General features: G+C 48.5%; 1 protein-coding gene across 2 annotated transcripts; it reads right to left on the bottom strand.

The window, feature by feature from the left end:
* Nucleotides 1-32,568: 32,568 nt before the first annotated feature.
* LOC138489284 (zinc finger protein 84-like) lies at nucleotides 32,569-41,611 on the bottom strand. 2 transcript variants are annotated; one of them, XM_069616985.1, is made up of 2 exons: nucleotides 41,223-41,611; nucleotides 32,569-36,051 (listed from the first exon to the last, which is right to left on the bottom strand). In XM_069616985.1, exon 2 carries the CDS (start codon nucleotides 35,030-35,032, stop codon nucleotides 33,506-33,508), a length of 1,527 nt encoding a protein of 508 aa, XP_069473086.1. In that variant the 5' UTR covers nucleotides 35,033-36,051; nucleotides 41,223-41,611; the 3' UTR covers nucleotides 32,569-33,505. The 2 variants fall into 2 exon arrangements, with proteins under 2 accessions (XP_069473086.1, XP_069473087.1); XM_069616986.1 differs by having other exon boundaries at nucleotides 41,426-41,611.
* Nucleotides 41,612-72,089: the final 30,478 nt, after the last annotated feature.

Raw genomic sequence — 72,089 nt, 5'->3', positions numbered from 1 at the left:
ATGAATATACCACAAATTCCTTGGCCAACATGTCCCATGCTGCTGACCATTAACGGGACTACTCAAATAGTATTTGGATCTGAAGTTTGGAAAATGATGCGTTACCCAGTGGACCCCTGAAAGAACCACATACACACTGCATGTTATCTGTGTGTTTCGGGGGGAGTGGTCGGAGCCCCAACACAGCTGCCTGAAGAATGCAAGGATTTCTCAGAAGTGTTTCGGAAAGGTCAACCCAATACACTATCTGCACATCGGCCATATGTCAGATCAATCTCATTGAGATGCCTGCATTCCAAGTGGCAGAGTTTACGTGTTGACACGAAAAGGGAATGAATAGTTGAAAATGTATTTGGAAAAGTATCTGGCCAACAGGTTTGACACTCAAGCCCACCACTGTTCCCCCTTTGTTTTCTGTACCTAAGAAGGGAGTCTCAGGAATTCCACTGATTATCGGGCCCTCAATAATATTACCATTAAAAACAGCCACCCTCTTGCCCCGATTCAGGTTCTTCAAAGCAAATCAAGACAGGTATGTACCAATCCCATATTACATCTATGGGCAGCATGCCATCTGCCAGAGGGTTGACACATAGAAAATGGCATTTGACACCCAATATGGGCTGATTGAAAATCAAGTGATACCTTTCAGGCTTTGCAATGCTCCTGCCGCTTATCAGCTATTTATGAATGAGATTCTCAACAAATGTCTTGCCATCTCTGGAATCCTAGAGAGGCATGTGAGGCCTTCTGCAGCCACTCCAGCTGCATCATCTATGCATAAAACTAGAAAACAGCGTGTTTCATGCTACACAATTGTAATTCTTCGGCTTTGTTCCATCTCCCAACAAAAATCGTGGCAATATTGGCTTTCCCTGCTCTATCAACATTCAGAGAAGTTCCACAATTCATTAACAATTTTTAGACACTTGATCCTGAATTTGTCAGAGATACTCTACACATCACTAGTCTATTGTATAAAGGTGCTACATTCTCTTGGTGTGAATACTGTTTCACGTCTACCCCCATTCTCAGGCCTCCAGATTCCAACCTCCCATTCATAGTAGAGAACAATGCCTCAGGGGATGCATTGGGGGCAGGTTTGTCAGAAGCGACCAACAGGCGACATCCAGTGGCTTACTGGTCCAAGGAATATACTCCGACCAAGCAGACTTATTCTCTAACAGATTGTGAGTTGCTGGCCACCGAATTCAAAGAATGGTTGCACTATAGACTGGGGGTCCTAAAACACAGTGAAGGTTTATATGGATCATCAGAAGCTACGTTCCCCACTTCAGTCTGAGCCTTCTTCTCAGCAGTACAGATGGGTGCTACTTTTTGAGCCGCAGGATTCCTAAATAACCTTTCATCCAGGAGTTAAGAATGGCAATGCAGATGCCCTGCTTTGGTCGAGAGGATGAAAGCCTATAGAGCATACGTTTGTCACCATTATCCCTGCCGATTTATTTCTTGAAACATTGGTTACTGAAGAAGCACTGCTTTGGTATTCAAGCAACTAAAGGCATGCTTCAAACCTGACACATGACTTGCTTGGAAAGAATGAGATCCCAGTATTATAATTCGGGACAGTCTCCATATCATGATATTCAGTAAGATGTTCCTACAGTGTATTGTTAGTATACACTGCTGCAGGATCAGCATGCAAGCCTATATGGCATAAGGAAAACCATTCTGCTTACTGAGAGATACTTCCGGTGGCCTACCATGAATCAGGCTGTACAGGAAGCCAGTTCCCCTACTTAGTGGAACTGTAAATATAAGCCTGAGACAGGTAAAGGGAAGAGATATTCCCCCTACTCTACGTTCATCTAGAAGAAGGGAGTCATTCTTCTGGACTCAGAAGAGACTGATCCAGTTAACATCATTTATAAGTGTAAGGGATAGAAGTAGGATTTGGATACAGGACAGCTGAATGTTTAGGTACGGACATTCTGACAGATCCTTGTTTTTTGTTGAGGCAGGGAAACCCCTCTCAGAGTTAGGGATAGCTAGGTTTCCTTCTTTCTTTTGGTAGAAAAAAAAGTATTTTTCCCAAAACATGCCACCTGTGTGTCTCCTCCTTCCACACCCTTACAGTAGGATGAAACCACAAAAACTCTGACGCTGGTGTGATAAGGCTTCACCTCCCAGCGTTGGCATGGGCTCCCAAACCCTTTCTTCTGATATAATTCCAAAATAGGTAGGCACCTCTTGGTTAGTTGAGCCATATCTGTGACAAGTCAATGGTATAGCAGAAGCTTCTCTGTTGGGTTGAGGCAGGTCCTGGAGTTACCACCTCTATTCCTGTTACTGATGAGATCTGATTGGTTGTCTGTATCTTACTATGTGGTTTACATTTCTTTCCCTTTTACTTTGCCTTAGACTAGTCTGCCTCTCTCCGCTGCTACCTCTTACTTGGTCAATCCCTACATGTTTGCCCTTACACTTATCCCTTTGTCGCTATATTTCTAATGGATTGTGTCCTCCCACGTATTCCTCATCTTATGATAATTATCTCTCCAGCTTTGCTGCTTCAGAAATCTCTTTTGACAGAGGGTGCTGTATGCAGTGTCATCGAGTCGATGTTGCTCGAGGGCCTCCGTCAACCGTCAACGCCATCATCAGCATAAATAGCGCGTGCAACACCCATTGTCTTCAGTTTGGTTTGTCGTATCTACCGCTTTGAGTGAATTACGGCGCGCTTCAGTGACACATTATCGTGAGAAAATGTCTTCCTCTTCAATTCCATCGATACCCAAATCGGGTTTAAAAAAATGCCAGGACTGCGGGTCGAAAATTTTGATACTGGTCCTCACCGCGTCTACCTGTGGTGTCTAGGCTCCTGACACCATACCGCCAAATGTGGGTTCTGTCAGGCCATGACCGAGAAGGCTCTCAGGGAGCATAGAGTTAAACTGGCGGTGGGAAGGTTAGCATCGAAGTCACATTGGAAGAGGGAGAAAAAGACCAGTGAGTCGAGAGAATCTTCCCAGCACAAAAAGTCAAAAAAGTCCCGATTGAGGAGTCGATCGCGGCACTTAGTCTTCCTCTAAAAAGGCAAAGGAAGACGGCACAGGTCTCCTTCACCATCGAGTGATTCCTCCACAGAGGTAATCAGATGTCCGATTCCCCTGCAAAATGGGACACATTTCGTAGTGAGATGTTGCAAATTTTTGAGAATGTGGCCTTGACCCCCTTGAAAGAAAAGCAAAAGAGCCATACCCCGGTCACTCCGAGTAAGGATGACAAAGGGAAGTCAAAGGCTAAATCTTCGAAGCCGAGCTCAAAGCCGGCGTCACATTGAGAAAGTTCTCGATCTGACGAGAAGTCATTGAGAGTGTCGATGAGTCGAGAACTGTAATAAAGAGGTACACTGTATGGGAAAACAGTAAGAGCTTTATTCGAGGCCCCCGGGGTTGTCGCAGTCAAGAACCAACTGTAGAGGCACTCTGAAATGGAACATACATGCACGAGGTTCTAAGGAGACCCGCGCACGTATTACCATAACATCTCCCCCACATGAGGCAAAAAAAAAAAAAAAAAGAGGAAGGGGAGGGGAAAACAGGGAAGGGAAGGGGGGGGAAGGGAAGAAAGTGCCAGGTTGGGGAAGGAAAGGACAAATAGGGGATTACAGAGGGAGGGTGGGTAAATCGGGGTACATTAGTAATAGACATAATAAAGAGGCACACTGTATGGGAAAACAGTAAGAGCTTTATTCGAGGCCCCCGGGGTTGTCGCAGTCAAGAGCCAACTGTAGAGGCACTCTGAAATGGAACATACATGCACGAGGTTCTAAGGAGACCCGCGCACGTATTACCATAACAAGAACCGAGTCCAACTATGGTTCCGGTGAAAAAGCACAAAGCGTGGAAGGTTTCGATATCTTTGCTGACTACGTCAGAGTCGCAGCTGTCAACACCAAAGATGAAGTCGCCACCGATTAAACCAGCACCATTTTCAAAGAAATTGTGGAATCCATTGACAGTACAAGACACGGTTTATAAGCCTTTACCTAAAAAATACTGTTGTAAGTCTCTGAGATATATGAGGAGGACCAACCATCTGATGACGGTTCACCACCTTTTGGTCTACAGTTTGGCACCCCCAATGTGCCAGAAAACCTATTTCAGACGAATCTAGACTAAGAGATTTGTATGATAATCTCCAGTCAGCTAGTGGCTAGGATAACTCGCCAGAATTAGAGTTTGGCAGGCCTGACCACTCTGAGCATGCTGACTCATCCTGCAGAAAACTGGCGGGAAAGGTCATTGAGTTTATGGGATGGAGTAGGCCTACTCCATCATTCGAACAAGATGATATGACTGACATCTTGGACCAGGGTCCTCAGAAAGACCCCATTTTACCATTCCACATGGCACTACAGAAAAAAGTCCCCAACTGTGAGACCGTGGAAACTGCGGCTGCAGTTAATAAAAACTTTGCAGACTACAGACCTTCCAGCAGTGACCCGGAATATCTTACCAAGCATCCCACTCCTGAAAGCTTGGTGGTTCAGGAAGCTACGTCAAACAGACAGTCAGCCTATCCATCCATCCCTCCTGACAGGGATGACAAGAAGGTAGATGCCTGGGCACGTAAAGTTTTCACTGCAGTTAGTATGGCTTTGAAATCCACTAATGTGACTTGCACATTGTCTAGATTTACGTTTACCCTGTGGGACTGTGTTGCTATGGTGGCTGAACACATCCCGGAAGGCGAAGAAAGAGACGGCTTCCTGGCGATTCGTAAGGATGGTAAAGAGGCAATGAGTGAATGTCTCCAGTCAGGTTTGGATACTGCGGACAGCATCAGCAGATCCATGGCTGCTAGCATGGTATTAAGCAGATTTGTGTGGTAAAGGCAGTCACGGTTTGCACCAGATGTGCAGGCAAGACTACCCAACAGGCCCTTTGATGTCTTGAGGTTGTTTGGCAGCAAGGCGGATAAGAGTTTGGAGAAGCTGCAGATCTCAAAGGCGGCAGCTAAATCCCTTAGCACTGCCGTTAGACAGCCTCACCAACCCTATTCAGGCTCATCTTCCTGGAGGGGTAAGTCCTTTTGTTTGTACTCCTCAACTGGAAGAGGAAGCGAACAAGCTGGACAGAGGGGCCAGAGAAGATTCCCTTGTGGTGTCAGAGGAAGCAGTGCTAAATCAGCCCCAGCAGCGGCAAACTTACCCTCAGCCAGGGGCATTGCTAGGGGGGGGGGTTTAGGGGGCTATAGCCCCTGATCTTTTGGTTGTAGCCCTGGATAGAATCTCAGGAGCTACAGCCAAAAGACTAGCTAGCCCCCAGTCCCAACAGTTCTAACATCAGCTTAGCCCCGGGTCTTTTCCAGACCTAGCAACTCCCCTGCCCTCAGCTGCTGCTGCAGCTGCCTTTAAGCCACTCTAAGGCCTTGACCCACAAGACCGCGGTGGGAGGCAGACTTTCTCATTATCTGAACGAATGGCGGGGCATTACTTCAGATGCATGGGCACTGGAAACGGTGGCCCAAGTTACTGCCTCCCTTTTCAAAAAAGGCCTCAGGATCATCTACCAGGATACAACTCTGTCAGAATTCCGGATCCGCTCCTCGTGCAGGAAATTTTGACCCTGCTAGAGGAGGGTGCAATAGAACATGTACCTGTAGTGGAAAGGAACAAGGGTTGGTATTCCCCTTATTTTCTTATTCCCAAAAAGGACGGAGGATTGAGACCCATCTTGGACTTGAGAAACTTGAACAAGTTCCTCAGGAAGGACAAGTTGAAGATGGTTACCCTTTCTCAGATCCTTCAGGCTCTCCAACTCCAAGACTGGTTGGTATCATTGGACCCTCCGAATGCTTACTTTCACGTACCAATCCATCTGAAGCAAAGAAAGTACCTGAGTTTCGCACTTGGCAGTTCTCATTATCATTTAGCATTTGGTTGAAGTTAATGTTGTCGGGACTCCCTCTCTCCTGCGCACCTCCTCTTTACTTGTTTCCGAGTCTGCCAGCAGCCTAAATCCTGGTTTGTCAGGGGACCAACTCTGAGGTTCCCAATTACTTTAGACAAATTGTGGGGATGACAAACCCATGGATCAGTTTGGCACTGGTTGGATATGTTAGTCCAAAGATCGCTGTTGCGCGAATTGATTAATTATATGGTCCAGTCAAGTCTTCGTCATTAACTTGGTTATTTATTTCTTGGTTTAATTAGCACCAAACAAAACATCATAGTAGAAATGAATGACAGATTTTGACATGGTGAATCGCTACACAGCCAATGCGCGTTTCGACCTAAGTCTTTTTTAAGGCTGTGATTTGTGAGTTGGTTTATGGTGATGTGATGCACACAGTGAGGTGACATTGTGGGGCCCATTGTTTTTGTTGACATTTATATTCCATCCAATACGCATACATTAAAAGATAGTTTCAGTCATGGAGACACATTGTAGCAAGGATTGGTAGTAAACAAATCATTGATCGTGAGTGATTGTGAAAAGGTGGATTTAAGGAGCAGAGAAATAATATGCCAATAGAAAATTGCATTTGAGCATAATTGAATGCATAATGACAGTTATGACAAATTGAGGCATCGTGATAGACGATGTACCAAGGGAGAGGAAAGAAAAACAAAGAATAATTAATTGAGTGAGAGAGCCCAGAGAGTTAGTATGGCAACATGAGGGGGAGGATCTGTGAGTCTTACCCAATTGAGTTAGGGGTTGGGCTCCGAGGTGTTGTAGACTGGTCCTCCCAGGTTAGGGCGCCAGGGGGGCTGGATAGCCGTTTTCTGAAAGGTAGATAGGCAAGGTTCTAGACAGGGAGGTGACCCATGGGTGACTGACAGCCAGGTGACTTGTACGGTGTGCCCGTGTTGGGCCTATTGATAAGTTGAAAAACCTGATGCGACAACTGGTAATTTAGAAGTGGTTTGGCAGGGTAGGGGAATAGGTTGTGAATATATATAGCACCAATAGTGGTGTGGGGGTGGTAGATAGCGAGTGGTGAGGTCGAGTGACCTGAGAGTGGGCGGTTAATGAGCCACCCAGGCGTTACAGGGAGGTCCCAATTGGGCCTGGCTGGTCCCAGAGGGGGAGCGAGGTGAAAGAGGGTGAACTGATAGGGGCGTGTGGCCATAGTGCCGAGTTGTGCCGGGATCGGCGCGTGGTACTGTCCTGGAGCACTCAAGAGAAGACATCTCCTGTTGGCTATTGGCGAATGCTACAAACGAGCGGGTAAGGAACCGCCGGAAGGCCTAAGAGCTCATTCCACAAGGGGCATGACAACCTTTGCGGCTCTTCAAAGGGGTTTCACAATAAATGATATTTGTTCAGCGGCCACTTGGTCATCTATCCATACATTTGTAGAACATTACTGTCTGGATCCTTCCTCCAGTTAGGAAGGACTGTTTGCAAAAGCCGTCCTCCATTCGGTCCATGACTAGATCTAAATTTAATTGGTACTCCCACCTCCAAATTATTACTGCATTGGGAGTCTATCATAAAATGAGGAATACATGGGAGGACACAATCCGTGCGAACAACAAGTTATTTACCCCTGGTAATGTTCTTTTGATTGGATGTTCCTCCCACATATTCCTCATCGCCCCTCCCAGCCTACCCCACCGTACAATTTACGTGTTATTACAATCTATGCTTTCTGTGAGCCTACGGTCTTAGGTACGCCTGGTAATTCCTCTTCAGAGGGGAAAAGAAAAACAGAACTGAAGCCAACGGGTGCTGCATGCGCTATTTATGCTGATGATGACGTTGATGGCCGACAGAGGCCTTCGAGGGACATCGACTCCACGACACTGCATTCAGCGCCCTCTGTCGAAAAGTTTTTTTGAAGCAGCAAAGCTGGAGAGATAATTATCATAAGATGAGGAGTACATGGGAGGAACATCCAATCATGAGAATGTTACCAGGGGGAAGTAATTTGTTTGTCTGTTGCTACATAGAAGTATGTTGCTACCTCTTCACTGCCGTGACAATCCGGACAGGGTTTAAACTGAAGTCTCTGCATTTATTTATTTGTCCTTTTTATATAAAGACATATGCAGGGTTGATAGCTGAGGGCCCTTTTAAGGTCAGATTGCTCGGCGCAATTAAGGATTATTCAGCAAGGCAAGAGTGGGGCTGTGGGAGGAGGAAATGCAGGTGGGACGACTGTGCAATACCTCTTGGTTTTTTTATGAAAATCTGGGTATACAATGTATGGACAAAGGGAGAGAGAGCTAACCAGTCATTTCATTGGCTCCCAGGCCAGTGTATGAAATCACCACTATAGTCTAGAGGATACCTTGTTCACGAAGTTCACTACATCACATTAAGGACCAGTAGCTTCACAGCATTGCAAATAACAGACGTTACGATTAGCCAACTAAATGACTGCTACAGAATGAAAGACAGGGACAGCCCTGGCAGAATTAAAACATTCATGCAGGTAGTACCAAGATCTCTAGAGGTTTACATGTATGTGAACCTGGCCTCATGGAATGATCCCAAGATCTCTAGAGATTTACATGTATCTGACCCGGGCACCATGGGACGATCCCAAGATCTCTAAAGATGTACATGTATGTGAACCTGGCCTCATGGGATGATCCCAAGATCTCTAGAGATGTACATGTATGTGAACCTGGCACCATGAGTCGATCCCAAGATCTCTGAAGATGTACATGTATGTGAACCTGGCCTCATGGAATGATCCCAAGATCTCTAGGGATTTACATGTATGTGCACCTGGCAACATAGGACGATCCCCACTGCAGAGTAACTGCTGAATATGGGCATTGTACAGGCTACCAAGGCTAGTAGGTTAAGCAAACCGCAGCTGCTATGTTTAAGGTAGCAACACCACTGCATTCAAACATATGCTGTTTTAGAGCATCTCATTTTGCATTTCTCTACACATAAATGCAGGGCTACAAAGTACCAGAATGCAATTTCATATGAGTGCAAAAGCCAGGACTGGGTATTACTTAATTCAGGCTCTGATGGGAGGTAGGTTCATGCAGGAAGCCACCCCATAGCGATGTCACAGCTGAGAAATATTGTAGTTTCTGTAGTGGTGTGTCCCCCACCTATTTCCCAATATCTTCCCAAGAGACAAAAAGACCATCACTGTGTAGGTCCCCAAAGTGTACTGTACCCATTTCTCGTCAGTGTGTTGCCAGTACCGTGTCCCTCGCTGGATCTAGGTAAGGTGCGTCCCAGATAGGCATACCAGGGCTGTACATTGTAGTGTTTGGGGGACATTGAACCAATCTTGCACACGCCTGCTGCTTGACTAGCACCGGGTCGAGATGATTGCCATTTCTCCATTTCCCCCTAACCACTCCATGTAGTAGTGAGGTTTTATCCCTCCCCGACTCTCCAAATCCACATATGATGTATGTGGGGCGCTCTCCGTCCAATGGGTCGCATAGTATGCTTGCGCAGCCAGATAGTATAACTCATAGTCTGGACCCCCCAGTTCCCCTTGTTCATATGGTAGTGTAAGCCGTTTCCAGCTGACCCTTACCCAGCCTTTCCATACAAATGCAGAGCATGCGCTGGTTAACTTCATAAAAAAGAATCTTCCTGGCCACACTGGTATCGTACTAAAAAGATAGAATAGTTTGGGCAGTATGATCATTTTCACCAGTGCTAAGCGTCCCATAGGGGAAAGAGGGAGCTGGTTCCAGCATTCTAGTTTTGTGCACACTACATTGACCAATGCGTCTTAGTGGAGAGAGCGTACCGCATTTGCTGTGCGCGCCACCCCAACACCCAGGTATTTAACTTGTTGTGGGGTCCACCACAATCCGAACAAATTGCCAGGTATACCCGTTTTATCCGTCAATGGGAATACTTCGGATTTGTTGGTATTCAGACGGAGACCCAAGTATTCCCAAAATTCCTTGAACGCATCTAGGACCCTTTGAAGATATTTCCCGGGATTCCTCACATAAAGCAAAATGTCGTCAGAATACAGCGTTTTCAGCTCTATCCAACCAGCCATAGGGATGCCCATCCGTGCATGTCGGGCCCTCATAAGGTCTGCCAGGGGGTTCTATCACGAATGCAAACAGTACAGGAAAAAGCAGGCATCCCTGTCTGGTGCCACCAGCTAGTGATAGAAGTGGGCACAACATTCCATTAATGCACACCCTTGCATATGGCAATGTGTACAGGATTACACCCACCAAATAAAGTTAGGTCCGAAGCCATAGTTGTGTAACACTCTAAACAGAAAGGGCCAGTAGACAGTGTCGAATGCCTTCTGCATGTATAGAGATATCGCAACCCTTTCGGTGTCCTGCGGTTTTCTTGCTGATCTATTGTAAAACCTTCCAATGTTCGATGCGGTCGACCTCCCCTGAATGAATGCAGATTGATTCTCATGCACCATGAAGGGCATTAGCGGATTGAGTCAGGAGGCTAATATTTTTGCGATTATCTTTGCATCCATATTAATAAGGGATAGAGGTTGGTATGATGGCTTCCCAGGTTTCAGCAATAGAATTATGATAACCTCTCGCATAGTGTCCTGCAATATGCCAGATTCCAGTGATTCAGTCCATATTGCTAAGAGATAGGGAGCCAATACGTCCTTAAATTCTTTGTAAAACTCTGCGCTCAACTCGTCTGACCCCACGGCCTTCCCGCTCAGTAGGTCTTTAATCGCCTCTTTTATCTCACTCAATGTAATAGGGGTTTCTAGCGCATCACGAGCCCCTGCCGATAGGAGCGTCGTAGGTATCCTGGCCAGGTAGAAATCGATCTCCTTCATTGTGGCTTCACTCTGACAGAAGTAAAGGTTTTCGTAAAAGCCATAGAACACCTCACAGACCTCCTCTACCGTAGTGACCACTACCCCATTGTGTCTGGTGATACATGGAATGGTGGTGTTACCTCATTCATTACGCACTGTATGTGCTAGGAGTCTCTCGGGCCTCTCCTGCTCTCCATACCTGCGTGCAGCAGCCGGCCTTTTACAATAGCGCAGCTCTCCGCCTTCCGTCTGCCGCTATCCTATATTCATCCAACTGTTTTTTTATTTCTGCATTAATATGTGGCTTTGGTTTATCGGCATACTCAGCCTGTAGTTTCGCCAGGGCGTCTTCATATATCACAGAGTACTCCGTATTCGTTGGACACCGCTATCCCACGTATGTATACCTTAAACGCATGTCAAAGAACAGCTTGCGTACTTACCAACCCTTCATTGATTTTGAAGAAATCGCAATATGTTGTGTGTCCTACCCATCTTAAAGGGATGAAGCCTTGGAATGCCATTGTGCTCTTTGGGCGGTGCTCTCAGGTAAGTTCAGTAAAATGGACACAGGGGAATGGTCCGACAGTGTCGTGGGTAATATCTGGACCCCCGTCACCCAACTCAGCACTCTTTGTGATGTCAACCAGAGATCTATACAAGAGTGCATATCGTGGACTTAGGAATAGAACGTGAAGGCTTTTCTCGTCCCGTTTAGCGAGCGCCAAAAATCCCGTAGGCCCAGGTCTTCCATGTGCACAAATATAGTTTGTGTTGCACTCGTCAGGGTTCTAGGCACTAACAATGTACGGTCTAGGTCTACATCAAGAATTATATTGAAGTCACCTCCGCAGATCACGTGTGCGGTAGGATACCTGCCACACTTGCAGAACATCTCATTGTAGAAATCTGCGTCATCTATATTAGGCCCGTATATGTTAATTAATAAAACTTTGGCACTCCCCAATTTCCAGTGCACAATCACATACCTACCCACAGGGATCGCTTATTTTTGGTCATATAGTGTGTAAATGGAAGTGATCTATGAACCATGATCATAACTCCCCTGGCCCTGGTTGAGTAAGAAGTTTAGTAGTGATGTTCTCCCTATCCAGGTGCGATTTTGCATGCTTGGTGATCTAACATGTGTGTCTCCAGTAGAAACAATATCTGAGCTCCTTGCCTATTCACGTATGCCATTACGCATTTTCTAGGTATGCCCAGGCCCCTTACATTCCAACTCATCAACTTAACCTCAGTTGGTCCCCTGCTAGCCATCCTCTCTCACATGTCTCTGGGCATTTTCTGTGCTTCTGTACTTATTTGCGATTTGATAGCAATCCAATGTGTTCCTTCTGTGCATTTCTTAACTGTTAAACCCAAACACCCCACAACTCCCCCCTCCCTCATAGTGCCCCATACTTTGACTATGTCATGTCCCAATCCTATCTCCCCCTCCCCCGCTTTACCCTGCTTAACAAAACTGTGCACTTGCATTGGGGGCAAGTGCTTCCGTGGTGGTTAGAGCTCCGACACATACATAATTCAAACTTTGTCAGGGCTATGCTATCTCCATCAAAATCAACATCTACCATTACCAGATCCCATTATGAATTATCATAACTACCTTCAAGGCAGAGCACTTCACAATTCTCAATAGTGCCCCGGGCATACTATATCACTCCGTTCAAATCTTACATTCCCGCTAGTCCCAGCCATGTACCCGACACACTGATTAATCAAATTATCCCAACAGCCCAAGTGTGGCCATCGTGTGCATCAGAGGATCAGAGTACAGAGCACACCAAGTACCTTTAGGATATATTTACACAAAATCGCCTGGATCAATCTGTTCCTTTAGATGGCTGCTTCTCTGGTATGGGAATGTTGGCTTCCACAAAGGATACTGCCTCTTCTGGGAACGTGGAGAAGTACGTTTTGTTTTGTTAACTGCATACATAACCTAGCCGGGTATAGCATAGCATAGGGTATAGCATAGCATACATTATGCTGCGTTCACGCCGTAGTTTCTTAACCCTGAGCCGGCTCTCAAGTTGCACTGCTAAGGTGTAGTCTGGGAAAATGCAGATCACGTTGGAGTCCATCCTCAGTTCTCATTTCTCTCTTGCAGCTTTCAAAACCATGTCTCTGACTCCAAAGTTCATTAGACTTGCTATTATTGGCTGAGGGTATGCACCTGGTTTGTGTTTTGCTGCTAGTGTTCTGTGTGCCCGTCCCACCACAAACATTTGGGACCAACCTGGGTCTCCCAGTAGATCCTTTAATAGCCCTTCTACAGCCAGCTCCATGGGGCCTTTCAGGGAATCTTGCGGCACCCCTATGATGCAGATATTGTTCCATTGTGATCTTGCTTCGAGATCCTCGCATTTCAACTTGATGGTGCCCAAGTCCTTAGCCATGGTCGTCACCGTGCCCTGTAGTGCCTCTATTGCATCCTCCGCCGTGCCAATCCGCGTTTCGGTGTCTGTAATAAGCTGAGTGGCTTTCTCCAGTTGCGCCCGGATCGCATTTATGGCTGCAAACCCTTGCTGCATGATGGTCATAATGCCTTGTAAATCTATGGGTAGTGCCGTTGGGACCGTTACCGGTGGTTCCAGACCACTTGTCCCTTCGCACGCAGCTTCATGCACCTTAGCGGTTGGTTTGGTGAATTTGTCCATTGTGCCACTCTTTTTATCGGGTGCACCTTTAGGCATTATGTTATCCCTCTGGGGAGTACACAGTATTCAGTATACCGTATGCAGGTTGTTGGCCAGTTAAGAGCCCTCCTTTTGCCTGAACGGCTTATGTTCAGTCAGCACACTCATGCAAAATGATATGCCTGACCTTGTCTGGAGCTTTGCCAGTTGGCTTGCCTTAAAATTGTACCTAAAAGCACTGTTGGTGCATTGGCCGCAGTCCGCCCTCTTTGCATCGTCTAATACGAGTCTCCTGTACTGCACCCACTTGCCAGATCATGCCAGATTAGGAATTTGGTTGCTTCTTATCAATGTGTGGGGATGTGGGGGGTAAAGTCAGATGGGAGACCTTCGATGTGGTAGCCACGGGTTGGATCTGTAGGGAACAGTCCCTCTAAGGGGGCTATTATGTGTCATGCACACCAATGTTTCTTTCTGGGCGGGGGGGGGCAGTGCAACCCCGCTTCCTGTTTCTTACGGTTTTGATGTTCGGGCCCCACCCAATTGATCTGAGCCCTTGGGGAGGGCGCTCACCAGGATCCAGTAGCGAGGGTCGCCGCAGCCCATGCTTCGGCACCCTCCATTCACTGCAGGCCGGTGGATTCTCAATCCAAGAGCGCAATGGTTCAATGCGATGGCTGATCTTACTGGTAGGCTTGGGCCCCTGTGGAGTGAGTGGATCCTCCACCTTCCCAAGGGGAAGGGGGGGCTAGGTGGCCGATTCGCGATATCTGTTATTCGAGCCCTGGAGTGGCCATGATGCCACCAGATGGCAGCGCTGTGTGTCTCACCCAGTGGCCTGAAAAGATGACCAGGATGGCCCTGGGGCATGGATTGCGGAGAGTCACTCTCTGTTGCCTTGATGGGGGGGGCGCCTGGCTGTGATACCCCCACACTGTTAGGCAATGGTCTCTACTGTGCCTCGGAGCGCCAATGTATGCGACGCGCCAATGCTCACCTAAGTTCCTGAGGCGTTGCAGCTAGATCCTTCCCGGACCCGACCTCAGGTTGAGTATGATGCTGCTGTGCTACTCCGACATCCACCATGGTGTTCAGCGAGGGTTTCAACCTTGCTGCTGGTGTTGCACGCTGTGGTCCCCTCCTAGTGCATTGTGGAGGGTTTACATGCGCTGTGTCAGCCTCCTGGCACCGTGTTTTGGGGGGTAACGATGCTCGTCAGCAGAAGGGCCGGTACCACGGCAGTCCGCTGGGCGTTTCAAGCCGCTCACACCGGTGCTCCTCTCAAGGGATCAAATGTCTGCAGTGTGAGCCTATTTCCTTGACCCTCACACAGGACGTAGTGAATGTGGCGTATTAGTCTCAGGACACTGCAGCACAATGGGGTCTCGGCAGTGGAGCTTTGCCCCTGTTAGTCTCGCCCGCTTCAGGCCCTTAGCATTGTAGTCTTACGTTGGGGCTTCCCGTCTGGTCTTTTAGGTGTCGTTCGCACTCCTGAAAGCCGAGTAATAGGTGCAATACGGGGGAGCTGGGCACTCCGCTTGTCTGTCCGCTGACTAGGCATCCCCACTTGCGGGTGTTGTTAGCAGTGCCAGAGCCTCTTCGCCGCCCTACTGACAGGTTGGCCTCGCGAGCCCAACCGCTGATTGTCACTTCCCGAGGCTTCACCTCAGGTGCACATACTGCCTCCGGATGCAGGCCACCAGTCTTCATGTAAGATTCCTTCCTGCACTTTCGCTGACCTCGGCAGTCACCAGACCCGCCCCCACTGGTGCATCTCTGATGCCGCAGCTCCACTGCGTGTCCCGGCAGCTTGGGCCCATCAGGCCCCATGTGTATTTATGGTTCTAGCAGGGCGATTTCCCCATAGTTCAGTCAAAATGTGCTGAGCCCCTTCATGCCACTGCTCATCAGGTTCCTTAGCTCTCCCTTCTCGTTATTCGCTATATTTCGTCGGAGACTCCTCAACTCCCACAGAGCTCATGCAAAGGCAGCCATCTTGACGTTCGCGCAACAGCGCCCCCCAAGGCAGTGTATTTTAACAGAGAAGCATCACTACGACGTTTATCTTCAAAGTGTATAGCCAAAGGGTAAGTCACATCTTTGTTCTTGATGGCTCTATAGTGTTGCAAAATTTGTATCTTTAGTGAACAAATCATAGAGCCAATGCACCTGAGGTTGCATGGACAGAGTATTGCATACACCACAAACCTCGTGGTACAAATGAGCGACTCTTTAATTTCCCAAGTTTGCTTGTTGTCCTTGCCAAATCTAATCTCAGTCCATGTTATCGCCCGATTACAAATGTTACATTTATGGCACTTGTGGAATCCTCTGTTTCTTTTCAACCAATTATCTTGATTATTCTTAAAAGAATCACTTGGTGCAATTATTTCTTTAATCGTCTTGGCCTTGGAAAAAGTCATATCAAGATGTGATCCCACATATCTGGCTAGGTCTTTATCTGCTTGCAGTATAGGCCAATATTTGTTCAAAATGGATCTGAGATTGCCTGCTTTTTTAGAAAATGATGTAATGAATCTAACAAGGTCCTCTTCATCAGCTTCCATTTTGCTTTCCTTGCTCTTTAGAAGCAGCTGCCCCTGTCAGTATTCTATTGTTGGCTTTTTGAAGAGCAATGTCTACGTCTCACTCTTGATAGCCCCTAGCTTTGAATCTGGTGGCAATGTTTATAGATTCAACATCAAAATCTGCTTTCTTGGAGCAGTTTCGTTTTGCTCTCAGGTGTTCCCCATAAGGAATGCTTTTGATTAATGTTTTGGAGGGATGACAGTGAGCATGTAAAGTAGAATTTGAAGCTGTCGGTTTTCTATAGTATTTGCTGTGTAGCTGCCCCTTTTCCAGAAATAAAATGACTTCAAGAAATTTCAATTCTTCCTTACCTTTGGTCCTAGTTAGCTGTAGATTAACCCCTTAACTGCTAATGGTTTTCCCTCCCATTGCAGAGCCCTTTTTTGGAGATTTCGGTATGTCGCCATTCAATCCCTTGTAACATTTTTGTTACATGTGATATCTGGGCCAAATTTGGCCCCTTGTCTTCCCACATGTAGGCGGTCATAACGCCACCAAGGAATTTTAGTTTGCTGTATTAGGGGGTGAGAGAAAATAACAAAAAGGAGAACAAATGTGTTTTCAGAAAATGCCAATAAAATGATGTACAAAGAAGCCTGTGGTTTGTTCCTTGTAAGAGCTAGGCACAAATGGTTTGCTGTTCTGAATTCACCATTTCCCAGGCTTTCAGGAACAGCTTGAGTGGAAACAAAAACATATTATGTATTTATTTATTTGTATTGATTAAACATAACCTTTACAAAAAAGAACAGAAAAAACAAAAAGAACAGCAATACAATACAGAATTTTCAAAATTACAAAACACATGCTCGGATGTTAAAACAAACAATTACCAAACAACAACCAAAAATAATAAAGAATTAAAAAGTGAAAAAAATCAAATAAAAGGAACAGAACTAAAGTCAACAAACACAGTCTCAATTGGTGCCTGAAATCATCAAACACAATCTTAATTTGTGTCTACTGATATTCCTGCTACATTATAAAACAACATCATAAAACAATGTGTAACTTCAAATGTCAACATATACTGACCTCGATATCTAATCGATCAAAGCATCAGATCAAATTAATCTAAGGTTTCTTTAGGTGATAAATTACAGATAAAATTCAGGAACCTGACAATAGCAATCTGTATCGAAACTTTCCTTCCATAGGGCATTTCCCCCCAAAGTCTATCAAGGTCTACATATTCAGTGTTGTTCACACATTTTTGAAAAAAATCATCTCGTTCCTTTCTCAGTGAGTTTTAATGAAATAATAGATGATGCAATGATTCTGTCAACCCTGGGGTGCCACAATGACGGAGGGTCTTTCCCCTTTTCTCTCAAATCCAGGTTCTCTCTGGTCAACATCACATTAAATCTGAAGCGCATGAAGTCATTACGCAATTGTTTATCCCGAAATATGGTCAAATATGGCTCCATAATACCACCTCTCTTAAAATTGGAGAGCAGCTGTTTATATAATCGAGTTTCAAGAACTTTTTCACTGGTGATGATCCAATCCATTTGCTCAGAGTTTTTTAATTTTGTCTGGATTGAATATAAGGAGCTCACAAGTAAGCCCCAATTTATTCAAAAAGGTCAAACACTCAGTTTTTAGATCCTTTAGATAACCAGAGGTACAATTTCCATTGCATATCCCATTGCTCAACAAATCATACATGGTATCTTTCGAACTGGTGATCAATTTCCTGCAGAGGCATACCCTTCGCCATATGGCCGCATTTCCCCTAGAGTGTAATCCTAATTCGTAACGTATTGCAGCAAGAGGTACACACTTCGGTAAACACTTTTGACCTCAATATACGCGCTTCATATTTAACTAATTCATGAATCGCCCACATAAGAAAGAGTTCAAGACCATAACAAAACTGGGAATTAGCTTGCATTTATAGTAACGCAGGGTGGATAGGAAGGAGAATTTCCCAAATTTAGTATCGATTTTTTTTAACTGTGCTATTTGGGTGATGGCCTTCCCTTCTAAATATTGCCTGTAGTGTGCCTTCCTTTTGTCTCCGATTATCGGGTAGCCCAAATAGCCAGATTTGGTCCGACTACCAGTTTTTCGTGATTCAGAAACCACACCGTCCTCAGCCTACCAGGTCTAGAACGAAGGACGAGGATTACTGTTTTTTGGCAATAATCAGGAGACAATTGGACAGGGTGTAGGCTCTAAACACAGTCAACAGACGTTGCAATCCGCACGGGGTATGGTCGAACACAAAATCATCAACATACGTTGTCCAACAGATCTTGACTCCCTCTATCGTAGTTGGGACAAATGCAGCACCCTCAAGTACACCACTAGCATCTGATACATATAAATTAAAGATTGTAGGAGCAAAAAACACACCCTTGGCGCAGGAATTAATAGGTGAAGACAATGTTCCAGTGTTGCCGAGACGTACCTGCAGCTTTGAACCCTCATGCAGATGATAGAAAATCAAAAGCAAAGCTGATGGTAGACCAAATTGATGTAATTTGCCCCCACAGTATACTCCTGTCAACCATGTCGAAAGCCATAGTGAGGTCTATCGATGCTACGTAAATAGGAACCCTATTGGCCTTCCATGCTGTGTCTTGCATTATATTCAATAATAGACCCTCTGCAATATGTTCCTACGTGCTTCTGAAAACCAAATTGGAACCTTGACAAGATGTTATTTGCATACGCCCACACTTGGATACGTTTCAAAACAAGACCAGAAACATTTTTCGAGTCTGCATCCAAGAGTGCAATCAGCCTTTTAATTTGCCGGGCAAGACTTATCCCCTTTCTTGTACTGGTATGACACGTACCCTTACAATGTCTGTATAGAGCATAAAAAGAATTTTAGACCACAAGTCTACATTACCTTTAAAGATGGCATTTGCCAGACCATTTGGCCTGGTCACCCTAGATGGAGAGGCCTTCCGTAACCGTGTTTTAATGTCATCCTGTGCAATTGAAAAGTTCCACTGAGTATTTATAATGGACATAGGAAGCAAATATTGGATTTTTGAGGGAGCATAAATGACACCAAAATGGCCTTCCCATTGTTTCTCCAAAATTGCAGAGGATTGTACAGCAACCAAAGACAATCTTATTATTTACTAATGCCCAAAGGATCTGGAAGTCAGATCCCTTAAAGCAGTGTGCATTGTTTCACCATCAACTTAGTATAGTATTGCTCGGTGCACCTTTATTTTTTTCTTCCATTTGTTTTTGACCTTTTTTTCAGTGCCCCTTTTTTTCTATCAAAGTGAGACGTTGTTTCTGTACATACCTAAGTTCCCTTAATCTGTTATATTTTTAGATATCTTACCACCGGATCATAGATGTGTAAATGCTTTATGGTCTTACAATTGGAACCCAGTGGTGATGCTGTATTCTTTATAGTAGTTTGCACGTAATGACAAAAGGTATCAGTAGTATAAAGAGTGAACTTTTTCCCCATATGCGAGAATGTAAAATCGGAAAGAAAAACAGCGTTTGTTTTAACCATATTATACTTATGCCATACAATGCGGGTGATAGTTGAGTTAACTAGGTAAGAGAGGGGACATGTACTGTATTTCTGTGCATCCATCTATCCATCCATCCAAATTCCAACTCCAAGATCTTATGATCACTACCAGCTGTTATATATAGCATATTATTATAGGGTTACCATCAGTTTTGTGAGAAGTAGGTGATTTTTCCCTTTTACCTAATAGGAGATGTGTGGACGGAATGGAAGAGGAGGGTAGGAAAGCTGAATGGGAGGACAGAAAGACATACATTTCTAAAAAGTAGACAACATTTCAGGTTCAGGATATGGGCCTTTGCGCAGGTCAGGCAACAACTATGTAGGTAAAATTCCCATAGTTTGGGGCAAAATTGAAAAAATGACAGAAAAAAAAGATATGTGCTGGTCATGGTTGGACCTGTAATGTCAATCTGCATTTATTTGTGGTTAAATTAGCATGCGTTAATCCATTAATTATTACATCCGTTTAGTATGAACTCTGTTTAGCACTATAGTTTGTTCTGAGCTATCATTGATCAATATTTGCTGAGAGCCATGAAGATATATTTAGATTGTTATTTTGTAGAGTGCGCATTGTAGTGTTTCGAAGCGCTAATATGTGATCTGTTTTTGTCCATTATGAATTCGGCTTTTGCTGAGCGTGGAAAGGGAAACGTGTATGCAGCTGAACAGAGTGTAAGCTATGTTTTCATAACAAATGTGTCTCTTGGCAGACTGTCAGCTAGCCTTCACTGCGAAAATAGCCTTGACTGAATGTTTTTGTTCTGCAATTCGACTGTCTCGTGAGCAAGAGACAGGAATGTTAGCACACTATGTTTTGCTGTTCTTAGAATATAGAAGAACATTTCATCATGAACTAGCACACGGCTATGTTGAATTAATGTATGTCCGTACGTAGGCTATTTGCTGTTGCTATGGAATGCGTCTACAAATGTAATGTACGCCTACTCCGCGATGTACAAAACAGTGGATTTCTGTTCTGTTCGTTAGGTTCAGTAGAGAGTGCGAGTTAGAGAGTGAGAGTCAGTAGGTGAAGCGAACTAGAGTAGAGTGCTGGGAGGGAGCGAGAAAGCTCTCAGTGCTATGGTGTGCTGTGCTAATGCTTTTTGCTAGTGCAACAGCTGAGTGCGAGGGGGCCTTGGCTTGTGTGACACAGCTGACTTCCCCACTATGCAAAATAAACTGTGTTTCGCTTCAAATCTATTTCTGTGTCTTGTGATCTCTCCGTGTCTGTGGTGATCATATATTTTGTTTCCTCAGAATAGTATTTTTTAGTTTCACAGTAAGGTAATGGCTTATGTGAATATTGAGAAAAGCAATGCACCGCTACATTCCCAAGACTCTTCTAGTTAGGAAATCACACATTTTTTCGTAATGTTTCACAAAATAAGTAATACCACAAGCCAAAAACTGAGCCATGGTACACAGGGTTTTTATGCTTATGGTCTAAACAGACATACATAGCATGTGTAAATAAGGAAACCAAATGCGGTGAGGAATGGCAAGCATACATTTTTTGAAAGAGAAGACAGACCTTTTGAAGTGTAGGTGACTTGTGCAGGCAACAAAAGCATACAGTGCCTAAAGCAGCGACTAAATGTAGGTTACATTTGGGAAATGAAAGGGTTGTGTAACAAAGTGCAGTTGCAAATGTATGAAAACGTTATCAAAACCAAGAGAAAACACCAAATGTTCTACCTTCCCAGAGGTGACCCAATGAAAATGGTACCTTACATGTGTGGATGCACCTACCTGGGTGCAAAGGTAGAAGGACAAACCACTTGTACATCAAATGCACTGGGGAAGACTGGATTTGGCTTTGTGGAGAACCCACAGATTTGGGCGTGGTGTGTCACAACCACCAAAGAAACCGGGGAACCCCATGCATTTCTGAAAAGGAAACACCAGTGGGAATCCACAGAGGTCTGACTTGCATAGATCGCCCTAGAATTGATTACCCACAAGCCTCGTCTAAGTGCAAAATGTAGGGGAAAAAAACACAATGTTCAGACATTTGCCACCAGGAAACTACTGAAACATGCCACCAACAACACATGTCCTAACGTTCCACGTTCCCACAGGTGTCCCGATGTAAGCGGTACCTGACATTTGTGGGTGCACCTACCTGGGCGCAAGGGAAAAGGCTAACTCACTGATATCTGAAAGGGTTTCAGGAGTGCACATTTTTAGGATTTTACTCTTGTGGACAACCTACAGGTTTTGGCCTGGGGTATTGCAGCCACCAAGGAAAACAGAGAACCTCATGCATTTCTGAAAAGAAGACACCCGTGGGAATCCACAGAGGTCTGACTTGCACGATTCGTCCTAGAATTTATTGTCTACAAGCCCTGCAAAGTCAAACATTTAAGGGAAAAACATAATTTTCAGACATTTGCCACCAGGAAATCACAGAAACACAGCGCCAACAACACATGTCCTACCTTCCCATGTTGCCACAGGTGTCCCGACAGAAACCGTACCTCACATGTGTGGGTGCACTTACCTGGGCGCAAAGGGAAAAGGCTACACCACTGGTATCCCAAAGTGTTTCGGGAGTGCACATTTTTAGGATTTTGCTCTTGTGGACAACCTACAGATGTGCGCCTGGGGTGTCGCATGCCACCAAGGAAAACAGGGAACCCCACGCATATCTGAAAAGAAGACGCCCGTGGGAATCCACAGAGGTCTGACTTGCCGAATCGCCCTAGAATTTATAACCCACAACCCCGGCCAAAGTCTAACATTTTGGAAAAACACACCATTTTCAGACATTTGCCACCAGGAAACCACCGATAAACGCCACCAATACATGTACTACCTTCCTGCGTTGCCACAGGTGTCCCGACGAAAATGGTACCTCACATGTGTGGGTGCACCTACCTGGGCTCAAAGGGAAATGGCTACAACACTGGTATCCCAAAGTGTTTTGTGAGAGCACATTTAGCAGGATTTTGCTCTTGGAGACAACCTACAGATCTGGGCCTGGGGTGTTGCAACCACCAAGGAAAACAGGGAACCCTATGCATTTCTGACAAGAAGACACATGTGGGAATCCACAGAGATCTTACTTGCACGATTCGCCCTAGAATTTAGTACCCACGAGCCCCAGCAAAGTTCAAAATTTACAGAAAAAAACACAATTTTCAGACATTTGCCACCAGGAAACTACCAAACCACTCCACCAACAACACATGTCCTACCTTCCCGTGTTGCCACAGGTGTCCCGACAGAAATGGTACCTCACATGTGTGGGTGTACTTACCTGGGCCCAAAGGGAAAAGGCTACACCACTGGTATCCCAAAGTGTTTCGGGAGGGCACATTTTTAGGATTTTGCTCTTGTAGACAACCTACAGATTTGCGCTTCGGATGTCGCAACCACCAACGAAAACGAGGAACCCCATACATTTCTGAAAAGAAGACACCAGTGGGAATCCACGGAGGTCTGACTTGCGCGATTCGACCTAGAATTTATTACCCACAAGCCTGAGCAAAGTTCAAATGTTTGGAAAAACACCACAATTTTCAGACATTTGCCAACAGGAAACCACCGAAACACAGCGCCAACAACACATGTCCTACCTTCCTGCATTTCCACCGGTGTCCCGACGTAAACGGTACCTCACATGTGTGGGTGCACCTACCTGGGCTCAAAGGAAAAAGGCTAAACCACTAGTATGCCAAATTGTTTCGGGAGAGCACTATTTACAGGATTTTGCTCTTGTATACATCCTACAGATTTGGGCCTGGGTTGTTCCAACCACCAAGGAAAACGGGGAACCCCATGCATTTCTGACAAGAAGACACATGTTGGAATCCACAGAGGTCTGACTTGCGCGAATCACCCCAGAATTTATTACGCACAAGCCCGGGCAAAGTTCAAATGTTTGGAAAAAAACCCACAATTTCCAGACATTTGCCAACAGGAAACCACCGAAACACAGCGCCAACAACACATGTCCTACCTTCCTGCATTCCCACATGTATTCCAATGAAAACAGTACCTCACATGTGTGGGTGCACCTACCTGTGCACAAAGGGAAAAAGCTACACCACTGGAATTCCAAAGGGTTTCAGGAGTGCACAAGTTTAGGATTTTTCTCTTGTGGACAACCTACAGATTTGGGCCAGGGGTGTTGCAGCCTCCAAGGAAAACAGAGAACCCCATGCATTATTGACAAGAAGACACCTGTGGGAATCCGCAGAGGTCTGACTTGCACGAATCGCCCTAGAATGTATTACCCACAAGCCCCGGCAAAGTCCAAAACGTACATAAAAAAATACAATTTTCAGACATTTTCCACCAGGAAACCACTGAAACACGCAGCCAACACCGCATGTCCTACATTCCCGCATTGCCACAGTTGTCCCGACAAAAACAGTACCTCACATTTGCGGGTGCACCTAACTGGGTGCAAAGAGAAAAGGCTACACCACTGGTTTCCCAAAGGTTTTTGGGAGTGCACATTTATTTTAGGATTTTGCTCTTGTGGACAACCTAGAGATTTGGGCCTGGGGGTGGTAAGGTTTGCAGCCACCAAGGAAAACGGGGAGCCCCATGCATTTCTGACAAGAAAACACATGTGGAAATCTAAAGAGGTCTGACTTGCGCAATTCGCTCCTAGAATGTATTACCCACAAGCCCCGGCAAAGTCCCAAATTTATGGAAAAAAACACATTTTTCAGAGATTTGTCACCTGGAAACCACAGAAACACGGCACCAACAACACTTGTCCTACCTTCCAGCGTTGCCACAGGTTTCCCAACAAAAATGATACTTCATATGAGTGGGTACATCTACCTGGGCATAAAGGGAAAAGGCTAAACCATTGGAAACCAAAGTGTTTTGGGCGAGCACATTTTGCAGGATTTTGCTCTTGTGAACAACCTACAAACATGGGCCTGGGGTGTTGCCGCCAAGATGGAAAACAGGGAACCCCATGCATTTCTGACAAGAAGACATCCGTGGGAATCCACAGAGGTTGAATTGCGCGAATAGCCGTAGAATTTATTACCCACAAGCCCTGCTAAAGTGCAAATTTTAGGGAAAGAAAACACAATTTTCAGATTTTTGCCACCAGGAAACCATAGAAAAATGCCAACAACACATATCCTACCTTCCTGCGTTGCCACAGGTGTCCCAATGAAAACAGTACCTCACATGTGAGTGCACCTTACTGGGCGCAAAGGGAAAAGGCTACACCACTGGTATCCCCAAAGGGTTTGGGGAGACAACCTACAGATTTGGGCCTGCGGTCTCGGAGCCACCAAGGTAAACAGGGAACCGCATGCATTTCTGAAAAGAAGACACCCATGTGAATCCACAGAAATCTGATTTGCGCAAATGGCCCTAGAATGTATTACCCACAGGGGTCAGCAAAGTCCAAACTTTAGGGAAACAACACAATTATCAGACATTTCCCACCACAAAACCACCGAAACACACACCGACAACAGCACATGTCCTACCTTCCCAGAGGTGTCCCTACGAAAACAATACCTCACATGTGTTGGTGCACCTACCTGGGTGGAAATGAAAAAGTGTTGACTGTCCACAAGTCCAACGGCAGTCCCAGGAAGCCCCGGCAGGGTTCCCCATCCCTACCCAGAGTGAAAAGCTCGAATGCAGCGCAGCCAGACCTCCAGGATGGTCAGGGGTGATGTCCCGGCCATGGGCACTCATCTCCCGTGTGAATTGACCTTCCCCAAGCCCAGCATAGTTTCCAGGGTGCCCTGGCAGGGTCCCCATCCCTTCCCAGAAGGAAATTCTGTAACGCAACCCAGCCAGAGCTCCAGGGTGGTGGGGGTCATGTCGCTGGCCTTGGTCGGCTGTCTCCCATGTGGGTTGAACGTCCCCAAGCCCAGCGGTGGTTCCAGGGAGGCCCGGCAGGGACCCATCCCTTTCCAGAGGGAGATTCTGTAACGCAACCCAGCGAGAGCTCCAGGATGGTAAGTGGTGATGTCCCAGACCTTGGGCCCCCGTCTCCCATGTGGGTCGACCATCCCCAAGCCCGGCCTGAAGCTCTGGCTGGGCTGCGTTACAGCTTTTCCCTACGGAAAGGGATGGGGACCCTGCCGGGTCTCCCCCGGACAGCTATTGTGCTTGGGTGCTGTCCATCCAACTGGGAGACAGGCACCCAAGGACGGTGACATCATCTTCGACCATCCTGGAGCTCGGGGCTGTGTTGCAGAATTTCCCTCGGGAAGGGATGGGGACCCTGCCGGGGCTCCCTGGAACAGCTGCTGCACTTGGGGATGGTAGCCCCATATGGGAGACAGCCGCTCAAGGCCAGGGACATTACCCCCGACTATCCTGGAGCTCTGGCTGGCCTGCATAAAAGCTTCTTCCTCAGGGAAAGGTCAGGATCCTGCCGGGGCTCCCTGGAACTGCCACTGGGCTTGGGGACAATCAAACCAAATGGGAGACAGCCGTCCAAGGCCAGGGACATCACCCCCGACCATCCTGGAGCTCTGGCTGGCCTGTGTTACAGCTTTTCCCCACCAGGGAGTCCCGGTGGGGAGCCCTGGCTGTGTGCCAATACCTCCCCAGAGGAAAAAGCTGTAACACAGCCCAGCCAAAGCTCCAAGATGGTGGGGGTGATGTCCCTGGCCATGGGCATTCATTTCCCCATGTGGGTTTACCGTCCCCAAGCATAGCAGCAGTCCCAGGGAGCCCCGGCAGGGTCCCCCTCCCTTCCCGGAGGGATATTCTATAATACAGGCCAGCCAGAGCTCCAGGATGGTCGGGGGTGCTGTCCCTGGCCTTTCCCGGAGTGAGAAGCTGTAACACTGGCTAGCTAGAGCTCCAGGATGGTTGGGGGTGATATCCCTGGCCTTTGGTGCTTGTCTTCCATGTGGTTCGACCGTCCCTAAGCCTAGCCTGGAGCTCTGGCTGGGCTGAAATACAGCTTTTCACTCTGGGGAGGGATGGGGACCCTGCTGGGGTTCCCTGGGACTTCTGCTGCACTTGGGGATGGTCGCTCCACATGGGAGACAGTCGCCCCCAGGGAAACACCTATGTTCTGCTGGCATGATGGGCAATTTGTGGCCTGACCCTGCAATTGTGTCCCAGCCCACCAAAATACCTCCCCGGACTGCCCACTCCCACCCACACCAACAATCCAGCCCCAGTCCCACCCACCCCACTAACAATGGTCCCTAACCATAGGATAAAAAAAAATACTTAAATAACATTGAAGCTCCTCGTGTAAAAAAAACGGTAAACAAAACTAAAAACATTAATTATATGTGGTCAGCCAGCAAAAACAAATCATAACTATCACACTCCGATCATCGACCCCCATCCCTTTCAAGCCATTTCTGGTGGTCTAGCGGGGGGGGGAGGCCACTCCTCCTCCTTCTATAAAGTAAACCCTCCACCCCCAGTAAACACAAATGTACCCCTTCCTAGGGGGAGAACGCCAGATTGCACTAGCAATCTGCCCCCAGGGAGGGCTACATGAGATGCCCCCATCCATGTGTGGTAGGGGGAGAGGGCCACTCCCCTTTCCATTGCAAACATCCCTAGTCGTCTAGTGTGCCCCCACCCCACCCAACAACCCACCAAAAAAAACATTTTCATTTTTGTTTTCCTCCTCCCTAGGGGCAGATGGGCACATAAGTGGGCAGAACGTACTGCCCCATGCTTTAGGGGCCAGAGGGAGAGGTGGTCTAGTAGGGAGGAGTCTCCCCTTTCCAACAACACCTCACTCGATCAAACCGGCATAGAAATGACAGAGATTGAGGGATGAACTTACCTTCCATTTCACCGACGCAGCCATAAATGGCTGCGGTGGTGACATTTACATTCAGCATCACGTCAGTGCGCATTTCGCACACTGATGTGACACTAAAGGAAATCCAACCCCGGGCCATGAGCAGGAACCTCCTCCTCACATAGCCCGGGGTCTGGATTTACAGTTTGTTTTTTTCAGCGATCGCACAAACACAAGTGCCAAAAAAGATGAGCTATCTCATCCATGGTTCTGGAAACGTAGGGCTGAGGACAAGATAGCTTGTCCTTGGCACTCAAGGGGTTAAGGGAGTTATTGTTCAGCACTGATATATATTCTTCTAGTTGTTGTGAAGAACCTTTCCATATTAGGAACAAATTGTCAGTAAAACGATACCAACAGGCTATTTGTTCCACATAGCAATCAAGTTTTTCTGCCCATGCTGTTGTAAGTGCCCACCATCCCATGTATAGGTTGGCGTAGGTGGGAGCTACACCGAACCCCACTGCAGTCCCGCATTTCTGTCTGTATAATTGTTCTTCAAACAGAAAGATGCAATAGAGAATCGGAGTAACGTTAGAATGAGTTCATTTTGCTACTCACTGATTTGCCATCAAGAAAATATTTACATGAGACATTCCTGATGTTTGATGCTAGATTAAAGGGAGTTCACATCCAATGAAGCCAGTATGTAGTCATCATCCCAGAGCATTTCTTTGATTTTATTTAGTAGATCTCCTGAATCTCTAATATACAAACTGAGATCTTTCACAAAAGGTTGGAGGAAAAAAGTCAATGGGCCTCATCACGAGTTGGGCGGTAGCCCTTAAATGCAGAGGTAACGGTGTTACCGCTGCATTTAGCGCTCCGCCCAATCTAGAGTCTGACGTGTTTACCCCAGCTCGGAGCTGGGGTTAAACACACCAGAAAAATGCCAATTTTCGGCACAATTACTGCCAGCGGTATTAATGGACCCAATGGGGAATGGGGAGTAACGGTTAGTGTCCAACCTGTGATACGGCAGTAATACCACTGAGCGGCTGACCATTAACGCAATAATGTTGGGCGGTATCCCAGGCGGGATACTGCTCAACTCGTGATGAGGCCCAACATATTTTAAGGCGTTTTTATAAGAAAGACCCCTTGGAGGAGACAATGGGTCTTCCAGGTGGATCAGAGGTACTCTTGTGTACCTTTGGAACAAAATACAGGATTGGTGTGATAGGGAACTTGCTTTTTAGGAACATCAATTCTTCCCAGTCAATCACATTTAGATAGTTCCAGTTAGTGATTCCATCAAATTCTCTCTTGGTCGACAATAACAGTGAAACTTCACATTTTTCATAACATTCACCCTCATTCAAATGTCGTCCTGCTTCTTTCAAATATAGATTTCTATCCCAGGACCCTATCCCTCCACCTTTATCCGCTAGCCGTGTTATAATGGAGTGGTCAGCTTGAAGATTTTCTAATGCTGTTCTTTGGATAGATTCAAAGTGTTTTCTCTATCATTGTTGGTCGACAATTTCCGTAGATCTTTGATGACAAGTTCTTCGAAAAGGCAGAAAGTAGATTTTACTTTGAAACCACTCTCTCCAGGATGCTGGCAGCCACAAGCATTTTTATGAATGGCTGCTGAAAAGTAGCCACTTGAAATGATTTTACATTTTTTTTCAGTTCAATATGTTTAAATGAATAACATGGTGCCTTTCAACACCCCAAACCCTGTATTTTGGGATGTTCCCATATTTAGTTCTCCATATAAATTTAAACTTTAAATGATAGAACTTCTTGATTGATATACACTGTGGAAAGCCCATTATAAAATGGCACCTGTTTTAGTAGTAATTTGAGCGCCATTTTAAATTGCAATCATGTGACTGCAAATTGAACTGGTCAGGTGATCTGGTTGTGCCTTAAGGGAACGCTATATAAATTGGAGTCTGGACAAGTTACAGTGAAATTACACCTGACAAAGCCCTGATGTAAGGGCGGAACGCGTGGTGACTTTAGGAGTGCTGACTCCTAGACCCATGATTCTCTCGGTAAGTCCATTGTTGTCATTACGAGTTTGGAGGCAGCCATGGTGCTATTAGCACCATGGCTGCCTCCAAAGTCTTGTCAGGGTTCTCTGAATGGGGATTTACCGGGTCATTCCAACCTTGGTGGACCCGGTAAATCCCCATTCAAAATACCCTTCCCCCATTCCCATTCGAGCCCCCATAGGGCTCAATGGGAATGGGGAGGGAACTAATAACGGGCCCGCAAATAGCGGGCCCTTTATTAGCTCCCTGGTCCCTTAGCGGCTCCCGCTAAGGACAGCTGGTTTTACCAGCCGGCCTTAGTGGGACCCGCTAAGGGACCTCAGAATGCGGCAGTAAGGGGTTAACGGCACCAGCATCCTTACCGGCGCCGTTAACCCCTTACCGCCGCACTCGTAATGAGGCCCCATGTCTGTAACTATGGTACTTTTTTGTACTGAAAATGAATACATTTTGAATATATATCTGGCAGAGTGAAGAATGACCAACTTTGTATAAAATAATTATTTTATTCACATTTATAATATCTCTGTTCTTCTCTCTAAATCAAATTGTTCAAGCACAGTTCTCATCTGCAAAATCCTGCAGTACATCTCACTAGATCAAACAAAATTACAACACATTGGTTTGGAAAGGTACAGAAAAAGCTTAAATCAATAAATCAATCATGTGCATCTCAATATATATGACAATATTCAATGCAAAGCCCAAAAAATAGCATCCATGAACTAAAGAACCAGAGACCAGCATCGCACACTATTGAAGCAAGCTATTACCCATTGTATCTTAAAAAGCTATCAAGGTCACGGGCAAACTGGCAAGGGGTACAAAGAGGCAATTGCCCCCAGGCTGGCTTGGCTGTTGCCCCCATGGGCCAGATCTCCAAAATGTAAAACAAATAATAATAAAAGACGACATCCTTCAGGATCTAGCCTGCCACAAAGGAATTCAGTGAAGCATAGCCTGGTCAGATTCTGTGTAAATGGGGCGAGGCATTCATCTTGATTTCAGCAATGTCGCAGATGTGCCTGGGTAGCACCCACACATGGGCCGCAACAGTGAGGAGAGGAGGATAGGCTGCAGGGGCATGTTAATACCGCTCAGTGGCAATGTATGCATTTAACTAAAAGATTCTGTGACCCTGGATTGTAACGTTGGTACCACTGCTCCCCATACACCATTGGTCTGTCAACAGCTTATCATGACTCATACTTGCCAAGGAAGTAAGGGTCCATATCTTATTAGAATGTGTCCTTGGTTTGATTCTCTGTGATTGCTTCCCTTATATTCTGGTGAATATCTTGATCACCAGTGTGTTCATACAAAACAAAATGTACTAGGATCCAGAATAGCACCCATGGATGTTACTTATATAGTGGTTATAGAAATTGCTGTTGGACTGTTTGTGGTACTTACTTTTGGACACAGGTATGGGTATTGAAAACCACACATAGAAAGATGTAATATACAGGTATTCAGTATCAGAAAACAACTAAGGGGGTCTTTCAGAGTTGGGTGGATTTTTAATACAGCTGAAGAAAGTTACCAGCTCTGACTGTGGTATTTCTGGTTATCCGCCGTACTCAAAGTTTACCAGCAGCAACGGTGGTGTTTCTAGAATACACCCAGGGTTATTTCAGAAATACCACCTCTGATGGTGGTAATGTAAAACATGTTTTTAACATTTTCTTTCAGCCATTGTGAAGGGAGAAATTGATTATGTACAGTAGTGGTTCAGACCACTACTGTTGATTTTTGGTATGCGCAAAAGGGTAAATTCTGGCCCTTTTATGCCTTGGGTAAGGTGGTGAGAGGAGGTAATCAGAGATGCCCACTTCTTTACTCCCCCAACAGGGCCATTTGTAAAATCGTGTTTCTCTCTATTGAAGGGAAGCACCCGTGCTCTGTTCTGTTCAGTAAAAAGAAAGATTTAAAGAAATGTGGGGTGAATTTCAATGCTTTACAATTTATTTTAAGCATACTGGTGAAAAGGCAGGATGCCAAGTGAGGATCTTATGTTGTGGTGGGTGGGTACACAAGGTGCACGTATGGGTCTTGTATAGTGGGCTAACGAGGCAGGAAGCCAGGTATGGGTATTTTGCCATGCCAGCTCAAGTTTCTGAGAGCAAACCCAGACCCCCTGTTTCAGCAGTGGCTCTGCTCCACCAATGAATGATTTCATTTTGCCACCTCTTTACATTGCTCTAAAAGTAAAGATGGGATGGGAGGAGATGTAGCCTTCCATCAATTTACAAACTGTAACACATTGAAAAGTGGGATTAAATCCCAGCTTTTCCATTTTACCAATTCTATTATCCGTGTGAAATTGTTTTACTATGTTTGGTATGTGTGAGAATTTCCAGAGGTCCGGGTCTCTTAGGAACCACACACATAACTGAAAAATAGGTTGCAATAAAGGAACGTAATGTCTACTATATATAATTAAGAATGTGTGGGCGGGCAGAGGTTGGTATTGCGATTACTTGGTTTGAAAGTTGGAGCTGCTGCACAATGGGCCAGAAAAGTTAACTTGCCACCCATGAAAAATGTTGCCAGTCCCCCCCTTGCTTAAGTTGTAGTGCAGAGCTCACACTACCTGTAGCCCTGACAGGATCACATCAAGCCATCCAGCCCTTGTGTAGTGGCTGGCAGCATATATATAGGGTTTTCTTGCTTGGAAAGCCCCATACTATAACTAAAATTTCAATTCCTCTGTCTGGTCTTCAAATCTCTCCATGATCTCGACCCCCACCCCCCATCTCTCTTCCCTCCTCTCATTTTACTCTCCCTCCCGCTCGCTCCGCTCAGCTGATCTCTACCTTCTCACAGTACCCCCAGCCCCATGTGCCTCCTCACGCTTCCGTTCCTTTCAACTCTTGCCCCCCCCCCCACATTGGAACTCCATACCTCTTTCTATCAGCTCCACCCCTACCTACTCATCCTTCCGCTCATCTCTGAAAGCCCTTCTTCTCCACTCCCACGACTCTTCTTCCCCACCTCCCTCCCCCCAACTCCCCTGCCCCCTCCCATACCTTCCCTCCTTCCCCCTTCTTCCCGCTGTTCTCAAAGCAGACATTGAAACCTTCCTTACCTATCGCCTTTCCTTCCCCTCCCCCTCCCCTCTTCCCCTCCTTCTAAGTAAATTGTTCTACATATTGTATCACTGGTTTGTTTCATGATTGTAAATAAGCTTCTTTCATTACTGTACCTTGTTGTTATATTGTAAAGCGCTTTGGATTAAAGCGCTATATAAACTTAATAAACATAAACATAAATTGATGTCACTTGGTTGGAACATCCCTGGTTCTGAATGTAATTTGCACTTGGAAGTTCCTCCCTCATTTGTATGATATAGGTATAGAATATAATGGGTTCCTCCCCTTAGCTTGTTGCCGATATATTAGACCTTAGCTTCTTGCTAAATGATCAAGCCTAAGCTAAAATATCTACATGTCCTTAAATCAAGGACTCTACGTCATGGGTCGATGTGTCTTGGTTCTTAAGCGAAATGCTGCTTATTCCTCCAACATGGAAATTTCAGTGGATTTGATTTCACAGCCTACTCTTAATAACTATGGGTTATATGTAAGCATATGAGGTTAATGTACTGGCCTGCTCAAATCAACATATGTAAGCGTGTTTGCATGCATGTATGTATGATATGATCAAGCTATCAAGCCGCTTAGCGCTTTGCTATAATAAATGGTACCTTAAAAAGATAAATGAATGAAAACACAGAATACACTGCTTTCTTGCTATGTAGTTGCTTTTCAATACAATGATAATATAGACCTCGTGGAGCCGCTTTGGGCATTAAGGCGCTTTTATAATTCTGCTGTTTGTAGCACTACTGTTGCTATTCCAAATATTGTATGCTTTGCAGTCTAGACTCCCTTTTAAGCATGTATCACACTTTATGCGCTCTCTCTTCAAGGCACTACATTCTACTCTGCCATGTACAGCCAATAGGCCAATGCTAGTTCTGCTATTATGAAGGTATATTCTGAAATGAGATGGGGCTTCACCTGTTGCTCCTACCCTGCCGGGCAAAATGGAGTGAAACACCATGACATCTCCAGGGGGTTTTAAGACTCGAACATGTTTAGTGCACCAACATCTGTTTCTTGGTGTTAGTGTTCATTAGTCAGTGCTAGGGATTCTCAGCGTTCGGGTTAGATTCTCAACTTCTGAATTATTGTGTGTGTTTACGTAAACTGGGCTTTGTTTTCGTAACAAAATGCTTCTAACATTCAGTGCACTGATGAGGTTTTTCTCCAGTGCGTATGTGCTCATGACGAGTAAGATTGCCTTTTTGGCAGTTATTGCATTGGTATAGGTTTTTTCCTGTGTGTGTTCTTCGGTACAACAGAAGACGGTTTTTGTGACTGAAGCATTTCTGACAGTCAATGCATTGATACGGTTTTTCTCCTGTGTGTGTTCTCTCGTGATCGGTAAGAGTTCGCTTAAGACTGAAACATTTCTGACATTCAGGGCACTGAAAAGGTTTTTCTCCTGTGTGTGTTCTCTCATGAACAATGAGCATGCTTTTCAGAATGAAGCCTTTTTGGCATTCACTACATTGATACAGTTTCTCTCCTGTGTGGGTTCTTTCATGCAGCAGAAGATAGTTTTTGCGACTGAAACATTTCTGACATTCAGTGCATTGATAAGGTTTTTCTCCTGTGTGTGTTCGTTCATGATGAGTAAGACTGTCTTTTTGAATGAAGAATTTCTGACATTCGGTGCACTGATAAGGTTTTTCTCCTGTGTGTGTTCTCTCATGTTTAATAAGATTGCATTTATTAATAAAGCCTTTTTGGCATTCATTGCATTGGTACAGTTTCTCTCCCGTGTGGGTTCTTTCATGCACCATAAGATTGATTTTGCGACTGAAGACTTTCTGGCATTCAATGCACTGATATGGTTTTTCTCCTGTGTGTGTTCTTTCGTGATGAGTAAGACTGTGTTTATGACTGAAGCATTTCTGACATTCGCTGCACTGGTGAGGCTTTTCACCTGTGTGTGTTCTCTCATGAACAATAAGTTTGCTTTTATGACAGAAGCATTTCTGGCATTCAGTGCACTGGTAAGGTTTTTTACCTGTGTGCGTTCTCTCATGAACAATAAGTTTGCTTTTATGACTGAAGCATTTCTGACATTCAATGCACTGATATGGTTTTTCTCTAGTATGTGTGCGCTCATGATGAGTAAGACGGTCTTTTTGACTAAAGCATTTCTGACATTCAGTGCACTGATAAGGTTTTTCACCTGTGTGGGTTCTCTCGTGTTTAATAAGATCGCTTTTATGAATGAAGCCTTTATGGCATTCGCTGCATTGATACAGTTTTTCTCCTGTGTGGGTTCTTTCATGCATCATAAGATAGCTTTTGCGACTGAAGCGTTTCCGACATTCAATGCATTGATACGGTTTTTCTCCTGTGTGTGTTCGTTCATGATAAGTAAGGCCGCCTTTATGCCTGAAGCATTTCTGACATTCGCTGCACTGGTGAGGCTTTTCTCCTGTGTGTGTTCTCTCATGCACAATAAGTTTGCTTTTATGATAGAAGCATTTCTGACATTCAGTGCACTGATAACGTTTATCTCTTCCTTGCATTTGCTCATGCAGTATAAGACTAGACTTCTGACTGAATCTTTTCTGACATTCAGTGCTCTGAGAAGGTTTTTCTGTCGTCAGCATATCCATGTCTGGTTTTGCTATGGATACCCATACAGTGTAGGACAGCAGAAGGCATGGGAGACACTTGCTCATAAAGGCCTACAGACTCAATAGTGCAGTTTAAGTTATCAATGTGTTGGAAACTCACAGACATGTAGCTTCAATGTGAGCATATGTGTGGAACATCCCAAACCAGACAGTGTTTCCTATTTCTTACCTTAATCCACATCACATGCCTGTAACCCTCTGTATTCAGTCTTTCCATATAATTATACCTCCACCCTCAATATTTCTAAATAGCATCCATAAATCTATCACCTTGCTGTACAGTGTTTGGTTGTTTGCCAGTTAGGTTTGATCTATACAACACCCAATACATGCCCAAAATAAACTCATTCCAGGATGAGGGTACACATGGATAATACTTAGATGTAATCGCTCGAAATAGCTGCAGTGCTTTCTAGAGAATGCTTACATCTTCTCAAATGCAGCTTTGCTCTGGATTCAATATGTTGTTACTTCTATGGGCAGCTTCTATAGGTTGCCCCATATACTTCACTTGATGGATCTGGCTCTACTAATGATGACCTGATCATATTATCCTTGGGTGTGCTCTCTCACGGTAAACCTGGTATTTTGTGAAAAGATTTTCTGAAAAGAAACAGCAATGAGGTTTCTCTTCCAGTCTACTGTCACGGGAGATCAGATTCCATTTATAACTGAGAACTGAGGTGTCTCCTGTGTGCTTCATAAAGATATAGTCCATATCCTGCTTCAGTTCATGCACATAATGGGCTGTGCTGCTGGATTCGTGCTGTACTGTTGGATGACGTTTTACAGTTGGCTGGTGAACGAGCTCCTGTATACCATGTAATTATTCAGACACTCATGTCAGATTACTCAATTCTTAGTGCTTCATGGTGTATAGCTCAAATAATATGTGGGCTTGAAGACCTCACTTTTTTAAGCAGTCCTGTTCTGGGCTCTTCCAATTCCTTCCTTATCACATCTGACTTCTGGTTTCCTTTTCCTTCCAAATAAGCCTCCTTAGGGTGTTAGTTTTAGCACGTCAATAAATCATCATTTCATCTTGTCTGGCCTGAAACAGTCACCTGCAGATTAAAAGTGAAAGGTTATGTTTATAGATGTTCAAGTGTAGCTAGAAACAGCATTAAAGAAATGCAAGGAGTGTTCTATGAATTAAAACAAACAATTGTAATGTTTCCATTCTGTACACATGGGAGGTGATTAGAGCCCAGTAAAGAGTTCCACGGTACGGCAAAACGTTACACCGATTTCTAAAGCAGTAAGAAAAAATTATAATAAATCAGTCACCCTTTCTTTGTGACACTAAGAAAGAAGCTGGGCAGAATGCTGCCAGCACACTGCATCAATGTAATCCTTCCACATGAAAGCCTAGGGCCACAGTCACATTTCTGTCCATTGAGTGCGGTTGTTCTCCTTATCCAGAGGTGGGTAACGGTACAGACACATTTATTTTAGGGACTTTTGGCTGGGTTTCGCCTTCACAACCTGCACTGATAAGACTTCTAACTAGTCTGACTTCAGCTGGAGTTCAGGTGAGCTTTGACCTCCTCTTTCTCCTTATCTCCCTACCCCTTTCAGTCCTCTTTTTATGTGTTTTGTCTGCTTTTTTATTACTTTTTCACCGCTTTCTCGCACACGCTCTCTCCCCCAACTCAGCCCTCTATCCTCCTGCTCAGCCCTCTCTCCTCCTGGTTTTTCTCCCCTCCCCATAGCCCTCAACCTCCCCCATTGGGTGCCGACCTCGCTACTACGAGCAACATCACTGTGCTGGCTTCACCTGCACTCCATTTTGCAGCCGGAGCTCAGGTGAGCTTTGACCCCCTCTTTGTCCCCCGACCCCTTTCAGCCCTATTTTTCTGTGTTTTGTCTGCTTCTTTTTTTACTTTTTCAGCACTTTCTCGCATGCCCTCTCTCCCCCTACTCAGCCCTCTCTTCTACTGGTCTTTCTCCCCTCCCCATAGTCCTCCCCCTGACCCCATTGGCCATCAACCTCCCTACGGCAAGCAACATCACTGTGCTGGCCTCACCTGTGCTCCATTTTGCAGCTGGAGTTCAGGTGAGCTTTGACCCTCTCCTTATCTCCTGACCCCCTTTCAGCCCTCTTTTTCTTTTCCGACACTATCTTTGAGCAAATAGAACTCTGCTTCGCCTGAGAAGAGTGTTCCCATGTTGTGGGCCGGGAGCCCTCCCCTCTTCCCACCCTCCGCCTCTGACTGGCCAAGAGGCCACCAAAAGACAGACACTCAGGGCAGCCACTGCCCAGGCAGCCCCTTCGGTGAAGATCCTCAAGGCAAAGCGCAGCACTGGAAGAAGTACCAGCTCCAGACCTTGTTGGCCCGTGTTAGCCTGTGGGGCCTGCAGCCGGCACCCAGCAACCACTGACTACGTGCGCTTACGGGCAGGGGGTGTAGCCATTACTGCCCCCCCACTAAACTGATCTACCCCATCCCACCTTATTAATTCTCTAATAGCACTGGGTCCAATGTACACAGCCAATAGTTTTTTTAAGGTAAAATTAACCTAATCTATTGTGCCAGATAGCCATATTTCGCATTTAGCCTGATTGAGCCAGATAGCTATGGACCTAATTACGAGTGTGCTGGTCCAGTAACAACGATGCCGGTAATCCTACCGGCACAGTTGTTACCGGACTGGGACACTACGAGTCTGCGGACGGGTGCCGTCCCGCCCGCCAGGTTCTGACCTGGTGGGCGGAACGGCACCCGCCTGCAGACTTTCACAGAAGCACCGGCACCGTTATTAATGGTGCTGGTGCTTCAGTCATTCCCATTCCCATTGAGTCCTATGGGTCCTATGGGAATGGGGATGGGGATTAACCATTTACCAGCGCCTGACTTCCGGAACACTGGGGTTGTAATCCTCTGGTGTTTCCGGCAAGCCAGGTGCCGGTAAATTTTGCAAGTCCGGCGGCAACCCGCCGGTAGCACTGGCAGGGGTACTGCCAGACTTGCAATGAGGCCCTATATTTGGTACTTAGCCTGATTGTGCCAGATAGCAATAGTTCACATTTAGCCTGATTGTGCCAGATAGCCATAGTTTGCATTTAGCCTGATTGTGTTAGATAGCCATAGTTTGCATTTAGCCTAATTGTGCCAGATAGCCAGAGTTCGCATTTAGTCTGATTGTGCCAGTTAGTCATAGTCCGCATTTAGCCTGATTGTGCCAAACAGCCTGATAGCCATATTTCACATTTAGCCTGTTTGTGACGGAAAGCCTGTTTGTGACGGAAAGCCATATTTCTCCTTTAGCCTGATTGTGCCAGATAGCCTGATTGTGCCAGATAGCCATACTTCGCATTCTCTCCAGCACCTATTCGTTTGTAGCCTACATGTACCAATCTCTATTTAGCAATTGTTACCCCATATAGATCCACTTTGTTGCCTAGTCTTGTATCACATCTAGGAGAACTGTTGGTTGGCGATATCTCACCACTAGACGAACTGTACTCTAACTGCGTTAGCTACTCCAGAAAAAATTGTGAGCACTAACCCGCATCACAATCAGCTACAACGATGAATATTAGCTTACATCACAACTAGACAGAACTGTGAATATTGGCTTGCCACATCTAGACAGAACTGTGAATACTAGCTGGTGTTTCATCTAGACAGCCCTGCGAACATTGGTTTTCATCACATCTAAAGAGAACTGTGAACATTGGTTTGCATCACATCTAAACAGAACTGTGAATATTGGCTTGCCTCACATCCAGACAGAATTTGTGAATATTAGCTTGTGTCACATCTAGTGAGAACTGTGAATATTAGCTTGCTACACATCTAGACAGAACTGTAAATATTAGCTTGCGCCACATCTAGACAGAACTGTAAATATTAGCTTGCACCACATCTAGACAGAACTGTGAATATTGGCCACCAGCACAATTAAACAGAAATGAGGGGGATATTCAGGAGCCGCATCTAGATAGAATTTGGAGATTAGAAGGCACCAGCTCGAGAAGGAATTGAGAAGGTTAGCATGTGTCACGTCTAGATAGCGATGCCACTAACCAACCCCACTAAAAAAAGAAACCACTAAAAAAGAAAATCTCACTCCTCTGCACACACCTCTCACACTCTAACTAAACACAACCACGCCTTTAAAGCATACCAAACCACACGCACTTCACTACACCGCAACAACAAAATAAATCACACATAGCCTTGCACAACAGAACATGACGGCTACCAACAGAAAGCAAACCTAAGCTCAGCGAACAGTGTTAACCGGACTGAAGCTGCCAACAGCACATCATAGCACTCTTGCACTTTCTCCCACTCGTTCCCACTAACTCACCCTACCCCCTTTCCTTTTCAGATTCGCAGAGCGCCAGGGGACCACCCGAAATCGGGATGCGCTTTAAAATGCCCAGAAACATCCCCTTATTTGCACAAATGTGCATGGGGCGGGGAAATCGAGGGATTGAGAGTCTGGCCAATAGAGTGCACCTGCCTTTTAGGAATATTTGTTTCTAAATAAATCCAGATTCTAATTGGATTTCTTGGGGAGCCTCTGAAGAATAGAGCAAAGCAACCCATACAAATTAGCAAAGGTTTCCGTTCCCTCGACGCTGTTTAAAATTTCTTCTCACTTTTTATTCACTAAAAAAGAGCCAATCTTACCCAAAGCGTTTTCAGTTCTCTACACTCTACCCTTTTATGCCTTGTTCATTGTGTGTTTTGCATAAAATAAGCACACACATTTTAATCATATGAGGCAGGGAGTAAAAGGTTTAAGTTGCAGTCTAATAGCCAACCATAAAAAGTCACTTGCCACCTCAATTCTATACATACAGACAGCACACCATCTACCATTTCTTACTCAACAAGAGTCCATTATCGCTAGCGACTAGAGCAAATTCTGCACCAGCCTGGGTCCCCCTCTGGGGACCTCTTTGCCTCCCGATCACACTCTCCTTACAGTACTCTTCTCCCTAGCATCCCAGAGCCCTAGGGACAGATGCCATGTCCTTGGCCTGGCCCTGTGACTTTCCTCTCCATCAGAGACTCTTGCTTCGCACTGAGAGGGGCTGTGGATCATTCTGATTGCACCCAAGTGGCCGAGGAAGACATGGCTTCGCCTGCTGCTTAAACTCTCATTGACCAGTTTTACCTTGTCCATGAGGTCCCATCCTTTGAGGTGGCCCCATCTCCCAATGACGTTGTTAGGTGTCTTAATCTGACAGCCTGCTTCTTGAGATGCTAGGGCTAGAGAATGAGGGGCGTTCTTCCGAGCTTGCTACATCTATCCAGGGTTCCATGAGGCCCTCTACTCTTGATGCCTATGCCCGTCATTGCAGGCCATTCATCAATTGGTGTGATCTGGCCCATCTTGACCCACTCACTTACATCCCTGTTCAGATCCTTGTGTTCTTGAAACAGGGATACTCCCTTGGCCTTACCATCACCTCCTTCAGGGCACAACTTGAAGCCATATGGGGAGGAAGGAGAGTTCAGGAGCAACACGTTTGTCTTAGAAGCAAGACAATGTAGCACAATACAGGTTTGAATCCCGATCCTGTGCTTAGAAACAACTCGCTGGTATTAAGCGTGTTATAAAAGAACAATTATAATTATATGTAATGATCAGTAAACTTGGGCCTGCCTTCCCAAGGGGTTTGAGTGTACCTGCCATCATATCAGGTCCCAGTTTCCCACCTGGGACCAGCCACTTGTTCTTAGTGTCCTATCTTCCGAGCCTTTTGAGCCTCTAGATTCATTCCATTGCTTCACTCACCTACAAGTGTCTCGTCCTGCTGCCTATTTCCGCAGCCAGGCAAACTAGGGGCTCTAATTTGTACTGCTTCCTTTCTCAGGTTTATTCCTACGTGGTTGATCCTGCGGCCTTGACCCCTGTTTCACCCCACAGGGTATTTCATTTTTACGCCTCCATGAATTGGGAGGAAGGATAGCTCAGGGGCAACGCGTTTGTCTTGAAAGCTAGGCAACGCAGCGCAACACAGGTTTGAAACCCGATCCTGTGAATACAAAACCACTCGCTGGTATTAAGCGTGTTATAAAAGAACAATTATAATGTAATTATAATATCGCGTGCTTCCCATCTTGGACCCTGCCACTGCATCCAGCCCATCCCCTCACGCATTGGATGTTGACAGGGTGGTCCAAATCTATATTTTTGATAGAAGCACTCAACTTTCTCATCAAAAAATACAAATAGAAGTACTGCATAGCTGGCAACTGCCCATAAAGGTTACCTTCGGCATGTTGTTGAGCAAACATGTTGCATGCTGGGAATAGACCTAGAGGCACATATTTAACGGAACAAGGGAAACTACAACTCCCAGAATCCAAAGCTTTGTCGGGTATCATGTTTGCAGAAGGGGAGTATCATGGCATAGTCACTTGGCAGCAATGACTTCTCTTCACGCGCCCTGGGCGGCAACTCTCCTCATCTTACCCCTGTCCGGGTATTTCTCTGTAAGGACTTTGGGTGGATTTCTCTACAGTGATCCTGTATGGATTCATTCCTTGTGATCTCTAAAAGGATTCCGTGAGACCCAAAAGCCAGAGACCACAAACTCGAAGTTCTCTCTGAAGACTGGGGTTCAAGCCCCGGCGCTGTACTGAGGCTACGCAAAATCACTGTAAACACCAAAGTGCGAGATAAGTTATCAACGCATGCGCAGACGTAGCCTCAGCGCTGCATCTCGATACTAGTCATCGGGGCATGCGCAGGCGTAGCCTCAGCTGTGCATCTCTGTACTAGTCATCGGGGCATGCGCAGACGTAGCCTCAGCAGTGCATCTCTGCAGAGTCATCAGGGCATGCGCAGGCGTAGCTTCAGCACTACAACTTGATAAGTCATCAGGACATGCGCAGAAGTATCCTTAACACTGCATCTTGTAATCAGCGCATGCGCAGACGTAGCATCAGCACCGCATCTTGATACTAGTCATCAGGGAATGCTCTGATTACTTACCGGTAATCGGCATTACTCCTAGTACTACTCTTCCTCGTCACCTGCCTCCGACACAGGACCTTCTTCTATTTCTTTCAATCCCTATAACTCCTCCCCCACATCCATGTCACTCAGTTACATATTACCAAGCCGGAGCATGGGACCTTCCCCACAGGGAGGGTGAGGAGGGTCGTCATTACGGTGACGAGGAAGAGTAGGACTAGGAGTAATGAAGATTACCGGTAAGTAATCAGAGCATTACCTCCACGTCCACTCTTCCTCGTCCCAGTACATACTTCATGAGGTATACCAAAGCAGCAATGGGGAAAAGGTCCCAATGAGACACAGAGCCAAAAACAGTGCAGCAAAAAACACCCACAATAACTCTTAATTCACATTCCCACAGACAAAACTCCAACCACGAAGGAACCAACCCCCCCTGAGTGGGAGAAACTCAACCCATAGCGGTTGGTGAAATTCCTAGACCAGCCAAGGCGGCAGCCATACAAATCTCTTGCAGAGAAAAATACCCCTTGCATCGGCCCAGGAAGCCGCCAAACCCCTATCAGACCGCCCCTGATCGTGCGCAGGCATAGGCAGGCCAGAAGCCACATAGGCCCAGGAGATCACAACCCGGAACCACCGGGAAATGGAAACCACAGATGCGTTATGCCCAGCCCCAGCCGGACCACAAGCAATCAGAAGACTATCAGATTGGTGGAAAAAGCAAACCAAGCCAAATACTCCAACATGTCCCGCCGGACATCAATGTTAAGGCGAGCCACCTCCTCAGGCGTTCTTGGATCATGAAAGAAGTCAGGGAGAACCAGACCCTGAGAGGTGTGAAAACCGAGAGACAACTTAAGGGAGAAACTTCGGACCACACCCCAGGACCACCGAGTCTGGCAGCACCCTCAGGAAAGGAGCGTGACATAAGAGAACCCCAATCTCCCCAATCCTACGGGCAGAAGTGAGGGCAATAAGAAAGCAGATTTCAGTGTAAGATGTTTGATATCAATCTCGGAAAAGGGCTCAAAAAGGAGGCCCGTGAAGGAACCGTAATACAAGAGGGCAATCCCAAGGGGGGAGCCCTTTATCAGCACAAGGACGGGAAGAAGAAAAAACCCTGGATCAACTTCCCCACCAACGCCTCCCCATCCAAGTGACCATCAGAGTCCCCCAAAGGAATTTCATGGAGGCCCACTGAGAGCGAAGCCTGGAAAAAAAAAACTGCCAGGCCCCTGTCAAAACCCCTCCTGGAGGAACCGAAGGATAGCAGAGAGGCCAGAACGCATGGGAGGGATCCCAGACCGCCCATACCAGTCTCGGAAATGGCCCCAATGTCTGCCGAACACCTTCAGAGTGGAGGGTCTAAGAGCATCCATTATGGACTCAACTACAGGAGCTGAGAACCCCTAAGATATCAACCCAGACTGAGCAATAGCCACACTGCTCATTGCATCCGGTGGACTTCCAACCGCAGATCCCCTTGAAGGGGACACGACCACCTCAGAACCAGCCAAGGTTCCTAGAACCGAAGCTCCAACAGATAGGGGAGCCAACTCTGTTGGGACCAGAACAGAGCTAACAACAGCACAGTCACCCTGGACACTCTGATGCGCCAAACCACCCGGGCAGAAGGGGAATAGGCGGAAAGGCATAAAGGAAAAACCCCAAGGCCACTGTACAGAGAGAGCGTCCATCCCCCAAACCCCTCGGCCTGAAACCGAGAGCAGAAGAGGGGAACTTCTGCGGAGGCCGGGGATGCAAACAGGTCTAGAACCAGGGACCCTAATCTGACACAGGTCACCGCAAAGACCTGGGCCAACAGGACCAGTTCCGCAGAGGAGTGAAAACCGGCGTCTGAGAAGATCCGCTTGAACATTGTCCACCCTTCTGATACGTGAGGCCACCAGAGACACCAGATGAGATTCCTCCCAGGTTCCTATCAGCGCTGCCAGAGCATTCAAGGAGCGACCAGAACCCCTATTGCAGTTGACATATGCCAAGGCCGTCGTATTGTCCGATCGGATCAAAACCGCCGACCGTCCAGCAATTCCTCGTAGTACACCAGAGCTTGGACAATGGCACAACTCTTGGCAATTGGATGATCGCCGGCTCTCCCCAGATCTCACAACCCTTGAGCTGAGAGGACCCCCAATGTAGCCCCTTTCCGCTGGCGTCGGTAGTAAGAGAGGCCACAGGAGGAAGGACCATGCACACCTCAGCCTGCAGACCTGAAACCCCCCGCCACCATAGCAGGGAGACTCGCAGCGCTGGGGACATTGAAAACAAAACTACGAAAGCCGAGATGTCGGGAGCCAGTGGGAGAGAGTATAAGACACCTGGGGACGTAACCCAAGACGGGCTCAAGGAACCGGAAAAACACGCAAGACGCCACGTGCCCCGCAAGTTCAGCAACAGGCGAGCCGAGACATACCTCCTTCTGAGAACCCAGCCCAGAACAGCCAGCAAGCGCCCCCCCTGCACAACATCCAGAGTACGCTCTCCCCAGACGTCCGGACAAGCAGTGCAGGGTCTTGAGACCCATAAGGCAATGACACATCCTAGAAGGCAGAGTGAACAGGGAGAGGAACGGGCAAGACGGTAACCTACAACAACCATTCGGAGAGAACGGATCCCATGGCCAACTACTTGGACCGTGAGCTGGGTACCAAAGTCCTAACCATGCAAACCTGGACAGGCGGAGACAGGAACGGCAACTGATACCCCCCTCCGGAAGGAGCCCATTACCCAGGACGCTGAACCCCACCGGTCCCATACCCCTCCGAGAAGATAGAGACGAGGAGCCAGGGAAAAACCGCCAGTCACTGCACTTGCACCAGAGGAAATTCACAGGACGTTGAAGCAGGCCTGCGCCACAATATAACAGCGTGCTTGTCAGCCCACAAAAAGATCCGACCTATCAAAAAGGAAGATACAGGACAGCCCAGAAGTCCAGCAGACCATGGGCCCCTCAGCCGACAGGGGAGCTACCAGCCTGGCGTCAAAAAGGGCAGAGTACTGTCAAAGCGGGGGCAAAGCAATCCATCCCGGATAGCAGAAATCAAAGGCAACCCCCTACCTGGACTATGCCTATACTGGAAAAACCCACTGAAGTGACATCCCCCTCCACCGGCACCAGGGGCTCTGAGAACCCCTCTAAGCACAGACATGTGCCACCATGTGCCCCATCACTTCCCACAAGTCTGAGAGGAGGCATGAAAGCAACACGTCGGCACCGGAGGACCTAGGCCCTAAAAGAAGAGACACTGGGAACCCTCTGCATGGCCACATAGCTCTCAACCATTTGTGTTGCAAAGGCGGGTGAAATCACCCGATTTTGTTTTTGGCGGGTGAGGCGCCCATTAGAATGAATGGGCGTGCAGGAGGCTTGGCGGGTGAGTCAGCCCTTTACAGGGCGGGTGACACCCGCCAAAAGCGGGTGAGTTGAGAGCTATGTGGCCATTACTTCCATGATGCATTTTCTATAATTCCATGCCGGACAAGGGAAAAGAAAATCATCTCCTTTGACCTTCCCTCGAGCAGTTCAGAGGAAGAGGACAGGACAAGGAGTCTGCGTCCATAGCTAGCACAGACCCAAACACACCACTAACTCGCCACATGACTGAGAGGTGGCTTGAGCCCTGTATCTAGTAGCCCCATGCTCTAAATCATTCCAATGCATCGGTCTAGGAAGGATGAAGGGCCGAGTCAGCACCGCAGAGACTCGAACCCGAAGTGTAGACTATGCCAGGCCGGTACCCTTCCAGCCGCTTGCAGACGTGTCCAAATCCGCGCCGTTTTCACAGGCTGCATGCAAAGAATGCAGCCAACATCCGGTGCATCCTGGGCTGCGTGTGTCTGAGGAGCGGGTGGTATCTGACATGCCTGCAACAGAACAGAGCCCCTGCACTTCCAAATACTCTCTGCCACAGCACCCCACGACAAGAAGCAGAGAGGCCTCACAACAAAAGGGAATAGTTAGCCCATACCGCCAAGTGCTTGCCATAATTTCCAATAAAGATGTGTACAAAAAGCACGAGGAAACGGCATGTTGAAGGAGTCAAGATGGCCATACAAGCAGAAGGGGGGAAAAATATCAAGCACAGTCCTCCCCTCTCTTTACCTTCCCCCATAGAATGCAGCTAACATCCGGTGCATCCTGGGCTGTGTGTGTCCGAGGAGCGGGTGGTATGTGACATGCCCGCGACAGAACAGAGCCCCCGCACTTTCAAATACTCTCAGCCACAGCACCCCACGACAAGAAGCAGAGAGGCCTCACAACAAAAGGGAAGACTTAGCCCATATTGCCAAGTGCTTGCCATCATTTCCAATAAAAATGTGTACACAGAGCACAAGGAAAAAGCCTGTCCAATCAAGATGGCCAAAACAGGAGGAGAGGGGAAATCATCAAGCCCAGTCCTCCCCTCTCCTTACCTTCCCCCGGGCTGTGCAGGACCCAGGACACAATGCTCACGCTGCGGTCCGGTGCCCAGCAAAGAACCGAGCGAGGCGATCCCGCTCAACTGTGACCCCAAGCCCGCAGGTGGCCCAGGAGCAGCGCCGCACCTGAGGGAGCCGAGGGCCCCGCCACACAGCCCCCCCCCCCAGGGGGCCAGCAATCGGTGCTCCCCAGTGCCCCGCACCGGGAAGAAAAAGTCCAACCTGCCGGAGGCAGGAAAAATTAAACTGAGTGACATGGATGTGGGGGAGGAGTTATAGGGATTGAAAGAAATAGAAGAAGGTCCTGTGTCGGAGGCAGGTGCCTCATGAAGTAAGTACTGGGAAGAGTGGACGTGGAGGTAATGCGCAATGGTGGTCTCCACACTGCAGTTTAATACCAATAACCACGCCTGCCCGTCGCATGCTCTTGATGGAATCATCAGGGCATGCGCAAAGGCGGCCTCGGTATTGCATCTTGACAAAATGGCACACCCGAGGTCGTTTTTTTTTATTGCCCCGAAGCGACTCAGGGTAAACCTAGCGTGACCACATTTAAAAAGTACAAAACCGAGACAGGGCAACTAACATAAAAGTAGGACTAACTCTTGAAAGTGGCTGTCAAGGAACTACACTTCAGCAGCATTTGGAGAAGGGGGTTTAAGTGTTACTTACTGTTCAAAGAAAAAACATAATTTATCACAAACTAACACTATCTTAAGCTGTAAAATGCAGCATTTCTTCTGTGCGAGATTGTGCCTGCCTGCAGGGCAAGACTTAAGGGCAGCAGTGCCCTGGGCAAATTGGCGCCCCCCCTCGCTCTGCGTGCCCCTGGTTGTAAAGTGGCAGGGTGGAAGGGGGGGCGGGGCCAGGATGAGCCACTTTGTTTTTTATTTTTTTAAAACCTCCTCGCTCTGGCGAGTAGGTAATGATATGAATAGGGCGCGTCAGCACCCTATTGTCAATAAATGAGCCCGCCGCCGCTGGTGCATTTAATGACAATGAGGCGCCTGCCATGCCTTCTGCCACTACGCCAGCTCAGAGGAGCCCTTGAAAGATTCCCGCGAGCTGGCGTGGTGGGGACTAATGGCGCCCTGGGGGGGCGTGGAGCCCCGGACGGTCACCCGGCTCACCCCCCCCCAAGGCCGACTCTACCTGCCTGCCAGCCAGCTATGAAGACCTACTACAAAAATCTGGGACTACTGCAGTTTCCAATGTGAACATAATCTTAAAAAAGGGGGACAGAGCAACACCAAATACCGGGACAGTTCCGACAAAACAGGGACGTCTGGTCACCCTAGGGTAAACCCAATGTACTCTCATCAGTCGGAGATCATTTAATCGCCCCTTTCACAGGGCGGTCATTGTTCAGCTCACCCATCCGCCTACCCACCTGCCAATGTCAGCTCTCCTGAGGCACTGTGGAGCACTGGGGACAGGGATGGTATTTTTCTTACTGGTCATCTATGATAGATGCCCAGTAAAAAAAAGACCAAACCTGCCCCCTGTGCCACCCAACTCCTCGCATACACACATAAAACTTTCACAGGGCCAGCTCGCCCAGGAAGAACCTCCCAGCCTGCAGCGTCTCGAATGGATACTGACTACAACATATGGGAAGGGCCGGCAGAGCCGGAAGGCGAAGCCCGCCCTAACCAAAGCCCTCTACTTAAGGCCTAGATCGTCTGTCTTGCCCTGTCTGGGCCTGAAATCCATCAAAATCTGTCATGCTGCTACACTCCAAGCCAGGCAACGAGGATCACACAGTGCACATCCTTGCCCCACGTGGCAGGTAAGAAATCCACTGCCACCCATATTCTCACTTGAGACACCTTACCTCAGTTCTCGCCCCTCCCTATGTCCCACCCTACTCCACCCTGCCTCGCTCATGTCTGCGGTCAACATGAGTGCCCGAAATACTTCAAATGCCCAGCCTGTCCTAAACGTGGAGGCAGAAGGGTATTTGTCCTCACCGATGCGATAAACATTTTCACGACCAAACTATGAACAGCTGGGGCTAACTCTAGTCTCCTTGGTCGCGGCCGTGCAAGCTTGCGCTGTTTGTGCCACCATAGTGCGTGATTCAACACACCACCCTAATGCTCTGGATTTGTCTTCTAAGCTTAATGCTTAACCCACACCTTGTATACTGCTTATATTGCTTGCTTTCTGCAACTCACCTAACTTGTATTTTACCTTACGCAATACTTTTAACCGACCTGCAATGTTTCTTACTCTGTCTCTCTGCCCTATCACTTGTCTGTTCTCATACCTGAAGTATCTCCTTGTATCATGAGGCAAGACTTTTCCAGAATGTGACTCACTTTACCCACATGTCCCCGCATATTTGATGTAGACCCCATACCATGAAGCTGAGGCTTCCCAATCTATGTACCCATACTAGATGAAGCCTAGCGTGGCTTTTCCGAGTGCCCGGATTTGACATCTCTGGAGCCCCCGCCGCCCTCGCACCACGATGGGACATGTGGGTTGAAAGGCTGGAGATGTACTTCGCCACAACCAAGGATGACGACGAAGCGGCCCAAAGGGCGATGCTCCTGTTCTACATGGGCAGTGAGGTGCATCAAAACTTCAAGGCCCTGCTACCTCGAGAGAACTCATACAGCGCAGCGAAAGACACCGTGTAGGAATACTTCAGACCACTCGTCAACAGGGACTATGAGAGGTTTCGCCTGCGGCAAGCCCGCAAAACCCGGCAGAACCACTGGACATGTACCATGCCCGACTGCAGATGTTGGTCATGACCTGTTGGCTCGTGGATGAGGAAGATGAGATCAGGGAACAAATCATCCAACACTGCTCGTCGGCAGCCCTGCGCCGTCAGACCATAAAGGAACCCAACATTCCCCTACACCAGATCCTGGAGCTAGGAAGGACTCGGGGACTCTCCACCTCCAGGGAAGCACAGATGGAAGAGGCCCTGAAAGGCGGGCACGCAGAGCTTGTGCAGGCGGTGTCGGCAAAAGGGGATGACTAGGGCCTGCAGACGGTACAGAAGGCAGAGCACGCAAGGGGCACAAAAGCCACCGGAGAAGTGCCAGAAACAGTGCAAGGCCTGTGGTGGCCCAGCACATTATGACCAACCATGCCCGGCAGCGGGAGCCACATATGGGTGATGCAGCGAGGTCAACTACTACACCCGGATGTGCAGGTCACCATGGCAGTCGGCGCAAGCATCTTGACCACCCCTGACACCGTCCATACCATGATACCAACAGGTGGCTGCAGCGGATGAAGAGGGGAGAGCAGGCCCCGTGGCCCGGTCGAGGATGGAAGGTGCAGGTGACATGGAGGAGGCATTCTTAATTTCGGCAATATGCCTGGACTCAAGGCAGCAGAAGAGGAAGCCCCACTGCTCAGTCACCATCAAAAAGCACAAGGATGTTGAATCTGGTGGACACTGGGGCGTCGGTCAACATAATGCCAGCAGCCAAGTTCAAGAAGCTCTCACCGACACTGCCAGCGCTGCAATGTCCAAACATCTACATCTTCCCATATGAAGATGCAGCCATGTCTCCACAGCCATGCCACTGGATGGATTCTTCATCACCCCAGTGCAACATGAGGATGTCACAGTGCAGGCCAAGTTTTACGTGACTCCGGTGGTGAAAGAAGCACTACTGAGCTGCACAACCGCATAAGATCTGGGGCTGGTGCACTTCGCCTTCCACGTTTACTTCCAAGACATAGATGGCCTGCTGGCACAGTTCCCAGGGCTATTCGAAGAAGTGGGTTGCCTCAAAGGGCAGGAGGTGTGACTGCACGTGGATCCAACAATCCAACCAGTGGCGCTACTACACTAGCACATCCCACTCCACATGTGGCTGAGATTGTCAAGTTGGAAAAAGTTGGAAAGTGGAAGGACCCACGCCATGGGTATCACCAATTGTTGTAGCGGCCAAGACCAAGTGTCAAGAAAAGGTGAGGATATGCGTGGATATGCAGCTGCCCAACCGGGCGATCGGGATGGAAAGGCCTCCCAGGCCCATGCTCGACGACATACTGGCCATCCTGCGAGAGGCCCAGCGGTTCTCAACATTGGATCTCAAGGCTGGGTACCACCAGTTCCCCATGCACATGGACTCCAAGGCTATCACAACATTTTCCTCACACATCAGCCTGTTTTGGTCCCGCCGGCTTAGCTTCGGGGTGTCATCAGCAGCAGAAGTCTTGCAGCACACCATAAAGGGAGTGTTGGCAGGCCTCCCTGGCATCCTTAAGGTGAGTGACGACATGCTGCTGTACTCAGCATGACCCAAGGAGCACCTGGCCAGGCTCACAGCAGTGCTGGAGAGGCTGTTCCAGCTGGGACTTACCCTAAACCGGAGAAAGTGCACATTTCTGGAGCTCAGAGTAGAGTTCTTTCGCTTAATTTTTCACTATGGTGGACTGTCACCTGACCCCAAAAAGGTAGAAGACATCAAGGCGGCACCTGCCCCAACGTCACCCTCAGAGATCCATAGTTACCTGGGCATGGTCAACTTCTGTGGGAGATTTATCCCAAACCTTGCCAACATCACAGAGCCCCTCCGCGTCCTGACGAAGAAAGACCAGGACTGGAACTGGGGCAATGCTGAACAAGAAGCATTCAATGCCACTAAAGATGCTCTTACCACGGACACTACAATGGCGTACTTTGACCCTACAAAGGAGTCTGATGTAATGGTGGACGCAAACCCGGTGGGGCTAGGGCGGTGCTCCTACAGGTGTCTGAATCTGGTGTGCGACAACCAATTGCCTTTGTGAGCAAGGCGTTCACAGATACGCAGTGCAGGTATTCACAGATTGAGCGGGAAGTGCTGGCCGTCCTGTGGGGGTGCAGGAACTTCCACATGTACATCTACGGCACACCCCATCACCGTTGTCACAGATCACAAGCTCCTAGTCCCCAAAGTAGGCGCAACGGCACTCACACACCCCTATCCGGCTCGAACGCTGGCTCCTTAAACTACAGGAATTACGATGTGACACTGACCTATAGGGCAGGCACTGACAATCCCGCTGACTACCTATGGAAGAGGAGACACCCGCCGACGACTCAGAGGCTACGGTGGTGATGACCACGCAGGCGGAAATCCCCAGGTCAATGTCAGTGTCCAAAGTTGCGGAAAAGAGCAGACTGAACAGCTACGGTCGGGATAGTGGAAAGACTTACTAAGCATCACTCAAACCCAAACACTGAAGGCACAAGCATTTCTTCAGGGGCTATGGAACATGAGGAACAAGATCAGGGTGGGGCGGGAACAAGTGCTGCATAGGGTGACGCAACTGATAATCCCCATATCCCTCCAGAAGTCAGTGATCAGACTCACCCATGTGGGCCACCAAGGGATCACCAAGACGGTGGCGAGGCTCCACGACAAGGTGTTCCTGGAGATGGAAAGAAAGGTGGAGGAAAAGGTTGCAATGTGTATCTGGTGCCAAGCGGTAAGACCACCTGCTAAAGGGCCACCCAGTGCATCCCCAACATGGGCTGACGCCCCGTGGAAAGCCCTCAGCATGGACTTTGGAACTGTCCTGCAGTCCCAACACTTCCTTGTGTTGTTGGACGAATTTTTGAGCTACCAGGTGGCGCAGTTCGTGGACTCCACAGCGGCCAGAGCAGTCATACCGAAACTGAAGGAGACGTTTGCCACCTTTGGGCTCCCAGAGTCACTGAGGTCAGACAACAGATCCCCAGAGCAAGGAGCTTGCCACATTACTGACGGCCTATGGCATAGAACACCACCGAATTACACTGTGCTGGCCACGAGCCAACAGCAACGTGGAGAGGTTTATGCAAACACTGAACAACGCATTCCGTATTGCCCTGGAGAGGGGTCAGGCACTGGAGCCCGCCCTCACGGAGTTCCTCATGGTATTCCGCATGACGCCACACTCAACTACAGCTGTATCCCCACCTGAAGACTGGGTTCCGTGTTGGTTTTGGCATGGAGACTGCGCTCTTAGAGCTTAAATCTAAGTTATTGACCCGTATGGATCCGAATGAAGCATAATTTCTTATGCTGCTGGATCTCTCCGCAGCATTCGACTTGGTAGACCACTCTATTATGTCCACCAGGTTGCATGAGGTCGCACATTTCTCTCCCCTAGCCATCAAATGGGTCACTTCATACCGCTGTAATCGGGACAGCACGGTGTTCTGTGGAGCGGCGGAATCTGACTCCATCACCCTTACTTGTGGGGTGCCGCAGGGGGCTCGTACCTCTCCTTGTTTCTATAATATTTTCACTGCTCCTTCATTTGCCATGCTAGATCACAAGAATGTAATATTTACTAATTACGCGGACGACTCACAATGTGTCATCCTGTTATCTGGTTTGCATGATCTGGATGAGTTGGCTATCAAAAAAGTCTATTATTGAAACCTGGATGGTTTACAATAAGTTGGCTCTAATTAAATCCAAAACAGAGTTTTTAGTTATTGGATCTACTCACACACTGAAAAAACTTGGTCCAAGCTATTACAGTTTTCAATTAGGTGATGAAACTATCATTCCTTTGAAAAAAGTGAAAACACTTGGCGTCACTTTTGACCAGCGACTCTCCATGAAGCAACATGTCAGTAGTCTGGTCTCATCATGTGCCTACTACATAAAACTACTAGCACATCTAAGACCCCTCATTTCACAAGTAAATGCTGAAACTATTGCCAGAGCACTTATAGGGGCAAAAATTGATGATTGCTCTGGTCTGTTAATGGGCCTAGAAAGAAATCGACTGTAATAAACTTCAAGTGTGTCAAAATGGTGCTATACGAGTTGTCATGAGACTCAAGCATAAAGACCATGTCACGCCTGCCAGACGTGCTCTCCACTGGCTTCCCGTGGAGACTAGAATTTTATTCAGAACCCTGACTAGAATACAAAAATGTAGACAGGGTAAAATGCCAGATTATTTACAACAGCTTCTTACTATGAAAATAAATGGCAGAGCTTTGAGGTCAAATAGTCAGCACCTTATAATGGTACCAAAATGCAGAATGGTAAAGGTTGCTTACTTGGCCTTCTTTGCAATTGGGCCCAAAGCTTGGAACTCTCTTCCTTTAGAAATGAGAGGAATTGACTCGTTGGAGATTTTTAAAAAAAGCTGAAGACTTTTCTATTTAACTAATACTGTTTTAAATTGTGGATACTTTTTAAAATGATTTTTAACCTGCTTTTATTGGCTTTTATTTGTTTATTGCAATGTCTATGTCTTGTAGCGCTATCAAGCCTTTGGGTCCATTGCTGCACTATATAAATAAAATAAAGTAAAGTAAAGAAGCACTGTCCCGACGCAAAGTCAAGTCCACAATTCTGGAGCATGAGGCTCGGTTGTAGGGCCCGGTAGAACCCACAAGGGTGAGAGAACGACAGGAGCAATCAAATGCCAGAGAGTCAGTTCACCATGGCCTAGTGGAACAACCTCTGAAAGCCGGCGATCAGGTGCTGGCCAGCGCCAGGAACCCCACGCACAAACCTCTGCCTCCCTCATGACCCAATCCCCTGGACGCTGGTGGATCACCAAAGAACGGTGGTCAGAGTGACCCTGCAAGGGCTTGTCCCTCACACGGAACTGCAGCTGGTTTCGTTGCATCAGGGACACACCGACAAGAGGTGATCCTGAGAACGATGAATTGTCCGCTCCCGGCCGGAGACCACGAGGAAGAACGGCCAATGAGTGAAGATGAGCGGATCGACACAGCGCCCCATGCAGACCAGGCCGGCCGTGTGGCACCCAGGCCAAGCGATATCCCCAGCGAGTGGGCCGCCGACTCCCCGAAAGGCTGAAAGACTATGTGATAGACTAGGCCGTGGTGAATCACAAGTATACTGAGTGACTGTTCTGCCATGTGCGTTAATGTTGCATGTTCTTGTTTTGAGGAAAGTTAGAAGGGGATGTTATGGTGCGTGTTGGCACAATGTCAGGTGACCCAGTGCACTGCTGTTAATAAAAGGTGGAGGGTTTCCCGCCCCGGTGCAGTCCCTACTCGCGAAGCACCACTGACGTCTCGAGTCCTTTATTGGGATGCCCGGATCAACCCGCCAGCAGTGTGCCTGCAGTGTGCCTCTCTTCATTTAAGATTCAAGCAGAATGAAAGACAAGTTCACTGGAACGTACCCAATAACCATGACGGCCATGTTGTGCAATACTAATATATTCTCCCACTCATCTCATTCATCACATTAACTCACGCTTGTCACCCGGAGCGTATACTCGCTGCTACAGTCTTTTAGTACAGCCGAAGCATTGCAAGTACAGCAGTGTCTTTGCAGGACCTTCAAGGTGTCTGCTGTTCTGTGTACACTGTAAGAACGGACCAACACAGGTCCACAGGAATATGGCAGTCTGTTACAGGGAGACTGAATGGGATCTCCTCTGACGCAAGTATGCCACTAGAGATAGCCTCGTGCAATGGACTACGGATCCCAGCAGAACAGTGAAAACCTACATCCAGTCACCATCTCACGAGATCTTGTGTACATCTTGAGACCTGAAATTCATGGGGGCCATCTTTGTTCATAAGCAAGCTGGTGGCTCATGCGTATGTTTGACATTCTTCAGAGAACCTGGCCACCTTCCCGGGTTCTCCCCCAAGTTGGTCACTCCAGCTCTTCCCCTGCTTCTATGCTTCCTCAGGTCCTGTGGCTATCCTGCAGCACTGTCTTAACTTCCCTCTACACCCTCATTCATTCTGTGTAGCTGCTGGTGACAGTTGGACACGTGGGCCGATAAGGTGTTTCACGAGACACCCTTTGGTTTGATTAATATCCATAGAACGTATCTGTTGAATCAAAGAAGTATTAGAATTCACAGAGGCTCTGTGTGCTTGTGACCTCCGCTCTAGTCTGGCCACATCTAGAGGCTCTCTACTGGAGGCATGCATCCTTGTACCTCCATCCGTAACGCCATCTGGACAGTGAAGTTAACTCTGTGTGTACTGACTCTAGAACAGTGGAGTAATCTGTGCTATTTTTCTCAGTGAAAGGGCGCGTTTAGGAACACATATCGGGACCAGTGGAGCATTGTGTATCCCATTCTCCTCAGGTCACCGTAAGGTATATTTATAGGGGGAGCTGTGGAAGGAATCACTTGGGTAACAGGACCTATTGTTTCCTTTGTCTTTCCTGATTGATTAATCCTGTATTAAGTTATACAAACTGAGGGGAGTGACCAGGCATTACAGGTGGGACTCAAGTCCAAACTGTCTTGCCCCTGGGGGGGACTACCCCATCACTTGGTTGTGGGATACTAAGAGCATGTGATCGGGTAGCATCAACCTCCAGAGTCTGTACCCCCAAAAGGCTGGGTAAAGGTTCACAGAATGCCAATCCCCAGGTCTTCCCTGGGCAACCTCTAACATGGACGGGCCATTACTTTTCCAAGAACTCTGATCAGAGCTACAGGCTAACATAGCAGAGACATCCACTCACCGATGAGATGTAGCTCCTTCTAGGGACTGGACTAACATGCTGGTGGTCGGGGTAAATGCCTTGCAAGGGTTTGTTACTCAACATCCCGAAGGACCAGAGACTGGTGCAATTCCAACATGCTTCAGTGGCAAAAGGGCAACCGCTATGACGGTCCCACTCTCCCTCTCATACAAGTAATGGCTCCACCACTCATTCCCTTAGCCCCTGCTTGGAGGGGGTTTTGAGACCACATAATGTACTCCATAGTCATTAATTAGTGACAACTTCATTTCATGTGTAGGCCTCATTCTGACCATACCAATACCTCCCAAGTAGCATTTGTTTTGTCTTATTTAGGGGGACATGTTGCTCGTTGGTCGATACTCTTAGTTGAGCTGCAACATCCAGTACTACAAAACTACTCTTCATTTAAAAGAGAATTAGAGAAGCTGTTTGCACTCAAGTCTCAAACCCAGAACCTGGATAAGGTATTGCTAAACCCCCATCAAGGAAATCAAGACTATTTGCATTTATTATGATATTTAACAGATTAGAAGCTGAAAACAACTGGCCAGAAGGGGAAGGGACTTCTCTCTGTTACAGGGGTAAAAGCAGTGACCTAAAGAACATGTAGGCTCAAGTAATCAATCCCCGATAACATGCACAGACTACACAGATGTGGTTGTCCAGCTTACTCAATGGCTGAGTGAAAACGCGGACTGCACTAGAAATGTACAAGTCATGTTGGAAGAACAAAACCTCATCCCATAAACCCTCACTTGGTAGATCAAACAGAAACTTTGCAGATCAAGAGTTTGAGGTCCACATAGTAAATCAGAAAATGAAAAAACTAAAATCAACAACTATGCCTATGTTGCAGTCAAGCTGGTCATTTCATTAAGGATTGTTCGACCAGACCCAAAGGCAGTAGACAGACGTGGGAGCAGTGGAAGGTCTGGCTAAATACAAAAGAAAAGAGAAGGAGCGATGAATGTGGAAGCTGCTATACCAGATATAGGCCCGACAAAGACTGCAGAAAACCTGAGGGGCAATTGTAAACCCACTTAATTCACCCTCTCCTTGACATTGATTGGTCCGACCCTTCAAGCCAATGATACGATAGCTCATATAGACGGGGAAGCTAGTGGATATTCCATTACTATCCGATATACTCAGAAATTAGGTTGAGAAACCCCTCAAAACGAATTGAATTGAATATATAAGGACAGTCAACAAAGTCAAAGCTCACTTCTGGACTTATTCTGGAATTGACTACAGACCACAGTCACTACAGTCTTCGCTGACGACCACAGGGAGGACAGAAGTCTCGACCTGATTGATAACCCCAAGTTCATGAATATACCACAAATTCCTTGGCCAACATGTCCCATGCTGCTGACCATTAACGGGACTACTCAAATAGTATTTGGATCTGAAGTTTGGAAAATGATGCGTTACCCAGTGGACCCCTGAAAGAACCACATACACACTGCATGTTATCTGTGTGTTTCGGGGGGAGTGGTGGGAGCCCCAACACAGCTGCCTGAAGAATGCAAGGATTTCTCAGAAGTGTTTCGGAAAGGTCAACCCAATACACTACCCCAATATCGGCTATATGTCAGATCAGTCTCATTGAGATGCCCGCATTCCATGTGGCAGAGTTTACGTGTTGACAGGACATGGAATGAATAGTTGAAAATGTATTTGGAAAAGTATCTGGCCAACAGGTTTGACACTCAAGCCCACCACTGTTCCCCCTTTGTTTTCTGTGCCTAAGAAGGGTGTCTCAGGAATTCCACTGATTATCAGGCCCTCAATAATATTACCATTAAAAACAGCCACCCTCTTGCCCCGATTCAGGTTCTTCAAAGCAAATCAAGACAGGTATGTACCAATCCCATATTACATCTATGGGCAGCATGCCATCTGCCAGAGGGTTGGCACATAGAAAATGGCATTTCACACCCAATATGGGCTGATTGAAAATCAAGTGATACCTTTCAGGCTTTGCAATGCTCCTGCCACTTATCGGCTATTTATGAATGAGATTCTCAACAAATGTCTTGCCATCTCTGGAATCCTATAGAGGCATGTGAGGCCTTCTGCAGCCACTCCAGCTGCATCATCTATGCATAAAACTAGAAAACAGCGTGTTTCATGCTACACAATTGTAATTCTTCGGCTTTGTTCCATCTCCCAACAAAAATCGTGGCAATATTGGCTTTCCCTGCTCTATCAACATTCAGAGAAGTTCCACAATTCATTAACAATTTTTAGACACTTGATCCTGAATTTCTCAGAGCTACTCTACACATCACTAGTTTATTGTATAAAGGTGCTACATTCTCTTGGTGTGAACACTGTTTCACGTCTGCCCCCATTCTCAGGCCTCCAGATTCCAACCTCCCATTCATAGTAGAGAACAATGCCTCAGGGGATGCATTGGGGGCAGGTTTGTCAGAAGCGACCAACAGGCGACATCCAGTGGCTTACTGGTCCAAGGAATATACTCCGACCAAGCAGACTTATTCTCTAACAGATTGTGAGTTGCTGGCCACCGAATTCAAAGAATGGTTGCACTATAGACTGGGGGTCCTAAAACACAGTGAAGGTTTATATGGATCATCAGAACCCACAGTTCCCCACTTCAGTCTGAGCCTTCTTCTCAGCAGTACAGATGGGTGCTACTTTTTGAGCTGCAGGATTCCTAAATAACTTTTCATCCAGGAGTTAAGAATGGCAATGCAGATGCCCTGCTTTGGTCGAGAGGATGAAAGCCTGTAGAGCATATGTTTGTCACCATTATCCCTGCCGATTTATTTCTTGAAACATTGGTTACTGAAGAAGCACTGCTTTGGTATTCAAGCAACTAAAGGCATGCTTCAAACCTGACACATGACTTGCTTGGAAAGAATGAGATCCCAGTATTATAATTCGGGACAGTCTCCATATCATGATATTCAGTAAGATGTTCCTACAGTGTATTGTTAGTATACACTGCTGCAGGATCAGCATGCAAGCCTATATGGCATAAGGAAAACCATTCTGCTTACTGAGAGATACTTCCGGTGGCCTACCATGAATCAGGCTGTACAGGAAGCCAGTTCCCCTACTTAGTGGAACTGTAAATATAAGCCTGAGACAAGTCAAGGGAAGAGACATTCCCCCTACTCTGCGTTCATCTAGAAGAAGGGAGTCATTCTTCTGGACTCAGAAGAGACTGATCCAGTTAAGATCTTTTATAAGTGTAAGGGATAGAAGTAGGATTTGGATACAGGACGGCTGAATGTTTAGGTACGGACATTCTGACAGATCCTTGTTTTTTGTTGAGGCAGGGAAACCCCTCTCAGAGTTAGGGATAGCTAGGTTTCCTTCTTTCTTTTGGTAGAAAAAAAAGTATTTTTCCCAAAACATGCCACCTGTGTGTCTCCTCCTTCCACACCCTTACAGTAGGATGAAACCACAAAAACTCTGACGCTGGTGTGATAAGGCTTCACCTCCCAGCGTTGGCATGGGCTCCCAAACCCTTTCTTCTGATATAATTCCAAAATAGGTAAGCGCCTCTTGGTTAGTTGAGCCATATCTGTGACAAGTCAATGGTATAGCAGAAGCTTCTCTGTTGGGTTGAGGCAGGTCCAGGAGTTACCACCTCTATTCCCGTTACTGATGAGATCTGATTGGTTGTCTGTATCTTACTATGTGGTTTACATTTCTTTCCCTTTTACTTTGTCTGTCTTAGACTAGTCTGCCTCTCTCCGCTGCTACCTCTTACTTGGTCAATCCCTACATGTTTGCCCTTACACTTATCCCTTTGTCGCTATATTTCGAATAGATTGTGTCCTCCCACGTATTCCTCATCTTATGATAATTATCTCTCCAGCTTTGCTGCTTCAGAAATCTTTTTTGACAGAGGGTGCTGTATGCAGTGTCATCGAGTCGATGTTGCTCGAGGGCCTCCGTCAACCGTCAACGCCATCATCAGCATAAATAGCGCATGCAACACCCATTTTCTTCAGTTCGGTTTTCGTATCTACCGCTTCGAGGAATTGGTTGAACAACCAGGGAGAGAGATTAGATCCCTGGGGGACACCACAGGTAGAGACAAAGATATCGGAGAGGAAAGACCGCAGCTGAACCTGGGAGGGTCGGTTGGAGAGGAAGGAAGTCAGCCACGCCAGAGCCTGACCAGTGATACCCAGGTTATCACGTAGACGGTTGAGCAGGATGGCATGGTTGACAGTGTCAAAGGCAGAGGAGAGATCAAGTAATATGAGAACACAAGGGGTGTTAGAGTCAGGGTTGTAGAGCAGGTCTTCACAGATGTTCAGGAGAGCAGTTTCCGTGCTTCTGGCAGCTCTGAAGCCAGACTGATGGTCATGAAGACAACCAACAGATTCAGTGTGGAGATTGAGCTGGGAGATGGCCAGTTTCTCCAGGAGCTTGCCCAGGAAGGGGGTGATGGAGATTGGGCGATAGTTAGCCAGTCAGGAGGGGTTGGCAGAGGGTTTCTTAAGAAGAGGGTGCACAAGGGAGTGCTTCAGGGGGGATGGGAAGACTCCAGTGGTGAAGGAGTGATTGCAGAAATCAGCCAGGGCAGGAGCCAGGGAGTCGATGTGGTCCTTGATAGTTTGGAGGAACAGGGGTGAACCTGTTTCGACGACACTTTCATAGATCGGACTTGTCTAGAAACCTTGTCTGCGGAGAACAGGGGAAAGGCAGAGAAGGAGAGAGGTCAGATGGCTGCAGAGAGGCCAGGGGAGGAGCAGAGAGTGGGGGGAGGCGGGGGATAGGAGGAGAGAGAGGACAGGATGTCCTGATTTTTATAGATGAAGTGAGAAGCCAGTACCGGACAGAGGGCCTGGGAGGGGACAGGGGAAGTAGAGACTGCGGCAGGATTGGCCAGTTCCTTGCAGATTTTTAAGGGTTCGGCCGAGTTGTTTGATGCCGCAGAGATGCGGGCTTGGATATGGGCTCTCTTCTTGGTTAGGACAGAGAGCCGGTATTGTCTTTGGAGCAGGCGGCAGGCCAGTTTGTCAGAGGATGAACACGAAGCACGCCATTTCCTCTCGGTCACCCTGCACTTGCATTTTAGGGTGACAAGGTCCGAGTCGTACCATGAGTTGCACTTGGCTTTGGACTTCAGGCGGATTCTAATGACAGTGGCAAGGATATCAAGAGTATCAGTTATAGCAGAGTGGAGCATTGAGAGGGCTGTGTCAGGGTGAGAGTCAGCCAAGGGGGGAGGAGGAGGTGAGAAGGTGGCGGCGAAAGCATCAACTGACACGCGCTTCATGGGTCGGATGACCGAGAAGGTGGGTGGCAGTGCTGGAGGTGGCTTGGCCTGGAGGGTAGGGAGGGTGAGGTGGGAGGAGAGGAGAAAGTGATCACTCCAGGAGAGGGGTGGAGAGAGGGACAGAGAGGAGAAGGTCTGAGGAGATCAGGACATCCAGAGTGTGTCCTGCAGAATGAGTTGGGCCAGAGGGGAGAATAGTGAGTGAGAAAGAGTCGCAAAGGTCGCGAAAGAGTCCAGAGGGAGGACAGGGGGCATCCAGGTGGATGTTGAAGTCTCCAAGAAGGAGGAGTTGAGTGGTTGAGGCCAGGAGTGAGGAGGAGATGTCCACCCACTCAGAGAGGAAGGAGGAGATCTGACCAGGTGGCCAATAGATAGTAGCCACAGTAAGGGAATGGCTATGGGAGAGAGAGAGCCTGCAGACGAGGCATTCAAAGGAGGAATAGACCTGCGTGGGAGTGACAGAGGCAGGAATCCAGTCGGGGAAGATCAGGGCTACACCCCCTTCAGGGCGGTTGGGCCTAGGCGCGGAGAGGATCTTGTAGCCAAGAGGTAGGAGCGTGTCAAAGCTAGTGACAGAACTGGTCCTAAATCATGTCTCGGTGAGACCGAGGACATCGAGGTCAAGTTCTTCCAGGAGGCGGCAGATATCAGAGGAGAGTTTGACAGCAGAGCGAGAGTTTAGAGTGGCAATATGGAGAAGGTTGCCATCCTTGAGGGACTTCTGAGGAGGGGTACAGCTCAGAGGTACGTCCTTCTGAGGTGTAGAAGGGGCCCGAGAGGGGGCAGAGAGAGAAGGTGGAGGCAAGGTAGCCAAGCTGGAGGCAGAAGAGGTAGCCACAGAAAGGGAGGAGGGGACAGCAGAAGAAGAAAGGAAATTGATGAGGCGTGGAAAGCTTCGATCAAAGAGGTGAAGGTTGGCCTGAGGGCATTGGACCAAGACGGTCCCATTCAAGTAAACTTTAATGATGACCTTAGAGGAGTGGAAGGGGGCCAGAAGGCCAACAACACTCACTGGACTGGGCATCAAAGTCCTGCATCTCTCCCACTCCTTCGACCGATTCTTGTGGTATGAGAACTCTGCAACGAGTGCCTCGTGCAGAGTGAGGTAATCCTCCTCAGGTGGTGGCCCACCGCAAGTCACCAGAGTCATGCTGTAATTAGAGACACGCTTGGCCTTAGCGCTGCGTTTGAGGACATTCCAACGCTTCTTGCACTCGGCAGCTGGGCGCACCTCATGGCCCAATGCACTCACATTATCCGCGACATGCTTCCGGTGGGTATTCCAATGGGCAGCCGTAGTTTGACAATTCGGCCCCACTAGTCTGTCACGTCTGAGGGCCTGCACGTAGTCCACAAGGAAGTCCAGTTCCTGGTTGCAGAAAGGCTTCTTCCTTGACGTGCAGGAGGCCGTGGCTGTGTCTGGGGTCCCAGCCTTTGCTGCAGATGCAACCTTCCTCCTCTTGGATGGTGGCGCGGACCCTGGCTGGAGAATGCCACCCTGATCAGTATGGCCAGCGGGACCGGTGGATTGAACCAAGGGAGTGGCAGGTTGAAGGACGACCGAAGGCCTGACTTGCGTCAGTGGCTGCTGGGTGCCCTGGAATGGACCCTGCGCAGCAACATCCGCTGTCCCAGGGTCATTGACTGTAACTGTCCTGGTTGGTAGACTCACAACCGGGGTGTTGTTGGCTGCATCTGCCCCTGCACTTGCCAACACCCGGCTGGTCAGGGCAGCAGATGACATTGCTGCCCCAGGGAGACGTGTCTCGGTCAGGGCAGCCCTGCGTACACCTACGGTGTTCCTCCTGACCTGCTGGAAATCTTCCAGTGACTCTTCAAGTGCCAACGCAGCCTGTGCTGGCAGACCCTGAGCCTGGGTGGTGGTGTCCACAGCTGCACCTGCAGCTACCACTACCCTTGGGCCCGTGGCAGTCGATGAAACGGACTGCCGGGTCACACGGGCACCAGTGCCAGATGCAAGAACTGCATCTACCGGAGCCGCAGGGGGGTGGAGGCATGACTGCACCAACACGTGGCTCAACATCGCCCCGAGCTGGCGCACCCCTGCCTCTTCCTCCTCTGTAGCCACCCTGGAGTCCCCCTAATACCTGGTCACCCGGCCACGTCCCTGACCACGCCGGCCACGAGGAGGACACCCAGCTGAGGCGCTCCTCACCTTTGGTGGCCTCCCAACCATGGCACAGATGGAGTAGTGCCGGCACAGATGGAGAAGTGCCAATGGGAGGTGTACACCACAATTGTCCTGGGCAATTGGGGTGAAGCGGGTGGGATACAAGATGTTATAAGCACCCCTGCACCTGCAAGGCTGTATGTGACCCCGGTGATGAAGTGACGGGTCATGCAACGCTCAGGCACCCCAAAACTGCAGTAAAATCGTGCACGCACTCCGGTAGCCCATGTGTGTGGAATTAACCTCCCGCAGTACGCGGTGGCACCCAGGGACACAAAAAACACGTACGCGTGGGACATGCAGGCTACTATGACCTCGAAAACGGGTACGCGATACACAGGGGCACCCGCAGTGGGAAAAATAGCATGCGCGACTCACCGTCAGACTAGCGTGATAATGAAAAACACACGTAGCCAATACCCCTGCCAAAAGAAGAGATACGTCCTTGATAGCTGTGAAGTAGTGATGGTGTGCGAAACAACAAGAAGTAGCAACACACATGTCGGTCTCCACGAAAGGCACGTACAGCGAACTTCTGGGACCCGCTCACCTTTAACCCGTGCTGAGGGAAACGCCCGCGCGCGTCACATCACTTACGGCTTACGCGCTAAGGCCCTTTCCTACAATAGCACGCTGACGTTCATTATTCTCACGTGCTCATTCAGAATGCATCCGTGTTGTGGGAAACACCCACGCGCGTAACGTCACAGACGCGCTTATGCGCCAATGACCTTTCCTCGAATTACACGCTGACGTGCACTTTTTTCACGTGCCAAATCACTCTGTATCAAGCTGGCCACGCGAAAACACACGGAAGACCACGCTCCTGCCCAGAAGGCCATTTTCCTGCCCCCAGAGCCCCGAGCACGCTCCCACCTGCCATCTGCTGCTGCCTGCTGCCCACGTGCCCTGCTATTTGGTGCCTGCACGTCAGCCATCTGCAGGGGTGCAGTTGCTGTGACCACCCCTGCTGGAACAGAAGACTCCCGGCTGGGATTCCATCGCTCCACAGCCCAGCCCCAGGACCCAGTTGTCCACCCACACCTGCCTATGGGGTTGCCATGTCGGACACAACACCATCTGGCACCACTGGCAACCCCCAGCCAGAGAGGCAGAGGGCCACCAGCTTTAGTGCCAGGGAAGTTGGTGTCCTGGTGGAGCAAGTCCTGGGGCAGTATGATGCCCTCTATGGAAGTTTGCGCACCGACAATGAAGGACAGAAGAAGATCTGGATGGACATTGTGACTGCCATTAATGAGGAGGGAGTGGCAGTCCGCGAGATCAAACATGTCCGGAAGCGCTGGGAGGACTTCAGGTCCAGGACCCTCAACAAGGCCCGGCGCCTCTTGAAAGCAGCGGATGCCAAGGGGTGCCGGGTCCACCTGACCGACAACCAGATGAGGATCCTGCAACGCATACGCCAAGCACTACACGTCCAGGTCCTTGAAGGGCAGCCCCATCTGGAGTCGAGCGGTAAGTGTACATGCATACTGATTGGACGCTGTGCGTGTTGTGGTGTGCCAGGAGTGTGCAGGTTGCACATATGTCTTTGTAGGGACATGTATGGCTGCGTATGTACAGGGACGTGAACCTGCCACATGTGATTCCTATCAAGTGTGAGACACATCGATGATGTATGTGTTGGTAAGCATGCTGTGCAAATGTATGTGTGGGTGCACTCATGTAATGAATTATGAGTATGTACTGTGGCATGGTTGTGGTGTCACACATGGATGCTGGTTCATGCTGCATGTATCTGCACTATGCACATGTGCATGTATTTGACAAGTGTGCAACTGTGATGCAACATGGATGCATGTGACACTGACATGTAGAAGGCTGAATGCGAGATGTGACATGGATGGCGATCTCATCACTGCGACAGTTGGTGGAGATGTACACATGCATGTAAGTCTGGTGGCGTGTGTGCATGTGTTGTGCACTCCCTGTGTTTCATGTGACGTCAGGCTCACCTTCGGCTGCTCGTGCTGTTGTTTGTGTATGAATGGTGCTGCCAGGTGCAATATTCCTGTTGATTTGCTCATGTGTGTGAGTTGAAATGACATGTGTGTTGGGGAGTGTGATGCCATGTCTGTAGTTTTACACTGCCACTCATGTGCAACTGTCATGTGTGTATCAGTCCATTGTACAGTGCCCTGATGCCTGTGTTCTATCTCTCCCTGTCTGCAGCGTCAACTGATGAAGAGGGCGGAGAGGGTGCTGTAAAGCAAAACGGCAGGGATCGCACCACCAGCCGGAGACGCAAGGCCCGGCTCCCCTCCCACGTTGTCATCTCGTTGGGGAGTGAGGAGTCTGGTGCCGCGTCCCAGGCCGCAGCTGCCGAGGGTATGTCCAAGCGGCGGAGGTGGGAGGTGGACTCCTCGGCAGCGGAAGGGGCAGCTGAGACCCCACAGGGTCCGATGGAGGAAGATGGCATGGAGTCATCCAGGTTGGTGGGGGGTTTGGTGGAGGAGGAGGCCGTGGAAGGGACACACACGGGGTCTGGAGGTGGGGATTCCACTGGTGCTAGTGGTGCAGGGCAGGGGCAGGGACAGGAGGCAGCACAGGCCGCCGCAGAGGTGCCTGTGTGTAATCCTGTCCCCGATCCTGTGACTGCATCATCCTGCACCAGCAGGGATGCCTACGTCCAGACCCGTTTTTTAGGAAGGGGATGAGCGCACAACAACTGGCCTTCCTCTCCCTGCGGACATGGCAATCCGGGACCGGGTTGAGCCTGTCCTGGCTGGGATGGCGTTGCGTCAACGGGGCATGCGAGGTGACCTGCAGTGTTTTCGTGAAGACACTGCACGTCATCTCGGAAGCCTCGTTGAGCGCGTTGACCTACTGGGACGGGTCACCAGGGCTGGATTCCTCCGTATGCTGGACCTTATTCCGACCCCCTCCTCACCTGAACCCCCTATGTGCCAGTCGTCCTCCATGCCATCTTCCCACCCATGTATCACCTGGATACCCTGTGGAGCTGCCTCTGACCCAGCGGCCAGGCTGGTGGAGGACACATCCCTGCCACAGTCGGGAGTGGGACGTCCAGCAGGGGTGGCCACCACAACAACTGCACCCCAGCCGGAGGAGGACGTGCAGGCAGCAAGAGCCAGGGCACAGGCACAGCAGCAGCAGCAGCAACAAGGTGGGAGCGACAGGGCAGGAGGACCCAGGATTGGGAGCGTCTTCCGTGTGGCAGCGGTTGGGCCAGGCCATAGATGCGGAGCGGCGGCGGGCGGAAGAGGCACGGCTCACAATGGTCAGGGCGGAGAACTCCATGCGGGTGCTGAGGCGGGCCAAGTGCCTCGAGGCAATTCGCAGGGAGTTGGAGTTGAACATGGCATCGTCCCTGCAAACCCTCTGGGCCATGGAAGAGGACCGCCTCCAGGACATAGAGCAGGAGTTCGATGATGCCCTGGCCCGGGAAATCGGCAAGTGAGCCGTCAGACTAGCCCGCCGCCATTGTATATAGTTTTTAGTGTTAGGTTTCATTTTCGTTTTGCTTTATTTTGGGGTGATTGGACTATGCCCCACACTTTTGTATATAGTTATTTCTTAGGTAGTTTGTTTGATGGGTTTCATTTCTTTCGTTGGGCTCATGGACCCTTTGAACATTCATTGTACATAGTTGAACATTGGATTTTTGGGAACTTATTTCTTTGGTTGGACGGAGAGTTTGGACGAATATTCTTTTGGATTTATTTGGATTGGTTCTACATTTCATTTTAGTATGTTTTGGACATGCATTTCATTTCATGTTTGACATTTTTTTATGCTTTCTTTTTATCACATTCTTTTTGTTCATAATACATTTTCATATCTTACTTCCATGTGTAGTATTCGCTCATTGGGTTCATGCATGTCAAAATGTGGGTTTACACAATCAATGGTGTGTGTGTGACGGACATGTGTTGATGTACATAGTTGACTTTTGGTTTGTGTCATGAGATAGGCATGTCAGTGTGGGGTGCAATGGGACATTCATTGCATCTCAAGACTGGGGTGGCATGCTGTGTGATTTTTGTGGACATGAGGGCCATGACTGTGCATCTTTAGGACGTGTGGGGGGAGGGGGGACATGAGTCGGGGCCTGACCCTCAATGCTGGGTGGATGGGGTGCTGAGGGACATGAGTCGGGGCCTGACCCTCAATGCTGGGTGGATGGGCGTGCTGGGGGACATGAGTCGGGGCCTGACCCTCAGTGCTGGGTGGATGGGGGTGCTGGGGGACATGAGTCGGGGCCTGACCCTCAATGCTGGGTGGATGGGGGTACTGGGGAACATGAGTCGGGGCCTGCTGGCAGGTGCCCGTCAATGCTGGGTGGATGGGGTGCTGGGGGACATGAGTCGGGGCCTGACCCTCAATGCTGGGTGGATGGGGGTGCTGGGGGAGATGAGTCGGGGCCTGACCCTCAATGCTGGGTGGATGGGGGTGCTGGGGAACATGAGTCGGGGCCTGCTGGCAGGTGCCCGTCAATGCTGGGTGGATGGAGGTGCTGGGGAACATGAGTCAGGGCCTGCTGGCAGGTGCCCGTCAATGCTGGGTGGATGGGGTGCGGGGGGACATGAGTCGGGGCCTGCTAGCAGGTGCCCGTCAATGCTGGGTGGATGAGGGTGCTCGGGAACATGATTCGGGGCCTGCTGGCAGGTGCCCGTCAATGCTGGGTGGTGGGAGTGCTGGGGGACATGAGTCGGGGCCTGCTGGCAGGTGCCCGTCAATGCCGGGTGGATGGGGGTGGTGGGGAACATGAGTCGGGGCCTTCTGGCAGGTGCCCGTCAATGCTGGGTGGATGGGGCTGCTGGGGGACATAAGTCGGGGCCTGACCCTCAATGCTGGGTGGATGGGGGTGCTGGGGGACATGAGTCGGGCCTGACCCTCAATGCTGGGTGGATGGGGGTACTGGGGAACATGAGTCGGGGCCTGCTGGCAGGTGCCCGTCAATGCTGGGTGGATGGGGTGCTGGGGGACATGAGTCGGGGCCTGACCCTCAATGCTGGGTGGATGGGGGTGCTGGGGGACATGAGTCGGGGCCTGCTGGCAGGTGCCCGTCAATGCCGGGTGGATGGGGCTGCTGGGGGACATAAGTCGGGGCCTGACCCTCAATGCTGGGTGGATGGGGGTGCTGGGGGACATGAGTCGGGCCTGACCCTCAATGCTGGGTGGATGGGGGTACTGGGGAACATGAGTCGGGGCCTGCTGGCAGGTGCCCGTCAATGCTGGGTGGATGAGGGTGCTCGGGAACATGATTCGGGGCCTGCTGGCAGGTGCCCGTCAATGCTGGGTGGTGGGAGTGCTGGGGGACATGAGTCGGGGCCTGCTGGCAGGTGCCCGTCAATGCTGGGTGGATGGGGCTGCTGGGGGACATAAGTCGGGGCCTGACCCTCAATGCTGGGTGGATGGGGGTGCTGGGGGACATGAGTCGGGGCCTGACCCTCAATGCTGGGTGGATGGGGGTACTGGGGAACATGAGTCGGGGCCTGCTGCCCGTCAATGCTGGGTGGATGGGGTGCTGGGGGACATGAGTCGGGGCCTGACCCTCAATGCTGGGTGGATGGGGGTGCTGGGGGACATGAGTCGGGGCCTGACCCTCAATGCTGGGTGGATGGGGGTGCTGGGGGACATGAGTCGGGGCCTGACCCTCAATGCTGGGTGGAGGGGGGTGCTGGGGAACATGAGTCGGGGCCTGCTGGCAGGTGCCCGTCAATGCTGGGTGGATGGAGGTGCTGGGGAACATGAGTCAGGGCCTGCTGGCAGGTGCCCGTCAATGCTGGGTGGATGGGGGTGCGGGGGGACATGAGTCGGGGCCTGCTAGCAGGTGCCCGTCAATGCTGGGTGGATGAGGGTGCTCGGGAACATGATTCGGGGCCTGCTGGCAGGTGCCCGTCAATGCTGGGTGGTGGGAGTGCTGGGGGACATGAGTCGGGGCCTGCTGGCAGGTGCCCGTCAATGCCGGGTGGATGGGGGTGCTGGGGAACATGAGTCGGGGCCTTCTGGCAGGTGCCCGTCAATGCTGGGTGGATGGGGCTGCTGGGGGACATAAGTCGGGGCCTGACCCTCAATGCTGGGTGGATGGGGGTGCTGGGGGACATGAGTCGGGCCTGACCCTCAATGCTGGGTGGATGGGGGCGCTGGGGGACATGGGTCGGGGCCTGCTGGCAGGTGCCCGTCAATGCTGAGTGGATGGGGGTGCTGGGGAACATGAGTTGGGGCCTGCTGGCAGGTGCCCGTCAATGCTAGGTGGATGGGGGTGCTGGGGGACATGAGTCGGGACTTGCTGGCAGGTGCCCGTCAATGCTGGGTGGATGGGGGTGCTGGGGAACATGAGTCGGGCCTGACACTCAATGCTGGGTGGATGGGGTTGCTGGGGGACATGAGTCGGGGCCTGACCCTCAATGCTGGGTGGATGGGGGTGCTGGGGGACATGAGTCGGGGCCTGCTGGCAGGTGCCCGTCAATGCTGGGTGGATGGGGGTGCTGGGGGACATGAGTCGGGGCCTGCTGGCAGGTGCCAGTCAATGCTGGGTGGATGGGGGTGCTGGGGGACATGTGTCGGTGCTCAGTTGTGCGTGGTGACATGTGGGCTGGCTGGGGGGCTTTGCCAGGGTGGATGGGCTGCCTGTGGGGTATGGCCAGGGGTGCAGTGTGTTCCCCTGTGTTGTGGTCTGCCTGCAGGCCCTGGGGAGGGGGGAGAGGGCACACCTGGGAGGACACACACTAACAATTCGTTGGGGCACCCCCGAAATACACGTACCCCGCTCGCACAGGGCCAATCACGGGTGAAACTTCCCGCGCACCCCCGAAATACATGTACCCCACTCGCACAAGGCCAATCGCGTGTGATTCTCCCCGCGCACCCCCGTAATATACGTACCCCACTTGCACAAGGCCAATCACGGGTGAAACTTCCTGCACACCCCCGAAATACACGTAGCCCACTCGCACAAGGCCAATCGCGGGTAAAACTTCCCGCACACCCCCGAAATACACGTAGCACGCTCGCACAGGGCCAATCGCGGGTGATTCTCCCCGCGCACCCCCGTGATACATGTACCCTGCTCGCACAAGACTAATCATGGGTGAAACTTCCCGCGCACCCCCGAAATACACGTAGCCCGCTCGCACAGGGCCAATCGCGTGCGTTCTCCCTGCGCACCCCCGTAATACACATACCCCACTCGTATTCGTGATTGGGGGGCTGTATTCTGGTCCACTGGCCTGTGCGCCATGTATGGGATTTGTGCACTGTTCATGGCGCACGGGGAAGGGTTGGGGGCGTAACTGGCGCTGCTGCAGGGTCGCTGCACCACGCTGGTTATGGATGCTTGAATCCATGAATACGCTGTGCGCGGAAATGAATTTTGGCGCACGCCAATGGCACAGACTGCCGCACGCGCACACTGTGCGCCGCACGCGCACACTGTGCGCCAGCCCCGTGCACCACTTGTGCGCTGAATTCTATGAATTACCCACTTAGTGTTAAAAATTATTAAAGGTCAGAGTAGTTTATTTCTTTCATACAGTAATCTTATAACTCGCAGGCCTACACTAATATGATAAAAAAATGCAACTTACTTTGGAGATAATAGGTATGCAGATGCAATGGACTATTCATCCAAAGTAAGGATTGCTGGTCATAGTGTGCAAGTAATCAGTGTATGCATGAGTTGTGGTGCGAGGCAAAGAGCAATGAACATTAATTTATAGCTTTGCTGCATACAATTTAAGAGCAAGATCTTATCTTTAAACACAACAATTTTGGACAAGTGTATGTTAGAGCAAAGTGCATTAAAGGATAACAATGGTATACATTGCATGATGAAGGTATTACATTCACTACATGCATATTTTGAGACAACTACAACCACATGATTGAAACAATAATTTTATCAATCACTTTTCTCTAAAATGCTCGTAATTTGATCGTAAGCTCTTCATTGGTAATTACAAGTAGTCGAGTTAATAAGAGAACAAGACTGGTACTAGTGCCCCACGTGCATTTTATCCATAACCAGTCTCTTGCCGTTTCAGTAGTGCCAATATTGCTTGACCAAAGATTTTGAACCTCTGCAGTTCAAAGAAATTACAAAAGATAAACTAGATGTTTAAGAGTTTCTTTTTGTGATTGGTTGTTACAGAACCTACAGGTGCCCTTGGGTGCCTCTCTCATATGAGGATACCAATATTTAATTCTTTCATAAGTGGCAACTTGATTCAATTTAAATCTGAGATAGAGGTTGCGCGCGTTGTTGCAGGGAAAGCAAATAAGATAATGCTGGCGAGGCCAGCAGTTTTTTACATAGCCGGGCCTGAATCGAACGTCATCGACATTTGAATCTATTGCATGGAGCAAATGCAACATTCTATCATGATATTTTGCAACTGATAATGGATTGGGCTCTGTTATAATAATGCCAATATTCTTGTATAAAGAGTTGGTAGGAGGCGACATCATTTTAGCAAAATTATTAAGGAGTCTCCATTTATACCTTGCTGACAATGCGGAGAGTCCCAATTCATGTTGCAGTATTGCATTTGGTAATGAGCCTGTTAGCCTCAAAGTTTGTTTCCATATTTGTATTTGATCAAGTGTAGAATAAACAGAGAACTATCGGGCTTATAAAGTTGATCTGATAGGCGACCTCTTTATATCCTTGTGTACTTCATGCACGTTAATTCAATGTTGGCATTAGGATTTTTAGAAAATGATCCTAGTCTGTCGCAGTTCACTGAAATTCAACGGCAATAAGCCTGAACCGTCATATTATGTACAACAACCGAAGAAGGAAATTCCAGGACTCTGCGCCAGTTGATACAAGGTTGT

Source organism: Ambystoma mexicanum, chromosome 9 (genome assembly GCF_040938575.1).
Source record: "Ambystoma mexicanum isolate Mex_15411 chromosome 9, UKY_AmexF1_1, whole genome shotgun sequence".
NCBI lineage: Eukaryota > Metazoa > Chordata > Amphibia > Caudata > Ambystomatidae > Ambystoma > Ambystoma mexicanum.
This window is presented reverse-complemented; position numbering and strand designations above follow the sequence as displayed.

Coding starts and splice junctions, on each gene's coding strand:
- LOC138489284 (XM_069616985.1), bottom strand. CDS start 35,032: ATGAGCAAGTGTCTCCCATGCCTTCTGCTGTCCTACACTGTATGGGTA.